The following is a 52,618-nucleotide window of genomic DNA, read 5'->3' on the forward strand; positions in this document are numbered from 1 at the left end:
TATAAATTGTTCAGCTTAAGTTGATTATAATTTACCTATCTGCTCCTCGAAAATAAAAGTAATATTACCCAGCGTATATAATAGGTAGGTACAGAAGCATCGCAATGCTAACGTACGACCAACAACTTTGTTAGAATAAATCAACAAAGCATGCTGGAGATGAATGCCAATACGCTAAGCAGCCATTGACTAGTATTTAGATTGCCTAAAACTGAAAACGACGGGAGAACGTACGTCCAAGCATGCATTTGGTTCTGTAATCAAGAGATGACGTGCATGGTCATCTCATCTGTGTTCTTGATCAAACGGTCTGGATTAGTGGATTACACTGTATTACCACAGCTCGTGTCGACATCAACTCGATCTCAGCCACACGATCGCCTATTCATTCTCTTCAGAAATATTGCAGGACGAAAACCTGCAGCGAAATCAAACGCAGCAATTTCCGGTACGTTTCCGCTCCAGCTCACAGATGGCGACGCTCGAATCGTGTGCTTACATCTTGCTCGTAATTTTGCTGTCTCGTGCAAGTAATATTCGGAGCATTTTTCTTGATCCACAAGTTCGAAGAGACAATATATACCGCGACCAAACTTTGCGCGGTCAACGGTGTGGTTCAAATCTGGGTCACTTAACTCAGTTGGTTAAGATCTTATGTGGAATATATCTATCCGGATTCGATTTATATATATCTATTCGGATTCGATATATAGGCTCGGCGGGAGTGTTCATATTTTTTAAGATTAAATTATAAGAGAAATAGTGTATATATATATAGGTATTTTCGGTGGTAAAAATACGTGTCTGCATGAGTCTGCGCGTGTGAGTGTGGTGTGCGTGTGTGTTAGACTTAAAAAATATTGGATGGGTTATTTGAGTTATTTCTATTGATTTTCAGGAGTTTAAATTCTTCGATCTCATATTGTAAGCTTTAAAATAACTACGCTACCGAATACACCTCAAAAAATAAAGATTTACTAGTTACAATTGCATGATGTCATGACGCTGCCTATCGCTTGATTGCTTTGTTTTTGGTAGCTTCATGATGTACGATTGGGCATGCTAGCTTCCTGGTAAACGATTACGTGCTTTAGCCGCCAAATTTAACTGCGTGCTAATACTATTTAATCACTACCCGGTATTAACTCAATCGGCTGTCAAGAAAGGGAGCTTATTATTGGGATAAGAAAGCTGTCGGTCTCTAAAACTAGCATCGACGTTTCTTTCACCAGAGTATTGAATTCTAGATAATACATCATCAAAGCATTTCACATTCCAATTCTTGACTTGACTGCAGAAGTATGGCAAATAGAACCTGCAATGCAGCTTCTGTCCCAGTGGCGGATGCACGGCGAAGTTGCCAAGAAGAAGAGAAGAGCAAAAAGAAGAGAGAAAAAAAAAGAGAGGAGGATGAGAAAATAAGAGGAAGAGCCCATCTGTTTCATGTCTCTAAATCCGTCACTGTTCTGTTGGATTCACTGTCACTCACTTTGTGAATAGGACTGCAATGACTTTCTCAGTTTCTTCAGTGGGATGTTTTTTATCAGAGCAAACTAATTGCGACTGCACCATATAGGCATATTAGGTAGCAAGTGATTTTTTCTCCAGACTTCAGAAGCAGTTGACACTAAATGTACCTCTAGTATAGTGTAATCATGTGCACATCACTACTATTTTCTCGTGCAATCTTTTGTTTTGCCATCTTGTCTGGTGAGATCCAATACTGCAATGTACATATACCATTCCGCTTGAATGATTATTATTCTCCGGGATCGTTTCAATCAGAAAATAAAGAACTGTGCCAGGTCCTCAAACCCCATATTTACTTGGCATTATCCTTAACCATGCATGTGCAGCTCTCACACCAAACTAAATACGCATCAAAGCAACTGCACTACGCCTATTTTAGGACAAGAAGTATTAGCGCGATAAATGTTTTTTAAGTAAATTACCCGCCAAGAAATTTTGCAGCAGACACTTGCTAAATATTATATTTTTCGATAATTAATTATATATTCGCTTTTGGCTCCTAATTTTTTCAGTTGGAGCTCGCTAAATAGTAATGCACTGTAATATTTTTATACTTATTTTTAATATATATATATATATGTTTATACCTTGTTTGTTTTTTATTCTAATTATATATTCTAGCCCCAAAAGCAAAAACAAAAATAAAGAATTACAATCTAAAAACTGATTCTCACAATCTATCATCCACGTGGTACTACAAAATCTAACAATCTAAAATTAGATGAGAATAAGCTTTCCTACATAATCCAAATTATAAACAATCCACGTTAAAAACAAACAAAATCTACATAATTCAGATTATAAACAATCCACGATAAAAATAAACAGCACCTTAATCACCTAATGGTATGTGGGAAGGGACGGCTCGACCATGCGGCGACGACAGGGGCCGGGCGGCCGTGCATTGGCTGCCGAACATATTTGTATGCGTCGCCACCGGTTTTGCTTATGTTGCAAGCCAATGGCAGCCTCACACACCACACAGGCTTGGGACTTTTTAATCAGCCAATGATGCTGCTAATAATTAGCTTAGCTTAGCTCCAAATTGAGCACAGTTTCCTGGCCTCAAGCTTTATCACCGGTCGCTTTCTGTCACCGGCTAAATATGTTGCACACTTCACCGTGGCTAACTAGAATCATGACCCAGAAATTTGGTATGGCTCAAAGCAATGTGTTTTGTCGCTGGCTTCGTGGGACAGTAATGCCATGGCAATTTGGATTTCAGAGGGCTAATTTAATCTCGATCGTGCAGGAGAGCAGAATGCAGAGTATTGTTTCATCGAAGGGGAAAAGGCAGTTTTACAAAGGTATTCGCGCACGGATAATAAAAGCATCAGCTTAATTTCAACCAGGTAATTTGGTGATGTGGAGGCATGGATGGGTTCAGGTTACTTCCTTGCTTCAGTTTATATATATATATATATATATATACACACACACACACCTATATTTACACATCTAGTTACGATTTCAAAAATAATATAGTTGCGATGCACAAGATATATCAGTTACTATAAATATATATAGCAATAATTCGGATACCTTCTACAGTCATAATTATGTACTTTTTATCATATGATCTTAACTTATTTATCTTTGCGCACATCCACAGTTACGATCTCAAAATTAGTATTATTGTGATCCACAAGATATGACAGTTACTACAAATATATATGATCGTAACTCGGGCACCTTCTCTAGTCGTAATTATATACATTTTATCATGTGATCATAACTCAACTATCTATGCTGTCGTAACTGATTATTTTTTAGTCGTAACTAATAATTTTTTGAGTTGTAATTGAGAGTAGCGCAACAGTAAACTACAGTGCGTCTAGACACAGAATAGACGCCATATATTATTAATCTATTCTGCAGATATGCTTATTGTAGTTCATGTCTGTGCACACCTCCGGTTACAATAAAAAAAATAGTAGAGTTATAATCCGCGAGATAGGGAGTTACAACTAGACGTAAATAAAAAAAATTGAGTTGTAATTGTGTTATGGATGAACGTAACTCCTAACGAATTTCTTGTCTAATGATGTACAATATAAGGAACACGATTGTAATAGTAGTACAATCTAAAATGTAACTCCGGTCCTTATATATATTAATTGTAATTAGTTAGCTTCTCGTGTTACAATTATGTACTTCTGGATGTACGATTATACCTGATCTACCTAACGAATTGTAACTGATAGTTTTTTTTAGTTATATCTGGGGGGTGTGGGCAGTAGTATGTGTGTGTGTATATATATATATATATATATATATATATATATATATATATATATATATATATATATATATATATATATATATATATATATATATATATATATATATATATATATATATATATATATATATATATAAGCCAACCAAAGTGGAATAGGTTGTCTCAATATCATGAGCATTATTACTACTACTAACTTCTAATGCAAACAAAAATAGCCAATGTGGACTAAATTGATTCTCCAGGGATACATGTATTATTAGCAATTAGTGGACTACTAGTGGGGGCAGTGATGTCTCTCAACCACAGATCTTGGCCGATTAAAATAAACTTATAAACTTGATGTTCAAGTTGAACAAATCCAAACTGAATTACTAAACTAACCATGTGTGGTCTCATCATCTCTCATGGAGCCTTGACAGGAGCAGAATTTCAGTAGTCCTCCAGTCCTCAGCTTTGGGCCATCAAATAATTAAGCATGACTCTCAAGATTTTTTTTTTCAAAATCATATTGTTGGACTGTGACAGAAAATGTATAGGAGAATCGCATGAAAAAGATCAAGAATCTAATTCTGCGCAGACAAAAAGGAAAAGGATAAATAAGAAGCCTCCATCCGTGTCCATGCGTTCATGGACAGGTCAGGCTTATCAGTCCTCATTTCTTTGTCAGCTCGCAAACGGCCATCGCATTCTTACAGCTTGCACTCTGAAGGAGAGGACGGTGTCGTCCTCAAGAAAGACAGAAAGAATCGGTTGTAGATTACCATAGGTATACTTTTACTTGACGACTAGTGTTAAGCAATAATAATATATACATCAGTGTAAACCTCGTCACAGATAGCAATCATGGATTGCTTTTTGTTCACAAGACAATTGGGGAAAGATTATTGAAGTGTGTCACATGAACACACTGTTCTTAATTACCTGCACATGCATAATTGTACTTGGATGCTCCCTCCAAAAAGGATAAGTATAAAGCCGAAATGGATGTGGTGCAGAGACAACTAGCGAATTGGTCCAACTAACATATATTCCAAGCGTATCTCGTCTATTTAGGTAGACAAGTTTTGCTCCACTGATGCCACTTCTGCCGCATTTTCTATGGACCATATTGTTTCTGAATTCCGCACTTGCCTTGTTCAGATCGGCGGTGTCGTGGTGTTGTGAACCTAGCTTGTGAAATATATTGTTGGAAAAGATCATCAATTCTTCTTTCTGATTGAATAGAATAATCTGCACTTTTTAGCGTTCGAGTGGAAATTATCCGTGATTTAGTTGGCATCGTGGCCCTCTTAGCTGACAAGCTCCCCCGGTTATGTCCTCCGGCTACATGGTTACACGTGCTACAGTTGATCAGGTCGATTGGCATTTCAGTTTCAGTCTGTCTAGTGCTTATTATTGGCACCACGAACGATAGAAACCCACAAAAAAATGCCGACCATGCATGCATTCCCGACCTCTGAATTCTCACGACGGTGGCAAGGCGAGGAACACGGGCAGGCACATCCTGACGTCCATGGCGTGTTTCACGGGCAGCCGAGCAGGCCGGTTCTGTATGTGCGTCAGAATCTACATGTTTGCAAACGAACGAATGTGACATGTCAAGAGAAGACCATCGAGAGTGTTCGGCTGCGCGTGCACCTTAACCTGTGGCCTCAGTTTTTCTTCAACAACGACACTTCAACCACAGGATTAAGTAGGCTATGTGTCATGGCTAAACTAGCGTACATGGTCGTCATTCTGTGCATGGTCGGCGAGTGGCGGCACCGGCAAACGTATACAGGCAGACGATCATGGATGCTCATTAGAGTATTAGGCGACAGCTGACGCCTGCAGAGCTTGGAGACACTGATACTGTTCGTCCACCGTTGTCTCTTAGAATACTAGCGCATCAACCTGTACGAATGCACAGGCTAGAAATTTAGCATACAACTGAATTTTAGATATTTGTGTTAATAATAATTGTATGCTAAGATACATCAGCTATTTATATTTAAATATTAGAATATAAAATATAAATGTAATTTTTATTCATAATATTGAAATCATATTTATTATTTGTGAATAGATCTAATTTATAATTTTCATTTTATGTGTTATGCAAATTGATTTTTATTTGTTTCTTGATTTTTTGAAATTATTATTATTTTTAATATTGTCACCGTATCTCATATTATTTTTTTGAGATACATTATAAATTCTTTGATATTACTTTTATGTGATAATCCGTAATATGTTTGCGTTCTGTTGTTTTAATTTTGTAATATCTGATTACACGTATATTTAATTGGTATATTTTAATTGATTTGGAAAAGTGTATTTATTGCTAACGTAACTAAGTTGGAGTTTGCTAACGTAATCTTGTTGGACAAAGGATATGTATAAAAAAAAGAGGAAAGATCAGGAAGGAAGTAGTCTTAGAGTTGGACTCTGATTTGTTTTTTAATCTTTTGTTTCTTCTGATTGTTGATCTATGGTTACAGTTAATCAATCAATCAATTCGACGGTCGGATGTTTTGCTTTTTTATGAGAATTTTTAGGATTTTTCTAGGATTAATGTGGAGACACCAAAAGGAGCCTCTAATTAGTAAATATAAGATGCCTATGGTCGAGATCCCGTGATGTCAAAGTCACCATAACGTCGTCACTGACATGATTTCAGCCCCACACGTCAGTGAGGACACGTGTTGTCAGGGATTCTGGTCCGGTGTCAAGGCCAGCATATATAGTACATGTGTAATGTCCTTTTCTAACTAAGGAACTTCAGAAAGGAGAGAGAGGAAGACATTGTTTGATGTCGGACGAAGCTGCTTGAATCGCCGCCCTGCTATGAAAGAGTTGCTTGATTAGAGCCTAGTCTCGCTCTCGTTGTTTAGTTGCTTAATGTCATGTGGTCCTATCAGTAGTAGCAAGGCCTTGTCTATCCATAATGGGTTGGCATCCAAGCTGTGACATTTGCGGCAAGGAAGATGACGAGGTGCGACCATGCAGTAAACCTCTACGTGGTGCCCTACGCTCTATTTGGAAACTCCATGCAGCTACTCAATACCATCAGCACGATGGATGAGGACACAGGAGAACGTCTGCTCTTGTTGCTGTGGCGAGCTTGGTTTATCCGAAACGAGATCACGCACTCGGATCGGAGAATATCGATTGTTGGATCGGTCAAATTCCTAGAGAATTATTGGGAGGCACTGTGCTCTGTCCGAAAACGAGAACCTGCGGATAGCAAGGGGAAGAAGGCGCTGCTTGGGAGCACGTCAACACCAACGGAGGGCAAACAGCGCAAGCTGGTCTCCTGGAAACCGCCGGACGAGGGATATATTTGGATCAAAATAAACGTGGATGAGACTGGGGCGTTCTCAGAGCAAACAGGAGAAGCCGGCATTGGTGTAGCAATCAGGGATCACAGCAGCAAAGTTCTTTTATCTGCCTGGCGTGTCCTCTTCAACGCGGACAGTGCAGAGGAAGTCAAGAGGCAGTTGCATGCAGAGAAGGCCTCGCACTTGCTACTGAGGGGTATTCTACCTCTCTCTATTCAGAAATAGTATATATATTTTTTTTAAAAAAATCAAATTTTATGTACTTTGACTATCACTTAATTAAATTATAAGAATATTTAGTGTATATAAATTACATAACTAGATTTCCAATTTAAAATAATTTCACATTATATAGGTTTTGTAGCAATAAATGATATATTTTGTGAGAAAATCTTAATCAAAATTCAACTTCGAAGATCGAGTTCGAAAGAAATATGTATACTATTTTGAATGGAGAGAGTATCTTGGAGTCGGCGTGATGGTGGTCAATACCTCTCTAAACCGGAGGCGCAAAGATGGCGTCAAGCTTTACATTTCAGAGGCAATGGAGGCCGGAGAAATCGGAGGATCTCCCAGGTGGTGTTTCCACACATAAAAGAGGGAAGAATAGTGTGGCGCATGAACTCGTCCAGTTAGCGAAACGTTTATGCCATAGTGCAGTATGGCGTGAATGCTTTCCGGTCTGTGTCGAGCTTGTACAGGTGCTCAAGATTGTAACGGGTCGTTGAGTAACTAATAAAGCTCTCTCTTTATTAAAAAAAATAGTAAGGAACAAATGTGGTGGCGCGGTTTTGCACAGGTTTGTTGTCAATTTTGAAGAACTCGTACTTTGCGTCATTGCGTGTGCCAGACATTCAGTCTTCAGGTAGAAACAAACTCAGTGGCAGTGGATGATGTCGCCGTCGTCCGCAATCGGCTCATCGCCGTGCGCCACCCCGGCAGTCGTCTCCAACCAGGGACGCAGAACCAGTGACCAAATCTGCAAGCACTCAGATAGAAAAGTAAATTTTATAAGACCATTCTAAGGAAGATCCTTACTGAGATCTTTATTCATACCATTCATTTTTGATCCAACTATCTGCGTGCATACGTGCTTGCGTGGGGTAATACACGTGTCGACGCCTCGCGGAGATCTACACGTGAGATTGGACCTTATAAAATTTATTTCCCTTATATAGAGGCGGTCACGATAGGCTGTGTGGGTGAAACGGCATGGTGAGGGCGCGAGGGCCACCAAAGGAAGGAGCGGAGGGAACGGCTTAGAGGGACGATAGGATTAGGCCGGGCCAAAACACCTCGGATTTGGCCCATTTGAATTACGCATACTTTTTTAAATACATTTATCTTTTTATTAATATTACAAAATAGGCATCGTTGCAATTTTCAAAAAAAAAATAGACACGTGCTGCCCAACAACTTGCGACAAGGAGTAATCAGCCGACTACTGGGCGGTTATTGTAAAAATAAAAAAACTACATTCATTTCCTCTCAACCTTGGAAAGATCATCCAAATAGTCATGAAAAAATCTGAAAAATTTTAGTGTTATAGAGTGCTATATATCTTGGCGCACTGCACAAATTTTCAGCACAAATAATGACTTGTACAGATGGAAAAAAAAAAGGGGACAAATTTCGTGGTCATGGACGATTTTTGTTAAAATTGCTTATTGGTCTAGTGATTAGTCCATGTCGCCATTTGGTTTGGCAACAGGGTCTATTTCTCTTTGAAATATATATAAAAATTTATATATATTTCAAAGAGAATTACGCATATGACAGTGTGGGCCTTGAATCCATCGCCGGAGACCCCAAATCCAATTCCTGGGCCGAGATGACGAAGCAAATATCCTGGAGTGGCAGATTTATATACTTTCACCGGCCCTTGTTATACCTAAGGGGGAAATGTCAAAATACTGCTAGTAAAATCTTAGTTTGATCTCATCTGTTATTGACATAGTTTAGTGGTATTTTAGTAACGTGCAATTCTACTAGTGGTATGATGGCAATAGTGTGCATTCGAATCGGATTGTATAGACAATCCAGATGGGTGCATGTGAAATCATGCATGCTAAAAAAAAATAGATTTATTGCGAAATTGGCAAAAGCAAATTGTTTAGCATATTTATGATATTGTGCGGATTGACATAGTCAGGTTTGGAGAACTTGTGCTCAGAATTGTTTGTTGGTTGTTCATGTGTAGGTGTCTTCTGAGGACAAATATGGTTAGTGATAGGACCAAGACTAGATTTAGAGAGAAAGCGAGGTCAAGATGATCAAATCACCGGACGTCCAGGCTAGTGAATAGTGCACGTAAAGATGTATTGCATCATGAGATGTACACGGGGATAAGCAATCTATGGTGCAGTGGATTGCACCACTGGCTTATGGTGGTATGCTTTCCTAAGTGGCCAAGAGTTTTCTAGTCTAATTTGGACATTCACCAAGGGTGAAAACAAATTAGTAACAAAAAAATCATATAGTAATAATTTCCAAAAAGATCACCATCGGACATTTAGTAAATAACACTTGGAGAATGTTCAAATTGATTAGAAAACCCTTAGCCATTTGAAAAAGAAAAATCTATAGAAAACCCTCGACCATTTGAAAAAATGTCTATAGAAAATCCTCAGCCTTTTGAGAAAATTAGCGTGGGCTCATCGATGGTTACACGCCGCCATGACATGCACACGAGCCCCGCGCTGTGGAGGGTGTCGGAGTAGGCAGAAGATCTCCCATAGCAAGCTGGGCAACACCGACCAGTCTCATATTTTCTTCCTAACTTCTTTATCCATTTTCATTGTAAAACAGATCATATTTTCATAGTCGTTAACGAGGCAAGTAAGTTAGAGGATGAGAGTAAATAATAAAAATAAATAAATTATTTAAATTTTAAAGATTTTTATTAGATAGAAAGAGAATAGGAAGAAAAAATTATACGAAACATAACTCGTGTTTTATACCGTACAAACCTGTACGCACGTTCTGTGAGTGAGCCGTTGTTTTGCACAGCAGGAAGAAAATAGAGGCCCTGTAGGAAATTTGCACAAACGGAAAAGCCGAAAAGGGGACACCTGTGGAGTTTTTTTTATATATTTTCTAATATTAATATTTAAATAAATAGATTCTGAATAAAAAAAATTATAAAACTAGAGACTACCACCCTTTAGAGTGCACAGTGTTTTGTTGAAATCACTGTTCACAGTAATATTATCTTTTTTAAATACAAAACTATGGTCTTCTGTTGCTCAAAATACCTAATTTTTTTTACATGTTTCATAATTCATATGCAACCCATTTTAATTGGATTCATTAAAAATCATGTGTATAATTTAAACTAAAATTTTAAAAAAACTACTTTTATAACTTTTAACAACTGTTAGGGACTCAAATAAATTTCTAAAAATCTAGGACAATTCACTAATATTCATCTAATATGATGGAATCATTTCTGAAATTATTTCTAGCCCTAGTATATATGGTAAAAAACTGAGTTTCTTTGTAATACTCTATTTATATATATTTTTATTATTTTATGTGAATAGAAGGAACTCATTTTTCACCATATAATTTAGGATATAAATAATTTTAAAAATTAGTCCATCACTTTTAGTGAATTTTTTCATATTTTTGAAAATTTATTTGAGACCCTAACAATTGTTAAAATTTATAAATTAGTATTTTTTTTTAGAATTTTAGTTTAAATTCTACACATATTTTTTGGTGAATCTAATTAAAATAAATTGCACATGAATTATAAAATACGTGTAAAAAATATTACTGTAAACAGTGATTTCCACGAAACACTGTTGACTCGGCAGATAAGAGGGCTGTAGCCCCTGCATCACACGTCAGACTGCTTACCGCTACGAGGGCGGTAGATATCTAGTTTTATAATTTTTTATTAAGAATTTATTTATTTAAATATTAATGTTAAAAAATATAAAAATAAAAAATCTCGACACCTGTGTTTTAGGGGCCGTCCTCGTTATTGGGCTGAGCCCTTTGTTCCCACGCGGCTGCGCCTGCGCGTTTTCCAAGCTAAGGGCCCTGTCGACCGAGCATTAGCTTACCCTGGGCTTCGGCCGTGCACCTGGGGCTGGGCCATGTTGGCTAACATCACCGACCAGGCATATTCCATGGATTTTTTATGTTTATATATTTTAAATCAAAAAATTGTATAAATTTTTATGAGTGTTTTGATAGTGTTTCGAGTTTTAAAGTATTAAACGTATTTTTTTATTTTTAAATGTGTTGCCCTTCTAACATGCGACATGTAGCCTGTGGTGTAGAGAATACTATCATATAGCCGTCTAATAATTTTCAGACAAATATATGACTTGTGCAATGAGAAAAAAAGATAAATTTTAGAACTGAACAAATAATTGTTTAATTTGAAACAGAATTGCTTCAAGTAACAGCTGCTGCCGGTGATACGATGCCAATAAAAGCTATCCAATTAAATAGTGACATATCATCCAAAACAACAGTTGTTTTTTACCAGGGGACGTTTTGCACTGGTTTTGAGTGTTGAGGTTATTTTTAACATGATTTCAGAGTGAGGCAACAACTCTCATACCATTATAAAATTTTATATTTTATCACACTGATTTCACATATCAGAGACACATCAGTACTATTTTGTAAACTAGAGAGAGACTCTACGTGTTCGAGATACATCAGCGCTATTTTAGCAAGTGTAGGAGAGAGTGGTATGAGGGCTATTTTATCTCTTAGAGTCAACTCATGTTGCGGTTAAATGTTAAAATTTAGAAAAATCATCTATATCATTGCAAATTTGAAAAATTCTCGGAATGTATCAGTGACACATTTCTGGATTGCAAAAATTTGCAATGGCAAATAAATCTTATCCTCTCCCGGTCTCACTTCTTCCCCATTCCTCTCATCTCTCTCCCGCGCGCTCTCACCGCCCGCCGCCGCAGCCGCCTCTGAGCTTGGACTTCCGAGGTCGACGCGCCCGGGTCCCCTCTTCCTCCAAGCAAAACCGAAACTGCGACAAAGCTCACGGCGTTTCGCGGCAAAGCTTGAACTCTCCTGCTCCCATTCCCATGGCGACGCCTCCGCTCTCCTCCATTTCCAGCAACCACCGCGCCCCACCACCATGGCCACCTCCCAAGAACACCACCAACCGGAGAACAAGGGTTCGTTGTGGCGTGCTCGCGCCACCCGCTCAGGTCCTGGAGGCGGCCGCTGCTGCAAGTCCAAGGAACACCAAGAAGCCACCGAACCGAGTCCCGAGGTCCGACGACGTGAACGTGCAAATTCAGAGACTCTGTCGGTCGGGCGACCTCACGGAGGCTCTGAGATTGCTGGGCTCTGACGGGGTTGATGCACGGAGCTACTGCGCGGTCATTCAGCTATGCGCGGAGGAGAGGTATTTGGAGGCTGGGAAGAGAGCCCATGCCTTGGTTTGCGCATCCGGTGTCGGAACTGGTGGAATGGAGAGTGTTCTTGGAAAGAGGCTGGCGCTAATGTACGTGAAATGCGGGGACCTGGGGAGTGCAAGAAGGGTGTTTGATGAAATGCCTCAAGTCAGTGATGTCCTTGTCTGGACTTCACTGATGAGCGGTTATGCGAAGGCTGGTGATTTTCAAGAAGGTGTTTTGCTATTCAGGCAGATGCACTGCTGTGGGGTTATTCCGGATGCGCACGCCATTTCCTGTGTCCTAAAGTGCATTGCCAGTTTGGGCAACATCATGGGCGGCGAGGTGCTTCATGGGTACCTTGAGAAGTTGGGTCTCGGGGCACAATGTGCGGTTGCTAATGCTCTGATAGCATTGTATTCAAGGTGTGGCCAGATTGAGGATGCGCTGCAGGTATTTGATGGTATGCATCACCGGGATGCCATTTCTTGGAATTCTGTGATTAGTGGATGCTTCTCAAACGGGTGGCATGGTAGGGCTGTTGATCTTTTCAGCAAAATGTGGTTTGATGGTCTGGAGATCAATTCAGTGACAATGGTCAGTGTTTTGCCTGCATGTGCGGAATTAGGTTATGAGCTTGTGGGGAAAGCGGTGCATGGGTACTCTGTGAAAGCTGGAATTCTCTGGGAGCTTGAATCTTTAGAAAGTGGAATAGATGATGTTCTTGGATCCAAATTGGTATTCATGTATGTGAAATGCGGTGACATGGGCTCTGCAAGAAGGGTGTTTGATGTAATGTCATCAAAAAGTAATGTGCATGTATGGAATCTGATAATGGGTGGGTATGCAAAGGTTGGTGAATTTCAAGAAAGCCTCTTACTTTTTGAGAAATTGCATGTTCTTGGAATTACACCGGATGAACACACCATTTCTTGCCTTCTGAAGTGTATCACTAGTTTGTCTGGTTTCAGGGATGGCTTGGGGGCTCATGGGTATCTAGTAAAGTTGGGTTTTGGGGAACAGTGTGCAGTTTGCAATGCACTGATATCGTTCTATGCAAAATCGAACATGATTGAGGATGCGCTCAAGGTGTTTGATGGAATGCCTCATCAGGATATCATTTCTTGGAATTCTATAATAAGTGGATGCACTTCCAATGGATTATACGATAAAGCTATTGAGCTGTTTGTAAGAATGTGCATACAGGGACAGGAGTTGGACTCGGCTTCGTTGCTTAGTGTTTTGCCGGCTTGTGCACAATCACGCTATTGGTTTGTAGGACGGGTGGTTCATGGCTGTTCGGTGAAAACTGGGTTGATTGGGGAGACATCTCTTGCTAACACTCTTCTCGATATGTACTCAAATTGCTCAGATTGGCATAGCACCAATCAGATATTCAGAAGCATGGATCAGAAAAACGTGGTGTCGTGGACGACGATGATCACGAGTTATACAAGGGCTGGGCTGTTTGACAAAGTGGCTGGGTTACTTCAAGAGATGGGATTAGATGGTATCAGACCAGATATCTTTGCAGTTACTAGTGCTCTTCATGCTTTTGCTGGTGGTGAATATTTGAAACAAGGCAAATCTGTCCATGGATATGCCGTCAGAAATGGAATGGAGAAAGTTCTTCCTGTTGCTAATGCACTGATGGAAATGTATGCGAGATGCGGGAATATGGAAGATGCTCGTTTGATTTTTGACCGTGCGATGAATAAGGATATAATCTCATGGAATACACTAATAGGAGGTTACTCCAGAAATAATCTTGCCAATGAATCCTTTAGTTTGTTCAGTGACATGTTGCTCCAATTCAGACCTAATGCGGTGACCATGACCTGCATCCTTCCTGCTGCTGCAAGCCTTTCATCCTTGGAGCGAGGCAGGGAGATACATGCTTATGCACTGCGAAGAGAATATCTGGAAGACAATTATACATCCAATGCACTCATGGACATGTATGTTAAGTGCGGTGCGTTACTAGTAGCTCAACGTTTGTTTGACCGTCTGACTAAGAAGAACCTCATCTCTTGGACCATCCTGATAGCTGGATATGGCATGCATGGTCGTGGCAGAGATGCCATTGCTCTCTTTGAGCAGATGAGAGGCAGCGGCGTTGAGCCAGATGCGGCCTCTTTCAGCGCCATACTGTATGCTTGCTGCCATTCTGGTCTTAGAGATGAGGGATGGAGATTCTTCAATGCTATGCGGAATGAACACAGAATAGAGCCCAAACTGAAGCACTACGTCTGCATCGTTGACCTGCTTAGCCATACCGGAAATCTGAAGGAGGCTTTTGAGTTCATTGAGTCAATGCCGATTGAACCTGATTCAAGCATCTGGGTTTCATTGCTGCATGGATGTAGAATCTACAGGGATGTCAAGCTTGCAGAGAAGGTAGCAGAGAGGGTCTTTAATCTGGAACCTGAGAACACAGGGTACTATGTTCTTCTTGCCAACATCTATGCCGAGGCTGAGAGATGGGAGGCTGTCAGGAAGCTGAAGAATAAGATTAGCGGTCGAGGGCTCCGTGAGAACACTGGCTGCAGTTGGATTGAGGTCAGGGGCAAGGTTCATGTCTTCGCCGCGGATAACCGGAATCACCCGCAGGGGAACAGAATTGCAGGGTTCCTGGATGATGTTGCCAGAAGGATGCGGGAAGAAGGTCATGATCCTAAAAAAAAGTATGCTCTGATGGGTGCCAATGACGCGGTGCATGACGAGGCACTTTGTGGGCACAGCTCGAAGCTCGCCGTTGCATTCGGTGTGCTGAATTTATCGGAAGGGCGGCCAATCCGTGTGACAAAGAACTCGAGAGTTTGCAGTCACTGCCATGAGGCTACCAAGTTCATATCCAAGATGTGCAACAGAGAGATCATTCTGAGAGATTCAAACAGGTTCCATCATTTTGAAGAAGGCAGGTGTTCTTGCAGAGGTTACTGCTGAAAGAAACATCAGTCAGGTAACTGTAGTTTGTTCATAGCAGAGAGGACATATGTTTCTTGCTACTATCAGCACCATATGGTCTCGCAAATACAGTGATTTGCCTAGTTTACAATATGAAGAGGTGAACAATGCGGGAAGATGCCTTTGTAAGAAACAGCAATTTTGTACGTTAAAGAAATTACAGTTACAATCCATAGAAATGTAAAGAAATAAAAAAGATAAAGACATTTCAACATCTTTAAATGAAAATCATGTGTGTCAGCGGAAACGAGCTTTTTCCAAAAACCATAAATTCATTTCACCCTACACCAAAGATACACACATGTATTCATGTGTGTGTATATATATATGAAGCATTTTCTATACTTCTAGATATACATACTCCCCTTCTAATAGGTGTTCAGAAAGAAATATATACATGTTAAAAAGTAGTATATTCATCTCAAGAAAAATATATATTTTACTTATAAATATATATATATATATATATCTTAGAAAATAGTATATACTTCAGTTACACCCACCAGTGCTAATTAATTACGGATTCCCGGACGCACCATGTTGAACTGCAACAGCTTTTTGTGCACTCTCTTAGGGAGTAGGGACCACCTTATTCACCATTGTCTTGACTAGATGATTAATTCATAGATGGAATGATTTACTGAAACAACTATGTTTAAAAATTTGTTTTCACTATATGAATTACTGAAAGGAGTAACCTAGGATTTATCGTGTCGTATCAGTAGTCCTCCGAGCTACCGACGCTCCTCATAGTTGACTCCTCTTGCATCATCATCAGTAATTTCACCGAGCTAGTGATGCATCCTCATCAGTAGTTGTGTCTCATCGTATCATCGTCAGTAGTTTCGTCGAGCTACTAATGCATCCGCATCACTAGTTGCCTCCACCCATCGTCGTTAGTAGTTCACCGAGCTACTGATGCATTCTCATCGAGATACTTAACATCTACTGAACACGTAGAAGATGACTCAGTTAGGTAATGAACAACTAATGGACATCTACTGAACACGAAGAAGATGATTCAGTTGGCTATTGAACTTCTAACAATTAGTGAACATCTCAGTTGGATAATGAACCACTGAACAACTGTTAGTGTACATCTACTGATCAACTATTGGTCAACTAATGAACATCTATTGATCAACTGGTGAACACCTATTGAGCTCTGAAAGGATGAACTGTTGAACAACTATTGAGCTCCGAAAAAGGATAAACTACTGAAAGAAAATGTAGACTACTGAAGGAAAGAACTAATACTGAAACACGATTTAACTGATAATGAAGGAATACTGATGGAATCCTCCTAAAGGAATACTGAAGGAAAAAGAAAAGAAGGAATACAGAAGAAAAGAAGAAATATTGAAGGAAAAAATAAATATTAAAGGAAAGATACTGAAGGAAAGAAGAAAAGCTAAAGGAAAGAAGGAATGCTAAAGCATGAATTTTAAGCTGTAGAATCATATCAAGAGCAAAAAGCAATTGGCGCGCATGCAAACTGGGGCTATGCATGCATGCATACAAACCGGCGCATGCAGCTAATTAATGTGGATGCATGCATTCTTAAGGTGGATCGTCCTCGACGGGTTGCATGCAGTAATTAATTTGCATGTACGTTGTCTTTGTCAGAACAGGGGCCAGACGGAGAGGACCTCGCCGCCGGCCTCGACCAGGTAGCCCTTCTCGATGTCGCCGCGGAGGGCTGTGTGGTGCTTGTCCAGCAGGCTCGCGGCACGACAAGCGTCGTCGCGTACAAGGCCGGCAAGGCGATCTTTAACATGTAGCCCTCGGTGTCCAGCGCGTAGAAGCTGTCGCCGCAGAGCACCGCAATGCGAAGGTGCTCGGCGTACCCGACGCGCCGCACCGTCCACTTTGTCGTCCTCAGCCTCACGGACACGCGGTGGCGGCGGCCGGCGTCCCCGCCCAGCGGCACCGGAGATGATTGCGCCGCGGCGCTGCGTGGTCGTGGCCCATAAAGCCCATGCAACAGAATGAACCTATGGGCCGGGCCCATAAAGCCCATGCAACTGACCGGCCCATGACCCTCGTCCCTTCGTCTACCTCGGTACCTCTACCACCACTCTCCACGTTTCTTCGTCCGTCGATGCATTCCACCCCTTTCCTAACCGAAAACCGTCGCCTCCCCCATCGCACCAACCAACAACAACCCCACAAAGGCGAAGGCGAGGGGGAGCGGAGATGGTGGTGCGGATCCGGCTGGCCCGGTTCGGCTGCCGGAACAGGCCCTTCTATCGGGTGATGGCTGCCGACAGCAGCTCCCCGCGCGACGGCAAGCACCTCGAGGTCCTCGGATACTACAACCCGCTCCCCGGTATCGTCTAAGCCTAATCCATTGCTCCTCCCATCGATTCGTTTCTTATATTAAGTGGTTACTGTTTCGGTTCGGATGGTTTCTTGGACGATTTCGTGGGGATTTTTCTGGGGGTTGGGGATATTTATCTTGGAAATTCTCTACTAGTAGTTTAATCGCACACTGTTTAGATGAGTAGAGTATGTGTCATGGCATTATACGGTGAGTAAAGATTTTTCTTTATTTTTGGAAATGGTGGTATTTCCTGGCTTTAATTGTTGAAGTCAAATAACTTAGCCGTGCAATGGACAAGAATGAGTAATGACAAGTGTCCTGTTTTGTGTTGCTGTTTGCAGGGAAGGATGGTGGCAAGAGGATGGGGTTAAAATTTGACCGAGTGAAGTGAGTACACCTGCATTCATTGCCCTTTTGTTACAGAAAAGAGAAAACGATTATCGAAACAGTTGGTAACCTAAGAGTCATGGTCTTGTTACCAAACTGTTTGAGAACTTGGGATGCGCCAAGTGTTAGAGCATTCCTAGCATTGCCTCTCCTTTTTTGGGTTTTGTTATTGAACTAGCTATTAGACTTTTCCTCTCCCTTTTTTATCAGTCAGAAGCTAGCTACATGACTGGTCGTTACCAATGATTCTGTTATCTAATTTTTCAACCTTTGAGGTGAAGAAAACATCAAAGCTCAGAAATTTTTTTGACTTTTTTCTGAGAGCACTTAACACTATTAGATATACCTTCTATATAACCCCCGAAATAAAAAATGTTATTCGCTCATGCCAGCGATGGAACTAAGCTATTTTTTAAAGAGGATATCCTCCCATTCAATGAGCATCTTGTATTTCATAGAAATTGGGGGTTATGTATAGCCAACCCTACCCTATCACGTCAATCCCACAACTACAAATTAATAAGCAGTTTTGTGGTTCACCAGTCCACAGTTATTATTTAAAAGTTCCAAATCCAGGGCCTCTGCCTGCTAAATAGTAGTTTCCAATTTTCCATAGTTCGTGGTGCATCGCAGATGATTTACTGAGTGATTGGGACTTTGCATGCCCTGTTGCACATCCTCTGATGGATATGTGCACTTGTGCAGGAAGTAGTTATTTTGCATGATGCAACCCTATACCCTTTTCTTGGCATCAGTCTGGAGAAGTAAGCTTGAAAATTTTATCCTCATTTTAGTATTTTACCCTTTCTATCTGAATGCTCAAATAATATCTTGAGCATGATAGCAAGGAGAACTTCAAGGTGAATTGCCCACTGAAATTGCACTACTATGCATAGACGTAACATGCATGACACACAGAATCAGAATATCATTCTTATGACTTATGGAGAACTATATTTGTATAACCCATTTTCAAGAGTTACAATAGATGTGTGATCAAATTTTCAGTAACTGCTCCCATTATTTAACCCAAATGATGATTTTGTAGCCACAAATACCCCTCTCCACTTTGTCTCCACCAATTGACTACCAAGCCGAATGGCATTTCTCTGTAGCTAGCCAGTTTTGCAACTGCTCATGCTGTTGCAACTTTTGAGTGCATTATTGATTTTGGTCCTACAAGGTATCTGTACATGTGACTAATATGTGGGTACAAAAATAAGCATATGTTTAAACCGCAGAGACAGTGTTTATATTTAGAACGTGTATATGTCCAGATGCATGGCCATGATTTGGAACATGTGGCATCTTCAAAAATGGAATGAAGCTAGAAGAACATGCTATTAGGTTGTTAATGTCTGATAACAATCGTCTTGCTGCAGGTATTGGCTGTCGGTTGGAGCACAGCCATCAGATCCTGTGGAGCGCATGCTCTTTCGTGCAGGAATTCTACCTCCACCTCCAATGCTAGCTATGGCATGCAAGGGTGGGCCTCGCGATAGACGTCCTATTGATCCGATGACCGGACGCCCTTTGGACATTGAAGGCCTCACAATTGTTGATGATCCTAATACTCCAGATGGTGGTGATGGAGCACCTAATGAGGAGGCGGCATGACAGTTCTATGTTTAGTATAATTCTGCAAGATAAGGACCTGTTTTTATCATTTATGTCCTTCTGATTGGACTGTGAGCTTGTTATACGATGTGAGAACCTTCTAGCCTAGTGACTTCTGATCACTACTTTTCTGCATCCAAAATTTACTATCTCAATATGCTCCTAATCGTCACATACTTTAATACCCTTCGCTATGTCTTCGTGGAATGGGACCTGAAAATGCGCACATTAATCTTTGTTGACTATTCACTCATAGGCTGCATGTGAGATTTATAAATCTGTATGTTTTTTCTTGTTCAATTGTCATGCACCGTCAAGGGTGGAGTGAGGGCTAAGCAAGGCTTATGCTGAGCATGAGTATGTGATAATATTAAGAGATCTACTTCTGTTGTGAGTAGATACTATGGTATCTGTATCATAATTTCTTCGAAGCATAAAGTTGGTTCTTCATGGATGGTTATGTTTTTTTGCCATACCCGATTGGAAGCTGTGCTTTATCCGATCTGATACGAAATGATATTTTTGTTTTCTGAATCTACAACGGTAGCGGTGGGCATCTGTTTAGATACCTATGCTGCTGTTTATACTGATAAAATGATTCAGTAAACTGAAGTGTAGAATCAGTACCATTGTGTGTGAGAGATTGATGCCTTCCTTGTACTGGTCTTACCGCTGCAAGGCAAGTTTGCCCACCTGAAAGCAATGTTCAGGGAGAATCATATGTTCTGCCCCCATGTAGGATAATTTATTTCATTGTAAGACTGGACCACATATGGCAAATTGTAGTAGTACCAGTTGTGGTTGGTTCTTTTTTTAATGGGAGTTTTGGTTGGTTCTAATTGATTCAGTGTATTGGAATCGTCGTATACAAGTAGAGGTGTGGTACAATCATACAGGTAGTACATGAACCATACATGCACAACATATGAATCAGTGTTGTTTTTGGTTGTGTTCCTTATGGAAAATAAGGATTGGTTAAGATTAACAAAAACAACGTATATCTAATCAGGGATTAAGGTGTATACAATATGGAAAGTACTATTAGTAGGCTCCTAGTACCATTTTTCACCTTTATCCCTTGCATTGTTACATAAGCTATTTCTTCTCTCTGAGGCCACCCCAGGCATGCAAAATGCTAAAGTTCACCAAACCTTTTCTTTGACATCTGCAACCCAAAACATTTTAAAGCCTGCAATCATGTCCCAAATCTCTCAGTTACCTCCAATCCTGTCGAGAACACAACGTGAACTTGTGGCAAGTGTAAACCAAAATAAGACTAGCTCAAGACCTGCGCCATGGAAGCACTAAGAAACTGTAGTTCACCATGTTTGCTGATCTTTGTGCTAGCACTGGCCCATTGGTGCAGCATCTCAATGGCGAGCTGCACCTTCACCATATCGACCTACTGCTCCCAGCCCATATGGCCGGGGACGCTCGCTGGCGCGGGCACGCCGCAGCTGTCGACGACGGGGTTCAGGCTCGAGCCGGGGCAGACCGTGCAGGTCCCGGCGCCAACGGGATGGTCCGGCCGGATATGGGCGCGCACTGGCTGCGTGTTCGACGCTGACGGCAAGGGCACTTGCCAGACCGGCGAGTGCGGGTGGCGCATGGAGTGGGCCGGCACCGGCGCTACGCCGCCGGCGATGCTGTTCGAGGTCACGCTTGGGAAGGGCGCCGCCAACCTGGACTACTACGACGTGAGCCTCGTGGACGGGTACAACCTGCCGGTCGTCGCCGTTCCGCGGGCGCGGCAGGGCGGCAGCGGCTGCAACGCCACCGGCTGCATGGCCGACCTCAACCGATGTACGTGCCCCGCGCCATGCACTAATGCTTGCATCCGTGCCATGTAACAAGTGCCTCTTCTGACACGTGGAACTCTGCAGCGTGTCTAGACTGCGGCGGCGGCACGGTGGCGTGCCGGAGCGCGTGCGAGGCGTTCGGGAAGGACAGGTACTGCTGCAGTGGCGCCTACGCGCGTGACGCCGACGACTTGCCACCCGACGGCCTACTCGTCCATCTTCTAGTCCGCGTGCCCGCGCGCGTACAGCTACGCCTACGACGACGGCTCGAGCACCTTCACCTGCAACGCCGCCGACTACGCCATCGCCTTCTGCCTGCCTCCCTCCGGGTAATCTCGCGGCACAACACTGCTCATCTCTGATCTCACCATTCGTATACTTTCACTTGACTGCATGTTAGCCAGTAACACACTAAACACTGATCAGAATCCACAGACACGCGTTTGATCAATTCTGACGAACCAAGAACTCGTACTACTTGGCGTGAAGCGTGGTTGAACTGTGGTTTTGATCTTGACACAGGTTGCAGAAGTCTGATGTTGTTCCACTCGGATCGCCGCCGGCCGATGGGCAGAGCACCAGTGGCGGCGGAGGCGCTGCTGGCAGCACGCCGCCTCCTACTATTGATATCAGCGGCGTCGGAAGCACCAACCAGCAGCCGCCTCCGACCTCCAACAGTGGTGTTGGAAGCACCTATCAGCAGCAGCCGTGGATGATGCCGTCCTCAGCGAGCACGCGACGCAATCAGCTGTTGCTTCTGCTGCCAGCAATGTTCTTGTTCTGTTTCTGATTACTCTCACCATGAACGCACATGCACAGATCTTGTAGGATTCTCTGACAGTAGTTCCCTGGACTCCTCGCGTATAGCAGTGGTAAAATCTGTCAGGCATTTTATATGCTAGTATTTCGATAAGATGGGAAACATGTAAACATTGGATTCATTTATGTAGATTATGGGAAATAAAATACAGTACAAATTGTTCATTTATTCCATGAATTTTTTTTGCTTTATTTCGTGAGGATTTGTAAATTTTCAGAGCGCACCTGTGACCTTTCACTGAATGTCCGCCACAGGTTAGTATTAAATCCTCAGCTCAACGCTGATTTCTTTTTTCATGTGAAAAATTAATTCTTGAAGAAATAGGAGCTAGGATCACAATTCACAAGCAGATCGACAAAGAACCAAGATAATAATCAACTAAGTTTACGTAAAAAATCAGCTTTATTATATAGAATATGTTACATGTGATCTACTCTCATGAAGGAACAACAATAGGAGCGGGAGGAACTGACGGCTCCAACGGCCAGCATTCCCAAACGCCATGCTTGTTCTGAGACAGAGAAAAGTGCTTGGGCATCCAGACCTCATTCCTCTCCTTCTGAAGCTTCCTGGCTCTGTCTTCTACTCGTCGCTTCGCCTGCCGAGCTTTCTCCCAGTCCTTTGTCAGAATAGCCTCACTGACTTCGCCCCAGACCACGGCAGATTCTGAAGGTGACAAGCCCTGTAATAACATGATCAGCATAAGCGTTACTCTTTTACAACCGTGTCAAATTGTTTCTCTCCTCGAGATGGCAAATGTGTCAGGTACAAAGTGTCTAATCTCAAATTTTATCTTCCTTCATACACCAAAATGAAATTTCAAAGAAAAATATGCAAATTCTACGGTCCCAATAAGCACAACTGACAATGCAAGAATTATCTGTCAAACTTTTTTTAAGAAAAAAAAAACAATTGTTAGTGCGACTGAAACAATGGATTTTTTTTACCTTTTTGTCTTCAACCACCGGTGTACTGAGGTTAGCAATGGCGCGCTCGGCATCATACAAGACCGAGACCTTTCCACTGCTTACATCCTTCAACGAAACAGTTCTATCCCAATGCCCATCGATTTCGTAGACAGCATCACCTGATCCTGAATGGAAAATCCTGCCCTTTACGCATCTCGCATCGCCTCCGAATCCGAGGAAAGAGCGGCTTCTGCAGTAGCTCAATTCAGCTTCAAGCCCGGAGTCCCTGCAGACGATCCTGACGTTCCCCGACCACTCCACGGACGGAACCGGCAGCAGCCTGATGAGCAGGTTCGGGCAGTCCACCTCGTACCTCTCGTTGAGCTTCCGGAGCCTGACCTCCCTCTTGCCTTTCACCGTTGCTTCTATGCTGGCGCCTTCAGAAAAAAAGGGAAATGCGCAGAGATTCAGGTGAGCAAAGCTCATGTTGTTTCAATGGCGACGCCGTGATGAAAATTGGGTTTTTTTTTTGTTGTTCATTTGGCGTACCGTAGAATTTTGGGAGTGGGCTTTGGCACCAGACGAGCTCGACGTTTCCGCCGTCGTCGGTGGCGTGCAGAGCAGAGACTGGAGGACGATGAGAGACCTGAAAAATAAAAGAAAGAAAAAAAAAACGCCCATTTTTTTCGTGAGTTTCTTTGCTGCAAGCTTTCGTCTGGAAATCAGGTTTGAAGTGAAGGACACTCGTGCCTGCTTGCCAAGCTGAACTGAGCAGCTGAAAAATGGATGAACAGCACCTGCTCGAGAAGGACGTTGAGCGACCCTGCGGAGACGTGGTGCGTCTCCCCGAGGACGGGGTTGTACGGCGCGAAGCCGAAGATGGGGGGCCTCGTCGTCGAGATGCTCCACGCGACGACCGACGTGAGCCGCTCGAGGCTGTCCTTCCCCGCGGCGCACCTGCTCAGGTGGTCCTCGCCGGCGCAGTACACGCCTTCCCCGTACATCTGGAGCTGCGATTTGGGCAGGTTGAACGTCGCCGGCAGCTGAAATTCCCAGAGAACATTTCGTCGGTATGATTCAGCATTGTCGAAACGACACCAATGATTGCGATTAAACATTATTGAAATGGTATAATGGTTGTGAATTTGTAACCATCCTTGCAGATTTCCAGTGCAGAAATACTTTCTGATAAAGACCAAAGTTCTGAAGTTTGTAAATCCCTCCGTCCCACAAAGAATTGATTTTTAGTATTTTTCATGACAGATTAAGGCTAATGTGAAATGACTGATCTGCCCCCACTTAATCCCGCATGTCGCAAAATCCTAGGCTCCGTCTGCCTCGCTGCTGCTACGGTCCGCTGCCGCTTCAGTTCGCTTCGTCCGTCATTGATTTCACGAAAATTAGCAAGCTTTGCCGCCATGACATAGCGCTAAGCACAAAAAATTCTGGCGCTAAGCTTCAGTTGCAATGATTTTTGACCTTAACCTTCCAGTCGTAGGAGGGGAAGAGGTAGCATTACCTGATCTCAATATTCCAGCCGTAGAAGTGGTAGTCCAGGAAGAACAAGTGGTAGTCCAGAAAGAGGAAGTCCTCCACGAAGCAGCTGCTGTCCAAGGAGAAGAAGGCCTCCACGAAGCAGCTGCTGTCCAAGGAGAGGAAGTCCTCCATGGAGAAGAAAGGCATCCATTCAATCTTTACATGGATCCGATGATGCAAGAGTCAGGTACGCAAGAGCATATTTTTTCACATCAATCTTGAATTCCATGTTAAAGTTCATATGATGATGAAGTAGACCTCCAGGACTATGGCATGTACGCCGGCGATATGGAGGTTGTTTTTGAAGAAGAAGAATTGGAAGATTCAAGTGATGAGCAAGATGCACAAGTCCAACCTGATCAAGGTAATGATGAAAAAAATACAAAAACTTGACCGACATACAAAGGCAAGACATATATGCAACATTGATTGAGAGAAGTGAACGTTGAAAACTTAAAAGAAACACAACAAGAATTGTTGCTGAATTGTTAAATGTGAAAAGGGCTACAGTCCAATCTGTTTGGTGGAGAGTGAAGCAGTGTTGTACACAAGGAATAACTGTTGATATAATTTCAAGGAAGCCCAAGAATTGTGGGCGTAAAAGGTTGAAATTGACTTGTCTCTGGTTGCTACTATTCCCTTGAACAGAAGAAGTATTATACGGTTACTTGCAGATGCTCTAGGTGTGAGTAAAAGCACACTACATAGGTGGTTCAAAGAGCGGATGCTAAGACGTCACTCCAACTCACTAAAGCCATATTTGAAGGAATCAAACAAAAACGCTAGGCTGCGGTTCTGTGTTTCCATGTTAGATCAGCATACTTTGCAAAACGAACCCAAATTCATTGACATGCGCAACATTGTACACTTAGACGAGAAGTTGTTCAACGCCAAAAAAAGGCAAAGAATTTTTACATGCTTCCAGAAGAAGAGGACCTACTCAGAACTGTGCAAAATAAGAACTCAATTGACAAAGTGATGTTATTGTCGGCTCTTGCCAAGCCAAGATATGATGAAGAAGGAAATTGTACTTTTGATGGCAAGATAGGCGTGTGGCCTTTTATAAAAAAGGTGCAGAATTTTTACATGCTTGATGTACTACTTTGATTTTTTTTTTTTTTTTCATTTGCGAACCTAACATGTGTTTTCTTGAGTAAGAACCGGCACAAAGGAGAAGTCAGAGCAAGGGGGACACTAGCCACCAAGTCAATCAAGGTTAATAGAGACACAATTAGATCATTTCTGATTGCGAAAGTGCTACCAGCTATTATAGCATGTTGGCCTCTAGAAGATGCCGACAAGATTATATGGATTCAGCAAGATAACGCTAGGACACATGTGCCAGCTGATGATGATCAATTCGCCCATGCAGTCGTCCAAACAGGGCTTGACATCCGCCTCATGAACCAGCCCCCAAATTCACCAGATATGAATGTCCTAGATCTTGAGGTTTTTTTGCCTGTCTTCGATCCTTGACATATAAGAGGATTTCTAGAAATATTGATAAGCTAATAGCTAATGTACAGCATAAATATCATGGCTATGATGCATCTAAGGTCAATAGGGTGTTCCTTACACTACAAGGTTGCTTGATTGAGGTCATGAGAGCTAGTGGAGGTAACGGCCACAAGATCCCTCACATGAACAAGGAGGGGCTAGAGCTTCAAGGCATTCTTCCTAATACTCTTACTTGTGACCATGAACTCTATGAGAGTGTCATGCAATCCTTAGCCACTTAGAACAAACTAGATATGATGGCACATTTTGTATGCAATGCTACAATATTACTTTTTTTTACAACAGGGGCCTCTTACCTAGGGCCTTTATTGGAGGTCCTTTAATAGAGTAGGTGTGAGACGGTGGATAGAACCCCCATCGATCGGACTCCCACCTTAGAGTCCAACCACCGAGCTCCATGCTTGTTCGCCTACAATATCAATTTTGGGTATGCAATGCTATAATACTAGCACAAAACATAATCATGGTTTTATATTTCTGATTTCAACACTCTGAACATTATGTATGCAATGAACATTATGTAATTAGCTTTGAACCAAAATTAGATCATTCATCGATCATGTTGCAAAGGAGTACCAAACCAAAACATCCAAACCATAATTAACAATGAACTCAAAAGAAACGAGGGAACATCACGTTGCGGATCTCAGCCTCCGCCATTTCAGCTTCCTGTTCAGCTACCCTCTTTCTCGCCTTTGCCATTTCAGCTTCCCGTTCCAAAACATCCAAACCATAATTAACAATGATCTCAAAAGAAACGAGGGAACATGATTTTCAGCATCACGTTGCGAATCTCAGCCTCCGCCATTTCAGCTTCCCGTTCAGCCACCCTCTTTCTCGCCTTTGCCATTTCAGCTTCCCGTTCAGTGTCAATGTTGCAATCGAATGATTCATTAACCACCATGTCGTCTGCAAGAGAGCAAGGGATGCAAGTTTCACCTACGAGAGAATCCAACACGCACGCCATTTCGTCAGAGTCAGGAATGATGTCGTCAGCTTGATCTACGCAGTTGACGACGAGCTCCGCGCCCTCCCATTGAGCTTCGTGCCCGCTGCGAGAACGTCATCCATGCCGGCATCGTCGCTGTTTCCATCCTCGGAGTCCGACACAATCATGCTGTAGCTCACCGTCGTCGTCCTATCCTCGTCCAGAGCGACATCCATGCCTGGCGAGCTCCGCGACATTTGCGACCGCCTGCCCGACGAGCTCTGTGCCTGCCATGAGATCGTCGTCCATGCTAGCCTCGTCGCCACTTCCATACTCAGAGTCTGGCACAATCATGCTATAGCCCGGTGAGCTCCGCGACATCCGCGACCGGCGAGCTGGGAGACGAGAGAGAAGGAAGGGATGCAAAACAGCGGGTGTTTGTTTTCCACAACGGCTGCATTCGATGAGGGAGCAGTAACAAGTTCACAATGCGCAGGAATAGCCATGACGTGGATTGGGGGCTAGGGGTCGATACTAATTTCGAGGAGCAGTAATAGTATATAGTCTTTGCGGCACAGGTCTAAATTGGCTACAAATCAAGTTTTTGTGGGACAAATTTTGAATGCTAAAATTCAACTCTTTGTGGGACGGAGGGAGTTTTACATAACTCCCCGACGTTGAGTTGCATGAAAAGTACCAACTAAAACTACTATATTTTTTTAACTAGCAAGACAGTCTACGCTAAAATCGTGAGTAGCCTCGCCGCAATTTCAATTATTATTTTTTATTCTAACCCTAATGTTAATTATTATTTATTTTATTTTATTTGAACTCTTTATTTAGATATTTTTCTTCACAAATCGTATGGAAATCGAACTACTAATTTTTCATAATTTTTAATTTCGAATTTAACTATTTATTAATCATATTTAATATGGGCACTTTGGTTTAATCTAGATCGTTAGGTGTTCATAACAATGAGAGATTTAGATCTTTTTTTTATTAATGTGGTAAATTCGTGACCTTCAAAACAAACATGGAGGCTCCTTTTAACACTCAAATAATAATATAATAGATGAACCGATAATATTAATAAGAGAAAAAGCTTGGCGGGCTAACTTGCTCGTTTTATTTAGGGAAACCCAAGCATAAAACCACAAACCCAGTGGACAAACTAGGCATGAAATGGTTGACAACACCACATAATAGACCAAAGCCGGCAACCACCCGAAAACGTGAGAAAGGAACTCTCCAACGACACCTCAAGGAGGGCATAGCGCCAAAGATGTTGTCATTGCCTATCCGGAAAACCGGAAATGGGTTTTTACCCAAAGAACAACCCGAAGTAGGTAGAAAAAGAACACCATAGCACCACCTCTATGGAGGAATGGCGCCCGAGGGTGTCACCGGTGTCGGCATTGATAGGAAGCCGAACAGGGCTTTCACTCGGTGGTCCTGCACGCAACCAAGTTGAAGGGGGGCAAAACGCAGTCGTGCCACAAGAACATCTCTGTCGCCGGTGCTACACCGGCAACGACGCAGCCATCGACCTTTAGAGCACACATAGTCCAAAGAAACATCGCCAAGCCGCAGAGTTCCTCACGAATCAGATCTAGGGGAAAAGACTGATCTGATAAAGGGAGGAGCCTATACATGATAGAAGTTGACTCCTCGCATGCGTTGCCCATGGAGTTATCACCAAATTGTCTAGCTCCTCATGGCCAAATTAGGGGAAAGAGACCTATTTGGCAATAGGAGGAGCCAAAACAACCCAGTAAGACCGGGACGACGGTGAGCGCCGTGAGCCTCGGGAGCCAACATGCAAATCGCAAACACCAGCCGACATCTTTGCATAACACATCACAACAACGTGGCTGAATTGCCGGCATCCATGAGGAGCGGCTCAAAAAGGCGAGCCAAAACCCGATCTGCTGGCCACGCCACCGAATTTACGCCTAAACCGCCAAGAGCTGCCTGCAGTAGCAACACCACTACGAGGCAGATCTCCACCGAGTGGACCCGGAAAAGATCCCACGCAGATCCCGGTGGTGGACCATGAACATCTGGCCGCCACCACAAAGGAGTCGGCCTCGCGCCGTCGTGCGAAACACGGTGGTGGCGTCTAGATTTGGCAGCCACCCGCGCGCCGATACGGCCGACGCCGAGCCGAAGAGGAGCCCCACACGCGCAAATCCATTTGCGACAGTGAGGAACCAGCCGCTCACGCGCGCCATCCCGCGAAACCTGGCGTGACGAGTAGATCCGGACGCCACCATAAAAGAGCCGGCCGCCCATGCCAAGCCAAAGAGGAGAGAGGTATGTGAGGGAAGCCGAGTGGGGAGGCAGAGGGGCAAAGGTCGCCTCAGAGGGCCGAGTCAGTATTCTAAAACTACTATCCTGTCTCTGTGTTGACGCAATTGTGCGTTCAAGAGTCCTTGTCTGCAGTCGCATGTCGACACTACAACTACCTCCAAATTATCTTGGGATGGTGAACACTAGAGCAGTCAGGTCAGGTGAGAAACCACAGAGAAACGTGCATACTGCTACCGTTCGTTTTTCCATGTCTATGCAGCGTAGTTTTGGAACTTGTTTTTGTTGCCCAGTTAACCCTCACCTACTCCTCTATCTCTCACGTACAAAATGCCTTAACCAGTCTATCACTGTTAGCCCCCCAAATCATGCCGATTTTAAGGGTGCTTTCAGCTTAATGCTCCAGATTTGAAGCGAGTGAATTTAGTAATCCAACTTGTGTTCTCGAGATTGGAGCTCCACATGGATGCACGTTGAAGGTTCTGCACTTCGACCAGACACGCATGCACTGATGCACGAGATGGCGAGAGCGGTGGCTAGTTGCGGTAAGCTCAGCTGGGTGAGCAGTTACCTGGAAATGTGAGAGGTCGGACCCCGGCCGGACGTTGCCGAAGAGGCTGAGCACCCGCTGCACCAGGTTCGCCGGCCGGAGCTCCGCCGCGAGGCCTCCTTCCAGTGACAGCGGCGGCGTAAGCACGGCCGTGCACGCCGCTTCGCCCTCCGACTCAACCTGCATCAATCCAGCAGCGCGCCCGTCATATTCGTATTACTGCAGAGAGCAGACAAGGACTCGGATCTCAGGGGAAGGAGGAAATGGCAGCGGAGGCCACGAGGTGTCGCCGACGCCGAGACACTGACACTATGGAGCAAATAAACTAGGAGGACTTGAAACGGAGCAAACATTGTATAAAACTCGGCAGAAGAAGACAGGAGGGAAACAAGAAAAAATTGCAACGAAGGTTCCAAAAAATTGCACTGATTTAAATACTGTACTGGCGAGAAAAAAATGGCAGGGCATGCGACGGTTCCAAATGGCAACGTAAAGAAATGGCTCACGGTGTCCCTTGCGCGTTGCTCTCGAGTCTCGAGGGTCGAGGCAAGCAAGAAACGGCTACCGATTCCAAGAAATGTCTGGCCTGCGTGTGATGACCAAGAAATGAAATGAAATTTGTAGGTAAAACTTGGACCATTCCTGCAATATGTTTGCGTACTATCTCTTAGAAAACGTTTCTTCCATAGAGAAAGAGAGAAGAAGAAAAAGCAAGAGGGATCATATCATTGTTGTGGCGGGTCTCAGGGCTGAAAGTTAGGAAAGGCCAGCGCCGGCGTAAGCTGCCGCCGGGGCCGGCCGGTCAGCTCACAGCGCGCAAAGGCATGGTTTTTCTTCCCAGCAACGGCCGTCGCCTCTCCCTACGGCACGCTCCGGTCACCTGCATAAGCAGCGCCGTTTTCTTCGCGCCCATCGCCTCAGAGGATCAAACACCGGTCAGATTTACCGGCGCCGTGATCTTGCGGTCGTGCTTGTGCTATGCGACGCGACCGACGCCTGACGGTGAGAAGGATGCGGTTTCTCTTTCTCCTCCGGTCCAGGGAAACCGGCCGGAGAAGCGCGCGCGGCAGCGGAAAGGAAACATGCAGAGCCAGCCGGCCGCGCATTAGTAAACGCGGGAACGGAAACTAAAATGTTAAGACAGAACGAGAAGCGATCAGGGGAAGGCCGCAGCTCGCCACAACCGAGGGAATCTTGAAGCTACGGCCGGCCGCAGCCGTCGCCGGCAGGGGGCGTGCCTCGCCGGCCGCCGCCGATGGAGAAAACAAGGCGATTGTTCGAGAACAGAGAATACCGAACGGATCGAAACTCGCCGCTGCAGCTCGCAAGGACCGGAGAGAGCAGGCATACGTACCATTTGGACGGGAGAAGGATCTGGTTCCAAGCGAGCTAGCTTCGATCAACCCCCTTCGATCTTTTCCTTCCTGCCTGCTACCGATAATTTCGGGGCAATATATATTCCTCTCTCTCCTCTCCTCTCCTCTCTCCTCTTCTGGGTGGTTGCTCGACGCAATATTCAGCTCCCCTGATCCTCTTCTCCTCTCCTACTTTCTTTGGCAGCTCGCCTCGGATGCGCGTCTATTTATATACACACATGCCTCGAGCCCGTCCTTGTCTGCTTCCTCTGCCTAAGCTTAGTAGCTGAGCCGGCGATGGCGTCGTCTCCTTCCTCCGTGTGCCCGTCCCCGTGTCAAACGAAACCTCTATCTATTCTTGGGGGACCATACCATATTCCAGCAGTACCGGCGTCCCTGTATGTATCTTGCTCGAGGCCGAAAACGCGGCCTTATCGCTCCATGTGGAGGAAGCCTAGCTGCTCCGTCGCTGCTGCCGCTGCTGCTGCTGCTGCAGTCAGATGGAATAATCCTAGCTACTTCGATGAAATCCACATGTGAAATGGATCTTTTCTTGCTTGTCGCTGATCAAACCAGTGTTACTTAATACTAACACAAGTATCAGAATTTAACTCGAATTTAAATGTTTAATTCGATGAAGAAAAATTAAATATGCGAAATATAACTCAAAATCTGATACGGGCTTTGGAATCTGACTCAGATTCAAAGTGTCCGATTTAGCACAAAAATTAAGACATACTTGTGCAGCAACAATGGATCGAACTGCTTTTTTTTACCATAATTTGCTGGTTAAATTATGTATTAGTCAGCCTTTGCTGACTGCTAACGGATTCACAACATGTTCCAAATAATGCCTTAGCTATCCTCTTCTTTTTCCGAAAGGTAGCTAGGACGGTTCTTCCAATTCCTCATCAGGTGATGAATATGACAGGTGGTAATAGGCTCAGTGCACACACCAGTCATAACCAACAAGCCCACACGCATAGATAGATAGATGGCTAGATGAATCAGCAGTGCATTTGTGTGCACGAACGATGCGCGAGCAGCTAGCGCGTGTTTCTTCAGAGAGGTTGCTTGGCTTGCTTCCTTGCTCACCCTGTCGCCGTGGGCGTTGGAAGCGACGAGCGGGGACGCCACACCAGCAGCGGAGAGCAGGGAGGAGATCACGAGAGTACGCTGGCGTTCTCTAATCTGATTTGATTCCAAGCCACGGTTGCAGACTTTAAAGCTCATCAAATTAGTCAATCAAATTAATTTAGTCAATCAAATTATTTAAAGCATACAGTTGCAGACTTTCTTACAGAACTAGCAAGGTGGCCACGGTAATAATATAAGTTAATCTCGCTATAATATTTACCATCATAATATTTGATTAATTATATTTTACATGTAATCTTTATTTAGATATTTGATTTTTATAATAATTTGATTTTTTTAAGATTATATATTGACATGGATTCTTTTTTTTCTATTCTAACCTTGATTTCAATTATTATTTTATTTAGATATTTTGTTTCTCAAACCGTATGAAAATTGAATAGCTATTTTTTTATAAAATTTAATTCTGAATTTAGCTATTTATTAATCATATTTGATATAAAGCTTTTGGTTTAATCTAGATCGTTAGATGTTAATAATAATAAGTGGTCTAAATCTTATTTCGATTAATTTAGTAATTTTATGAACTTAAGAACAGATATGATAGCTCCCTTTAACACTTAAATAATAATATAAAAGATTAGTCAATTAGTCAACCAAATGACTTAAAGCTCAACGTTGCAGACTTTAAAGCTTAGTCACTCAAATTAATTAATTAGTCAATCAAATGATTTAAAGCTCACGGTTGCACCGAGTATGTACTACTTCTCCTTACAAGTTACTCATATTCTCTAAAGTATTTCTTCATCCAGTGTATAGCAGATTTAACTAGTGTTACCGGAACTCGTGGGTACGATTTTTTTTTTTTTGCCACGTCTACACATACCGGACGCAGTTCGACATGCACCAGACTCGTCTCCAATGAGTCCAAGTAGCTAACTAGGGAGGGAGATGGAGGAGTGAGCCTAGGGAGGCAGCCAACGATAGAGAAGAGCACTGGAGAGATAAGGCAAGTATAGGCTACTCGTTTTGCTAGTCGAAGGTGTGAGATGGTGGCCGGTGGTGGTGATCTACAACGGCGAGGAAGCTACGTTGGGGAAGAAGAACAGCGAGGAGGAGAATGACCGGCTGTTGATGCTGTTGTGTGCATGAGTCGGGAGCAGAGGAGGAGTTAGGGTACCTCAAGGTCTCTACATGAGCTAGATAGGCCAGCACATGGGATCCCATCTTATCTTTTCTCTATTTTGTTTCCTTTCCCCTTTTTTATCTTGTGATGGATTTGTATTCAGTGTGGGTATTTCAATATGTTAGTTGTTGTGGCTCTCATTAGTAGCCTGCTTTGTGACAACAAACATAAATTTCAATTTTTAAAATTAAAAAATAGTATATATTGGATGCAATTTGCTGGTTAAATTATGTATTAGTCAGCCTTTGCTGACTCCTAATGGATTCACAACATGTTCCAAATAATGCCTTAGTTATTTTCCGAAAGGTAGCTAGGACGGTTCTTCCAATTTCTCATCAGGTGATGGATATGACAGGTGGTAATAGGATCAGTGCACACACCAGTCATGGCCAGGAAGCCCACACGCATAGATAGATAGATGGCTAGATGGATCAGCAGTGCATTTTTGTGCACGATCGGTGCGCGAGCAGCTAGCGCGTGTTTCTTAAGAGAAGTTGCTAGTTGGCTAGATGTTTATAATAATAAGTGATCTAGATTTTTTATTTTTTTAATTAACGTGATAATTTTCTAATTTTGAGAATGAACATAGTGACTCTTATAACATTTAAATAATAATATAATAGAATTTTATAATCTTGATAGCTAATATGTAGCCTTTTTAACACTTCAATAATATAGATGCCTTAGTTACCCTCTTCCTTTTTCTAAAAGGTCGCTAGGACGGTTCTTCCAATTCTTCGGATATGACAGGGGGTAATAGGTTTAGTACACACACCAGTCATGACCAACAAGCCCACACGCAAAGATAGATAGATGGCTAGATGGATCAACAGGGCATTTTTGTGCAAAGACATGCTTCTTTATTTTCTCAACCCAGCAGCAGCACCACCAATCCTAAACCCTCTCGTCTTCTCCGAGACTGACCTCTCCAGCTCTCAGGTTTCCCTGCCATGCCCACCAGCTCCCTTAACGCTAGCTTAGCAATGTCAGGGGTGTACTCACCAATGGTGTTGGTAGTTGTGGTGGGGTGACAACAAGAAGATGGCTGACATTCAAAGTTACTACAAAACTGACATCTCGTTGTACTTGCATTAATTAGGATGAATCAACCTTGTTAGACTATCCCAACTATATCCTCTTCATTTCGTTCCTTTCCTGATTATTCTCTCTATTCTTATTCTCTTTATTTTCGTCCATCTCCAATAACTTCCCTTCGAAGAGATTTATGAAGGAAAGAAGAGAATCCCGTCTTGAAGAAAATAAACTTGAGAATCACTTCGTGACGGGAACTATAAAGGAAAAACGTTAAAACATTAAGGGAACGAGAACCCCTTCGCGAATGGATTCTTGTCCGCAAAGAAAATCCCTTGGGAATGATCTTAGACCTATCCCAATACTTTAACATGACTAGTTTCTTAATATTAATTAGGTGTTTATGTAAGAAAAAGCCGATGTAGTAATATTTTTAAAGAGAAGAGAGATCAAACTTATTTTTTTAAGAAAAAATTAACTCTTTAAGTAATCCCAGATGATTATGAGATAATAAATTACTTTAAAAGACCTTAACAATAAATAACACATATACATATATTATATGCTTATTTCTAACATCAATTTTTTACCCTCTCTCCTCTAATATATCCCCTATGAAATAAAACACATTATGAGTGGCCTTACAACATTAGTAGCATGTGTCTGGCATTGTTCAGGACAATAATAAGGTATAAACATGTTACCGAACAATAGAGGTCAATCAAAACATGCTACTAACTGTAGATAGTATAATCATAGTACTAACCCAGAATTATGGATCACTGCACGTTCAAAAGATTTATGTACCTGAAGTGACATAGAGAATCGTTGCTTTTATTATAGTGCTAAATTTTGATCTGTAAACAATAATATGATTAGTTCACAAGAAATTGAAACATTGTTCGTCTTCTAAACAGTAAGTAAATCCTAAGCTCATAAACAATGATTGAGTTATTACTCGTCTTCTACTAAGGATCTATACATTATTAAGCATTTCGAATAACTTGTAAGTTAGACATCAGCCATATTATCAAAGCTATAAGGATATGGATAATCAACAACTCAAGGTAGAGATAATACAATCAATATAGGCTCTACTCATATAAACCCGATATCGACGTCGCCAAATATGCAAACATACATAAGTGACAACTTATCAATTTAGACTCCATTCAATTCAAATTAAATGGTGCAATATGCTTAGATATTTGTTTTGCTGCTCTGACGATTGCCTGATATTGCTACTGTCAGAGGGTTAACTCATGTCGCAGGGATCCTGAGAGACCCCTTTTTAGAGATTCGGCCGGAGGATGATCCTGAATATGTTCGCCGGAGAAATAAATGGGTATAAATGCGATGGCCGGCGGGGTGGAATGATCTAGTGCGAAACGAAGTAAATGCACTGGTGTTTAGACAGGTTCGAGTCGCACGGAGGCGTAACACCCTACTCCTATATGGATACTATAAATGCCCTGAGAATGTCCCTCAAGGATGTTGCTGGTTACAAGAATGTTTGTCTATCCTAGAGCCTAAGGCTCCTTGTTCTTCGGTTTGCGTATATCTGTTGGCTTTGGGTGCTCTCGGTCTTCTCTTCCCTTCTCTACTTACTTCCTCTGGGATTTTTAGCGCCTTTCAAAGCTTTTGAGTCTGTTCCGATATTGAACCTCTCTTTGTCCGTGTTGTCGGCTGCTTTAAATACCCGTCGGCAGTAGCGTGTCTCGAACGGGAGGGCACGAGTTCCAAGGCACCATAAATAGAAAGGGCGTCATCATAGCCTCTGTGCGAAGTGACCGGAGGTGGAAAATGCGCACCGCGCCTGGTCATCCGTCACCATAAATGCACTGGCAATAGGCGTCGTGGAGAGGGCCCACCGGGCAGCCGAAGAGCGGCCCGGCGTGCCCGCCCTGTCTTGTTCTCCTGCCACAGCAGTGCGGTAGACGGAACGCTTCGGCCCTCACAACGTTATCCCGAGACGGGCCGGATGGCACGGGATGTGACCCGTGCATTTAATGACCCCACGCCCTTCTGCCAGAATGTGGCAGGAACTGACATCGAGCATGGTGGGAGCAGTTGGAGGTGACAGACCACGTGCGCTCTTTAAATGCGGCCTTGGGCCTTTGACTGGCTGACACCTCACCAGTGGGCCCCTGCGGGGGCCACTGTCAGGGGGCTCTCTGAGTCGTCGGGGAACCGAGTGCTCGGGGATCACTGTTCACCTCCCCGAGCACTCTCTCCCGAGAATACACTTCCTTGGTCCTCGGGGAACCGAGTGCTCGGGGGCTACTGTTCACCTCCCCGAGCACTCTCTCCCGAGCACGCTTGTACGGACCTTCGGGGGACCGAGTGCTCGAGGGTCGCTACACGCAGCCCCGAGCACTCTCTCCCGGAACTTCCTTCAGTGGGTCCTCAGGGTATTTGGGTGCCCAAGGGGCCACCGCTCGCGGCCCCGGGCACACTTCTCCTGGTACTTAGCTTTCTTGATCGTCGGGGGACTCGGGTGCTCGAGGGTCACCGTATACTTCCTCGAGCACTTTCTTCCCGGCACTTAGACTTCGCAGATCATCAGGGAACTTGGGTACTCGGGGACCACTGACTGTGGCCCCGAGCGCCCTCTCCCGAGACTTAATCTTTTTTACCTTGCGGAGGAGACTCCACGGGATGACGCCACGTGGCGGATTGCTAGCCTGGCCTCGGGGTTCGGGGACCCCCGGTTCCTGATTCACCGACAGCAGCCCCCGGGCCCATTGGCAGGCGATGGCCCAGAGACTGCGGATGGGCCCTTCGTCGTCAACGAGGCCGAACCAGCATCGACGCCACGCAACGCGCTCTTAGACATTGGCCCTTCCGGTCCGGGCTTCCGGTACGGCCCAATGGGGAGCCGAACGGACGCGCGTCCAGCCGACTCCCGAGGTGCGCGATAACGGGACAGGCGGCGCGTGATAACGAGGCAGGCGGCGCGCGTGGCAACCGCGCAAATCGAGGAAAATACGCCTGGCAACTGCTGACACCCGCACGGCCCGAGGGAGATTCGCCTAGCGGTTGCGCTGGCCGAGGAAACCGTCCCGCCGAGCGCATCGCGGCAAGCAACGTTTGAATTTCCCTGGAGTATAAAAGGAGGAGGGGAGCGAACCGTGCCCCTCTTTACTCCATCTTTGCGAACAAGCCTTCGTCTTCCTTGCGCTCCTGAGCCCTAAACCTTCCTTAGGCGATCAGAGCACCCCTCTTCCCCCACCGTCCAGATCATCCCCCACCCTGACAAGATATCGAGAGCGGGAGGAAGCCACCGCGACAAGACACCAGACAGCGTGCTGCCGGAGTCCCGGCTTGTGAACGAGGAGGCGGCGGACAAGGTGCGAAAGCTGATGGTGCCCGAGGGCCAGCGGGGGGCCTCGGTGGTGACGCCGGTGAGCTTCCCGCAGGCGATGGACCGGCCGGGGCGCATCGTCCTCTTCACTTCCTTCGTGGCGACCGGGCTGGTGCCGCCGTTCTCGACATTTTTCCTTCAGATCCTCGACACGTTCGGGGTCCATTTGGTGCACCTCAGCTCCAACTCCGTCATCATCCTGGCGGTCTTCGCCCACCTCTGCGAGATGTTCGTGGGGGTGCCGCCATCGATGACTGTCAGAACCCCGAACCCGGGTTCCCCTGTGCCTCCTGTATCAGTCCCTGGATCAAGTAGCTGATACGCAAAGAATTCAACAGAATGATATCAAATACATATTTCGAATACAAATAAGTAAAATAAATATCTGAAAAGAGAAAATATGGTCTGATGGACAATAATCCACAGCAGACCAGCCAGGCAGAAGAGCCTACAGCGCAGCGGAGCGAAACGACGATGCAACCCAAGTGCCACAGGCAACTCGGGTGCGGACGCGACCTTAGACTTCTTCTCTTCGACTTCATCTGGGTTGAGGCTGATCTCCAACTCAACAATCTGAAAGCAACAAGACTGAGTACGGAAGGTACTCAATAAGTCCTATACTACTTCAAAGGGTTGATAGATGCATAATGAATATTTCAAGGATAAGGCTTTACGGCATAGTTTTAAGCGTAAAGCAAGTTTTATGCAGATATCCAGTTATATTCTCCACCATTAACCTTTTTGAAATAAATGTAACAAAGCTTTTGAAAACCACAGCAGGCACCTTCTGTTGGTACTGAGTATCACCTCAAGTGCCCAACGCATTAGAAGGTAACCTGATAACAAAGCTTTCAAAATGGTTTAGAAGTAAAACGGTTCAGGCATCTTCTGTTGGTACTGAGTATCACCTCAAGTCCCCAACGTGTTAGAAGGTGACCTGATAGCAAAGCTGTCGAAATAGTTTTAAAACCAAAACCAGGGTAACAAGTTGTATCTGGGGGTTTTCAGTCCTGGGAGGGGCTATACCTCACTCCACAGTCCCTTTTATCACATCTGGTGTACCTCTAGTACCACACAGCTTCTGGCGGAGTGCGCCAGGAACCACATCACACGGACATCTAGTCCACACACTCACGCATCAAGACGCACGCATCCGGAATCTATTCAAGTGAGGTCAATGCTTTGCATGTCCATGACCGTGGACACGGCTATTCGAATAGGTTTACACTCTGCAGAGGTTGTACAGCTTTACCCATACGATATGCTCAGCCTCCAACCGTTGCAAGCGGAGGAGCGAATCATACCGAGACTCTCCAAACACTTTTCCTGCCGGGCTTTTCCACGAGACACGCCAAGTTCCAGAGCTGCATGTTCCGAAGGCCAGCCTCCATTTTTAAGCCTAAGCCGGTCCCTGAACCTCCAAACAGCGGGACAGATAGACCCCTGGCTGCTCGTTGCTCTCAGCCTCCTGGTATGATGCCCAACTCAGTCCAGTGAAGGAAAATCAAGTCCTGCCCATACAGGACGCATGGTTGCACGGGGTGGCTAAGCATGACGGCGCAAGACTCGGTCCTTAAGCGGCTGGGCTAGGCATCTTCCTGGGTAATGAATACCATCATGTAACTCACGCCCCCATAAGCATCCTCCCCGGAGGACTACTCTACCTGCCCGCACCAAAACAGTTTTCACCTATTTTTACACATCACCTTCCATGTCCCACACGACATCAATGATTTCACCACAATCACGAAATTCACAACCATCGAGGAATCATGGTATATGAGTTATCTTTGATAACAGTAAATCTTGTCTCCGAAGAGAAGTGTTTTAAAAGTAATATTTCCGAGGAGACGTATTTTAAAAGCGACATCTCCGAGGAGATGTATTCAATCCTAAGCATGCTATATATCAAGGCGTTGTCCATCGTTAATATATTTAACAACAGGTATTCCTAGGGTGATATGTATTCTGGATGATGACATGTATGGCATGGCAGTGTTGATAGGTTTAACTACTACAAGTAGTTTGAAAGAAAATGCAATATATAGCACATACGATAATAAGTCCGATTTTAGTTGATCATATATATTATTCGAAAACATAGGTTCAATATGATCAAGTAAATAGAACTTGCCTTCTTGAAGGGTTAATTCACGATTGGTCTTGTCTCTTGAGTTTCCTGGGATTCTTCTTCATCGTTGGACCTTGCGTTCAGTTCCTTCCTCGGGTTCCTGCTTAGAACCTTGACTTCGAGTCTACGCATATTAACGACAAAAAGCGCACAACGACTAAGCAAATGAATACCAGAACAAAACCAAGAAATATCAAAGCGGAAGAAGAACAACTGAGGGAAAACGACGAAAGCTAAACCTAGCGAAAAGACAATCGGCAACTCTAAGCAACACGAAGCTAGTACACAGAGAATAACGGGATAATCTAACGAAGCTAGGCTAAGCTATTAACCTGGTTGTTTTATCAACTCAAGAGAAAACCTGAACAATCACGATTAACTAGGTGAACTCTTATTAGATTAACTGTCGAAGGACGACAGCTAGAGATTCTATAAGTAGGTGAATGCACGTGTATCGACATAACGTATGTGTAATACTTACGTTTATATGTATGTGAACATGTATGCATATATACATAAATATAACTCTAGACAATTATAAGTGCTTAAGTGTGAAGATTAAACACTCTAATCTATAGCACTAAACACATGGCCGTTTAGCAACTAACCTTAATTACCTAGTGTTGTTTAATTGCCACACTAATTAAGTTATACTCTAATGCTATCATAAAAGCATACAAACAATTAATTAATTAGGTTAATCTATCCTTTGAATCTAATTAATTAATTATCAAAAGGTTATTCAATTAATTAACTATTAACGTGTAAATTATTATATCATATTCTATTAACATATATTTATTTATTTAACCACTACACGGGTTAACCTATTACCTTAATTGAACTAAGATTAAATCTATAAACTATCACGTGGAATATCACATGAAATATCAATTTATTCTTAAACACTTAATTGAAACAACATTTAGTTATTCTTATTAATAAAAGGAATTAATCTGCTTAAGCTAGGTTATCATAAGTGACTAATCTATGATTACAACCTAAACATCATTATCGAATTATCTAACTCGACGTTATTTATTAAAGGAGAAAATCTAAATCTAGATCAAATACCGCAATACAAATAATTACCAAATGAGAAAATTAAACGAACTCCAAAATTTACAAGATTTGGCAGGAATCAAGATTATGATTTTAGAGGAATATCAGCGAAAGAATCGCCGAAATCGGAGTTAAAACGGAGGAGATATGGCTACCGGAAGATTTACTGAGAAGGATAATTCCTGGAAAAAGAGAGGGAGCACTATTTCGCGGACTGGGTCTATGGATCTGTGAACCGGAGTGGGTTGTGAGGGAGGTCCACCGTGGACCGGCTCGGGTGGAATAGGTTCATGGTCCGTGGACCGGTGTGGGCTGCGGGTGTGCGGTCCACCGCGGACCGTGGCCGGTGAACACGCCGGCCTGTGGGGCCCACACGGCAGGGGGGAGGAGAAAGGATAAGGCCGGGTGGCCTTTTTGTCCGAGCGGCTCACAGAGAGAGGCGGAGGGAGGCGAGTGCGGAGGGCGGTCAGCCGGGGAGAAGGGAGACGGCGGTGCCGGAGCTCGGGGAGGGGCGAAGTAGTGAACATGGCTGTCGGGCTTCTCGGCCGGGCGCAACAGAGGGAGAAGGCCGGAGATGTGAGGCCGGAGCGGCGCGAGGACCAGCTGCGGCGCAGGGCGGCACGGGATGCGCGGCGCGGCGGGAGGCGCGGGTTGGCGAGGCAGGAGGCGGCACGGCGCACGCGGGCGGCGGCTGTGCGCAGCGGCCAGCGGTGCGGCGCAGCAGAGAGATGGCGCGGCACGCACGGCTCGGCCGGCGACAGCACGGGGACACGCGCACGATGGCTCGACGTGGTGCGGGCCGGGCGGCAGCGCGGAAGAAGGAGCAGAGGGGGAGGCTCACCGTGGGCTGTCGGTGATGGGAAACGGCGCGGGACGATGCAGAGGGACACGACCGAGCGGCGACACGATGGCACGAAGACAGCGCGCGCGAGCGACGTGGTGCAGCACGGCGGTGTGAGCCGGCGGCACGGAGAGAAGGTCGGGGCGGCGGCGTAGCGTGCACGGCTCTGCGCCTGGCTACGGAGCGCCTGGCTAGGCGGCACGGCACAACGCATGGCTGAGCCGCGAGACCGGGCGGAGCTCGGCTGGGGCACGACGTGGCCGGGACGGCACACTGGCGAGCGGTGGTGCAGGCCAACGGCGACGTGACGGCGCAACCGCGCGGGTCGACGGCGCAACGGCGTGGTGCTGCTGCAGCGGCTGCTGTGCTTGTGCTGTGATGTGTATGCCTGCGTGTGTGTATGCTTGTGTGATGCATATGGCCGGATGGCTTGTAGGTGAAGCAAGAGAGGAAGAGGGAAATTGTGTTTTGGCTGCTCGATGGAAAGATCAGGCAGAGCATGGGGATGGGTTGGCCGGTGCAGTGAGATGACCAGAGAGAGGGTGAAGTGAAAAGATCTGAGGAGAGAGATGCAGAGAGATTAGAGAGGACAAAGAGATATTTGTGTATTTGGATTGCAAAAAGATGTATAATAATTCAATTTGAATTAATGGAATTGATTTGAATTGGGTAATTCAAATTGAATTTGAAATCAATTTGATTTTGGAACGAGGACTCAAATTGCATGTTGATTGAATAAACGTATTCGAATTCGAAAACGGATGAATGGTCATTGAAGGAATGATTTGAATTGAATTGAAGTGGCATAATTCAATTGGATTTGAATTAGAAATTGACAAGACTTTGTAACGAGGATTCGAGATTTGAATCGAATCAAGTTTGACCCAAGATTCGAATCAATTGGATCGAGTCTACGAAGCGATTGAACTTGGAAGAATAAGATTATAACTCGAACGATCGAATTTGCATTCGAATTTGAAAACGAGAAAGATTTGATTGAAACTGGATTTGGGATATCTGGGATTGAATTCAATTAAGAGTGTTTGAATTAGGAAAAAGGTTTGAGCTGGAAACCTTGGTATTTGAGAGAGTCTTGAATTCAAAGGAATTGAATTCAATTTGTATTCGAACTGAGAAGCATTCAACACTCTAATCGCACACAAAGAACCATAAGAACAATAAACCAAAATGCATATGCTTAATTTATGCAACGATTTATTTAGAAATTAACTTGGTGCTTTCTGAAATACTTAGCCCAAAATAATATATTTGAATATATACATACGAGTATATATACATCAAATATATATATCCTTGATTTTATACTAGTTTAATAATTAAAAAAAGTTTTAATTTGGAGCGAATTTTGCTATATTTTTATATGCTAAAATTCAGGATGTTACAGTGACTCTCTTCCGGCACTTCTTCGTGCTGCGGTCGGCAGGGAAGAAGAGGGGCTTCTCCACCGCGGACGTCGCCGGTTGCTGCAACTTCCGGCTGCGGGACGGCCTGGGGGAGCAGTACATTCCCCAGGTGCTGCGGAGCAAGTGGGAGGACTGGCGGCGCGCTGTCTGGTGTCTTGTCGCGGCAGCTTCCTCCCGCTCTCGACATCTTGTCAGGGTGGGGGATGATATGGACGGTGGGGGAAGAGGGGTGCTCTGATCGCCTAAGGAAGGTTTAGGGCTCAGGAGCGCAAGAAAGCCAAAGGCTTGTTCGCAAAGATGGCGTAAAGAGGGGCGCGGTTCGCTCCCCTCCTCCTTTTATACTCCAGGGAAATTGCCTGCCGCGGCGTGCTCGGCGGGACAGTTTTCTCGGCCAGCGCAACCGCCAGGCGAATCTGTCGGAGGTTTAACTCCTGTCGCAGGTCCTGAGGGACCCCATTTTAGAGATTCGGCCGGGGGTTGATTCTGAATATGTTCGCCGGAGAAATAAATGGGTATAAATACGATGGCCGGCGGGGTGGAATGATCTAGTGCGAAACGAAGTAAATGCACTGGTGTTTAGACAGGTTCGAGCCGCACGGAGGCATAACACCCTACTCCTGTATGGATACTATAAATGCCCTGAGAATGTTCCTCAAGGATGTTGCTGGTTACAAGAATGTTTGTCTATCCTAGAGCCTGAGACTTCTTGTTCTTCGGTGTGTGTGTGTATCTGTTAGCTTTGAGTGCTCTCGATCTTCTCTTCCCTTGCGGAGGAGACTCCGCAGGATGGCGCCACGTGGCGGATTGCTGGCCTGGCCTCGGGGTTCGGGGACCCCCGGTTCCTGATTCACCGACAGCTGCCCGCATAACACTCCCAGAACTCAGGTAGGTTGGCGTCGCCTTCACTCGTTTGGACCGCCGGCGTAACGCTCTCTAAACAAATCAAGAATACAATGCATAAATAATCAAACGATAGATAAATGTACACATAATGCGTGCTTGAATATTAATAGAGCGTCGTGTTTCAAAAATATTTACAAAATACCACTAAAAGATTAGGGTTTTAAAGGTTGAAACCCCGGACAAGATAACCTAAGTACCTACAACCTTGAATGTTTGGCGGTCAGACTGGCGTAGAAGTGACAGCGTGCAGAAGGTTTTGACCTCTAGCGGTCAGATCTGACTGGCCGACAGTCAGACCGCGAGATTCTGTGGTCAGACCGGCCAACAGTGGTCCAACCGCGAGACCTTGCCGGTAGCACCGTTGGGTACTAAAACGCTCTAGGAGACTAGAGGGATGTTTTTAGGGTAGTTTGGATATTATTCACCAAGCAAAACTTGAAAAACTTCATGTATTGAATCTAGGCTAGTTTGAACTTAGTTCTAAACGACGTGGGGGATAGATTAGAGCTTAGGAACGATGGAGAAATGGTAGGGGATGCCTTACCTTAGCGTAGAGAAGCTTTCTATAGGAAGGGGTTCACTCCGGGGAAGCTCCGATTTGGAGATCAGGCTCCAGGGTGATGTAGAGACTTGAGGTTGGATGAGCGTGCCTCTGGCGAGGGAGAAGAGGGGAAGAGCTATGGGAGGTCTTCCGAAAGCCCCAGGAGTTCTCCATCTTTGATCTTCGGCCTTCAACACGTCGAGTGGAGTTCTCTTTCTCTCTCTAGGGTTGTGTGGAGAGAGGGAGAGTGAGAGAAAAGTGAGAGGGAGAGAGCACGAGAAAGTGAGCAATCTACTTATCCCAAGCCTCTATGTTCTGGTGGTCAGACCACAACGTGTGTCGGTCGGACCCTGAGAAATCCACGTGGCAGCCCCCTTGGCGATGAGACCGCGGGTATTCCTGGTCAGATCGCTGTGATATTTTTTAGCATTTTCTTCCTTTTCTTTTGTTTCTTCTTCCTAAACGTCTTTTACTCATGAAAATACTCAAATCAATAACTAAATGTGTAATTATAACGCCATGATGATTATGCACGTCTAATTATGTAATTAGAGTTTTGAGATGTGATACTTTATATATGAAATGTATAGCCAATCTTTCCCACAAACAAGAGCTTCGAGCATCTCAAGAGTTAATGAGCTTCTTAAATCCCTAAGTATCCTACCACCACAACTGAAAAGCGGATTCTGAAGACACGATATTGAGGGGAATTTCAAGAAAGTCCTAGACCATGGTTGACGATATGGGAATTTTTCAGCATGTGTCTTCCACCAAGTCAGACACATCAAAACTTGGACTATCCTCCTGTATCTTCTTCCAAGTATGTATCAATTTCAGACTTTGGGGGTACAAGCAATCATGCGGCGTGACTTGAAATGCGCAAACTCTTCTTCCAGTTGCCTTTTCCAAAGAACCGGTGAAGCCACAATACTGTTGCCTTCAATAGAAGATGGCACCGAGTATGTACTACTTCTCCTTACAAGTTACTCATATTCTCTAAAGTATTTCTTCATCCAGTGTATAGCAGATTTTACCAGTGTTATCGGGACTCACAAGTTCAAATTTTTTTTGTTGTGTCGACACGCATCGGACATAGTTCGACATGCACCGAACTCGTCTCCAACGAGTCCAAGTAGCTAACTAGGGAGGGAGATGGAAGAGTGAGCCTAGGGAGGCGGCCGACGACGGAGGGATGAGGCAGGCATGGGCTACCCGTTTTACTTGTCGGAGGTATGAGATGGTGGCCGGCGGCAACGATCTACAGCGGTGAGGAAGCTGTGTTGGGGAAGAAGAGAGAACAATGACGAGGAGAATGACCGGCTGCCGATGGTGCTTCGTGCATGAGTCGGGAGCAGAGGAGGGTCTAGGATAAGTTAAGGTCTCTACATGAGCTAGATGGGCCAGCAGGCCAGCACATGGAATCCCATCTTATCTTTTCTGTATTTTCTTTCCTTTCCCCCTTTTTATCTTGTGACAGATTTGTATTCAACGTCGTATTTCAATATGTTAGTTATTGTGGCTCTCATTAGTAGTTTGTTTTGTGATAACAAACATAAATTTCAATTTTTAAAATTAAAAAATGATATATATTGGATGCAATTTGCTGGTTAAATTATGTATTAGTCAGCCTTTGCTGATTCCTAACGGATTCACAACATGTTCCAAATAATGCCTTAGTTATCCTCTTCTTTTTTCCGAAAGGTAGCAAGGACGGTTCTTCCGGTTCCTCATCAAGTGATGGATATGACAGGTGGTAATAGGCTCAGTGCACACACCAGTCATGACCAACAAGCCCACACGCATAGATAGATAGATGGCTAGATGAATCAGCCGTGCATTTGTGTGCACGAACGATGCGCGAGCAGCTAGCGCGTGTTTCTTCAGAGAGGTTGCTTGGCTTGCTTCCTTGCTCACCCTGTCGCCGTGGGCGTTGGAAGCGACGACGCGGGGACGCCACACCAGCAGCGGAGCGCAGGGAGGAGATCACGAGACTACACTGGCGTTCTCTAATCTGATTTGATTCCAAACCACGGTTGCAGACTTTAAAGCTCATCAAATTAGTCAATCAAATTAATTTAGTCAATCAAATTATTTAAAGCATACAGTTGCAGACTTTCTTACAGAACTAGCAAGGTGGCCACGGTAATAATATAAGTTAATCTCGCTATAATATTTACCATCATAATATTTGATTAATTATATTTTACATGTAATCTTTATTTAGATATTTGATTTTTATAATAATTTGATTTTTTTAAGATTATATATTGACATGGATTCTTTTTTTTTCTATTCTAACCTTGATTTCAATTATTATTTTATTTAGATATTTTGTTTCTCAAACCATACGAAAATTGCTTGTCTGAGGTGTGAGATGGTGGCTAGATGGATCAGCAGGGGATTTTTTGCACGAACGATGCGCGAGCAGCTAGCGCGTGTTTCTTCAGAGAAGTTGCTTGGCTTGCTTCCTTGCTCGCCCTGTCGCCGGGCGTTGGAAGCGACTACGCGGGGACGCCGCACCAGCGGCGGAGTCCAGCGAGGAGATCACGAGAGCACACTGGCGTTCGCTAATCTGATCTGATTCCAAGCCACAGCAATTGCACATGAACAGGTCGCTTCTCGGCATCTGATCACGCAACGCGAATCAGAGAAAGAATGGAAGCAACGAACGAGAAACACTGGTCGCCGTGGGGTTAACATCTTAATGACGTGGGAACCTGGCTGCTCGTCCGGTCTTTTTCTATCCTCATGGCCATCGCAAATTCCTGTCTGGACAGAATCAGGAAATCCAGAATCTTGCGTAAACAGAGTCAGCGTCCGCTTGTGCATGTAGATCTGGAGTGCCAAACCAAATATTTGTCATAGCCAAAATCAAGACAATACCAAAATTTGGTAAAAAAAATCTATTTGGTTTCTGACCAAGCAAAAATTTGGCAGCTCGGCTAAAACGGGAGCCAAATGGGGCATCCAAAACGCGTCCCCTTGCTAGTTCATTTTAGATGAGCATAGCTAAAAATTTCCGGACATGGTTAAATTTTAGCTTCGAACTAAACACAGCTAAATCACCTGAGCATGATCAAAATTTAGTCGCCAGAAGGTTTGCTCGGCCTTGGCTAAGCGTCTACGATGGACTGCGCGGCAAATTATCATATCAATTTGGAATTTGATATTTTTTAAGAAAGGTGGTATTTGCTTTTTTATACAGGAGAATTTGAAATTTGGTGGGCGTGAAAAAGGAATTTGGAATTTGATGGGAGATGGCTTTGAGACTTTGAGCCCATAAGCATAGCCTTCGCAATGTCCGGCTCCAGCCTAACAGCCCTCCACGAATCGTTCACAGGAATATGGGCCGGGCCCCAGTCCTTCCCATGGCCATCAGCGAACTTTGTATATTTTTTAAATAAAAAATGTAAATATATGTGAATGTTTTAAAAATTTGTAAATCTACACATATGTCGTCCGTTGAAAATATATTTAAAAATAAAAATATTATATTCTAATACTCTCAAAATTTTAAACACTAGCAAAATAGTTATAAAAAATTTTATGACACAGAGGATATTATCTAACTCTTCAACCCAAACGATTACTTATGTAGATCTAAAATTTGTTTTTTTTCTTATCATTGTACAAGTTATATTTTTGTTGAAAAATTTTAGATGGATAAATTATAGCATCCTCCCACATAATTTTTAATTTTTTAATTATTTTAATAGTATTTTGAATTTTAAGAGTATAGAAACACTATATTTTTTATTTTTAAACCTTAACCACCGATCCGGAATCCTCTAGGCTCCCCAGTCTCCTCCGCTCTACAAGCAAGCGCCACCGAGGCCGCCATTCCCGGCCAGATCCGAGCAGGAGGAGGATGACGGGAGGCGCGGGTGCGGCGTCGCAGGCGTACGGGGAGGCGTGGTACTGGGACGAGCGCTACCGCAAGGAGGCCGGGCCCTTCGACTGGTACCAGAAGTACCCCGCGCTCACGCCGCTGCTCCGCCTCCACCTGGCCCCGCACCACCGGCTCCTCCTCGTCGGCTGCGGCAACTCCGGTGAGTTGAGTTGGGTTCGGTGGGGCGAGCTTTCTTCTCGTGAGAGGAGGTGGGGACGGGAGGGAGTTCTTGGCTGCCTGCGAGCGGTGGTTGTTCCTCGGTTCTTGGCTGCTGTGTATGGCGTCAGTGTTCGTAAGCGCCGAGGTGGGGCGTCTCGGTTCATGCGATTCGAGATGGCTTACGATTCCCGGAAGAGAGAGGGGGACTGTCGATTAGGTCAACGTGGGGGGTGCAATGCAGCCGTACTGTAGATACTCTATCCGTTCTTGAATAACTTCACAATGTAGTAATTAATTAATTTTATACAAAGGCTTTGATTGCATGGCCTTTGACCACCGGTATTTCTTAGTTAAGGCAATACAACGAACGGCCTAGTTTTCTCGCATACCCCTGTAAAATTCTTCAGCTTTGTACCACACTTGAGCCTCCCTGGCACTTCCAATTAACTTTTTTGTTTTACATGCACTTACAATTAACTGGTTCAGTGTGGGTGCGGCTTGTTTATAAGCACGCCGACATTTTGGCGCAAGTAAAAAAGAAAAACAATTAAATCACTAACATTTCGATGCGGATTTATGGTCCCTGCATCATGAGCAATTAAGCAATAGAATGAAAGCCCTCACATTTCAGTGCGCCAGGTAGCATCTCCGCATCATGATCATTATGGGAATTCGACAAAGTCCGATGCGGCAGGTCGGTTTAGCAAACCTGAAAGGGTGCATAGCTTTATCTTTATGTACTTCATGTGTCTGAAATGTGTACGATTGTACGGTTTTCACGTGCATGTTGTTGTAGTGTTTGCTTGCATTTTACATGTTTCTTGGGAATATTAATGGATTTTATTATGTTTGAACCTTTTAGTGCATATAAAAACTGAAATGGAAGTTTGCCACTATAAAGTCCTATCTTTGTAGAGCTACAGATAGATAGATTACACGTGGCACATGCATGAAAACACATGTACTGGTATTTATATCATAGCATTAGTTTTCCAGTGCAGATAGATATCCTTGATTGGTTTCTTGGCTTAAACCATTCGAGAATGGTTCAAAGAGAAGTTGGAAACGACAACTAATATGGGATGCAATGACTTAAGAAATGAGCCCCGACATTCATCTTCGGCCACTGTGATCTGCAAATATTTTTTCCAAGCTTACCTTTTTAGTCAGAGTTCTGTAGTTATTTTTGGGTGGACCATAGGTTATTCAAATAAAGAAAAATTTCCATTTCTTCTTTTATAATTGCAACACATGATCTTCTGTGCACCAATTCTTACTTTGCTTGCTAATTTTATGGTTGGTAGTTGCAAACATAGATGTGCCTTCAGCTATTAATTTGAATAAGTAATTCTAACCACAAGTGCTAAGCAGTGTCTGAATTCAGATGTCTATTGCATTAGTCCATGGTATAGCTGACATTACTTATGTGGCTTTTATTCTTTTGATCGTTGCAGTCTTTGGTGAAAACATGGTTGATGATGGTTATCAAGACATTGTCAACATTGATATATCTTCGGTGGTAATTGAACAGATGAAGAAGAAATACCGTGATAAGCCTCAACTTAAATGTATACTCTTTGTTACCAACCTCCTATTCTTGAATTCCTCCGGAGTATATCCCACCTAACCTGCTATCATTTATTTCCATGATTGGCACAGATATGAAGATGGATGTTAAGAACATGTCAGATTTTGAATCTGGTTCATTTGATGCTGTTATTGACAAAGGTGCCATTATTATTGCAGTACTTGACAGCATGATGGAAGCAGTTACTTACATCTGTCCATGCATATGCAACATAGCATTGGGTTCTAACCCCTTTTGTTGTTTGCAGGAACGCTAGATTCTATTATGGTGAGTCAATTTTTGCCAGGGCACTCCGACATTCTCCCAGTATGATACTCAATAGTGTTTCTTGTATTTCAGTGTGGCCAAAATTCACAAGAGAATGCAACTAAGATGCTAGAGGAGGCCAACAGGTAACGAGTACACGGATGTTTATTTGTGATATCTCTGCTTAATTAACTATAGCTTCTGTTATTTTCTCCTATCTGCAGAATCCTCAAGGAGAATGGTGTCTACATTCTGGTAACATGACCTTTTTTATTTTGAAATATGTAACTATTTCATCCTTTATGTGTCCATAACATTTTCGAGTCCCATAATGTTGTAGATCACTTATGGGGATCCTAGTTATCGATTGCGTCTCCTGAAGGACATGCAACATTGGACGATAAAGCTTCATGTCATAGGTTAGTGAATCTAAACCACCAGGTCAACTTAACCGTGCCCTCCACTATCTGCAGAGCTCCATTCACGTTGACCCTTTCTTATACAAGTATTTTCTTTAACTTGATGAATGCATTTCGTGTTATTGGTAAGTACTGTAAGTACGTTGCTCTTTATTCATTCTCATTGTGGTAAATTATTTTATTTTACAACTTTGTATGAACACAGAGTTTATTGCAGATAGATGGGAAAGAAGTTCCAATGAGAATAAATGGGAACTGACAAAACCATTGCCTTTAGATGATGATAGCGCATCAGTAGTTGGACTTCTTGGCCCAAAACCTGATGTTCACTATATCTATGTCTGTGTAAAGGTTAGCAGGCAGCAAGTATCCCTGGAATCCTCTGAACTTATTTCTGAATTATTCATAGTACCATCATCTCATTCTATTCTACTAATGTATGAATCATTTGCAGGGTAACGACGGTGCAAGGGTGGATTCTAAGGCTGAAGCCAAGGAAGTACCAAACTGATTTCACCATATAACCCTTTCGAATCGCCGTGCATAACCAGTGCATAACCAGTGTAGCGAATAATGTAGGTCAGGCATTGTAGCTGTGGTAGTTGTTCCTTCCTGAATTCATTTCGCTATTGGCAGTTGTTTAGTACAGTTATATTATATGTTTTCATGGTTCTTGTGATTACCTCTTTGATTACAACGTGTTGTAACCTACTGAACGTTCATCAGATTCCTGGCTATCAATCTGGGTTGAATTTTTGTCTGCGTGTCCCAAAATACCTTTGGAAATATATGGATCTGGTAGGAATCTGTATATTGCGTATGCTATTTCAGTATATCTTGTAAAATTCTTACAAATTTCATGTGAGATTTGTACATCCCTTTTCAATCACTGGTGAAGACCGACCGGGCTATGTAATTTTCTCAAAAAGAAAAAAAGATTGAAAAGGAAAGGCACAGGTGATTTGTTTTGAGATTTCCACGGCAATTCATCAACTAGTGATGGCCAACTGGTCGGGCCTACTGGACCGGTACGAAGCTTGTCATTGTAGACACGACTCTGGCCTGGTAAGGAATGGACCGTGCCTAGGCCGCCACCCAGGTACGGTGGGCCAATACGGTGTGGTCCAGATAAGCCAGCTGACCTGACACTATGGACCCGTGAGACATGATCGGCCCACAGGCCAGCGGGCGGCACGATCGACTTGACCAGTTTAGGACCGTAGCCCAGTGGTAGCGAGCTCCGG

At 43.9% G+C, this 52,618-nt stretch overlaps 5 protein-coding genes across 9 annotated transcripts; 4 read left to right on the forward strand and 1 right to left on the reverse strand.

Annotated features, from left to right (window-relative positions):
* The first annotated feature begins 11,961 nt into the window (after positions 1-11,961).
* LOC133895717 (pentatricopeptide repeat-containing protein DOT4, chloroplastic) lies at positions 11,962-15,697 on the forward strand. Its single transcript, XM_062336208.1, has one exon. It carries the CDS (start codon positions 12,159-12,161, stop codon positions 15,417-15,419), a length of 3,261 nt encoding a protein of 1,086 aa, XP_062192192.1. The 5' UTR covers positions 11,962-12,158; the 3' UTR covers positions 15,420-15,697.
* Positions 15,698-17,517: 1,820 nt separating this feature from the next.
* LOC133896483 (small ribosomal subunit protein bS16m/bS16c-like) lies at positions 17,518-20,016 on the forward strand. Its single transcript, XM_062337102.1, has 3 exons — positions 17,518-17,769; positions 18,105-18,150; positions 19,533-20,016. The coding sequence occupies exons 1-3, from the start codon at positions 17,637-17,639 to the stop codon at positions 19,765-19,767; spliced, it is 414 nt and encodes a 137-aa protein (XP_062193086.1). The 5' UTR covers positions 17,518-17,636; the 3' UTR covers positions 19,768-20,016.
* A 591-nt stretch (positions 20,017-20,607) lies between these two features.
* LOC133895191 (pathogenesis-related thaumatin-like protein 3.5) lies at positions 20,608-21,617 on the forward strand. Its single transcript, XM_062335356.1, has one exon. The coding sequence runs from the start codon at positions 21,063-21,065 to the stop codon at positions 21,615-21,617; it is 555 nt and encodes a 184-aa protein (XP_062191340.1). The 5' UTR covers positions 20,608-21,062.
* Positions 21,618-22,754: 1,137 nt separating this feature from the next.
* Positions 22,755-31,874, reverse strand: LOC133896226 (oxysterol-binding protein-related protein 4C-like). Of its 4 annotated transcripts, XM_062336788.1 has the most exons (6): positions 31,491-31,874; positions 30,158-30,316; positions 24,092-24,337; positions 23,844-23,940; positions 23,334-23,731; positions 22,755-23,068 (listed from the first exon to the last, which is right to left on the reverse strand). In XM_062336788.1, exons 1-6 carry the CDS (start codon positions 31,491-31,493, stop codon positions 22,823-22,825), a joined length of 1,149 nt encoding a protein of 382 aa, XP_062192772.1. In that variant the 5' UTR covers positions 31,494-31,874; the 3' UTR covers positions 22,755-22,822. The 4 variants fall into 4 exon arrangements, with proteins under 4 accessions (XP_062192772.1, XP_062192771.1, XP_062192774.1 ...); XM_062336787.1 differs by lacking the exon at positions 31,491-31,874 and having other exon boundaries at positions 30,158-30,322; XM_062336790.1 differs by lacking the exons at positions 30,158-30,316; positions 31,491-31,874 and adding an exon at positions 26,645-27,037.
* A 16,966-nt stretch (positions 31,875-48,840) lies between these two features.
* LOC133896340 (uncharacterized) lies at positions 48,841-52,130 on the forward strand. Of its 2 annotated transcripts, none has more exons than XM_062336923.1 (9): positions 48,841-49,122; positions 50,576-50,689; positions 50,781-50,849; positions 50,957-50,976; positions 51,049-51,101; positions 51,180-51,210; positions 51,296-51,374; positions 51,580-51,725; positions 51,829-52,130. In XM_062336923.1, exons 1-9 carry the CDS (start codon positions 48,942-48,944, stop codon positions 51,883-51,885), a joined length of 750 nt encoding a protein of 249 aa, XP_062192907.1. In that variant the 5' UTR covers positions 48,841-48,941; the 3' UTR covers positions 51,886-52,130. The 2 variants fall into 2 exon arrangements, with proteins under 2 accessions (XP_062192907.1, XP_062192908.1); XM_062336924.1 differs by having other exon boundaries at positions 51,592-51,725.
* Positions 52,131-52,618: the final 488 nt, after the last annotated feature.

The sequence above is a fragment of the Phragmites australis genome, chromosome 16, assembly GCF_958298935.1.
Source record: "Phragmites australis chromosome 16, lpPhrAust1.1, whole genome shotgun sequence".
NCBI classification, from domain to species: domain Eukaryota; kingdom Viridiplantae; phylum Streptophyta; class Magnoliopsida; order Poales; family Poaceae; genus Phragmites; species Phragmites australis.

Coding starts and splice junctions, on each gene's coding strand:
- LOC133895717 (XM_062336208.1), top strand. CDS start 12,159: ATGGCGACGCCTCCGCTCTCCTCCATTTCCAGCAACCACCGCGCCCCA.
- LOC133896483 (XM_062337102.1), top strand. CDS start 17,637: ATGGTGGTGCGGATCCGGCTGGCCCGGTTCGGCTGCCGGAACAGGCCC. Junction 17,770..18,104: donor ATACTACAACCCGCTCCCCG/GTATCGTCTAAG, acceptor TGCTGTTTGCAG/GGAAGGATGGTGGCAAGAGG. Junction 18,151..19,532: donor TTAAAATTTGACCGAGTGAA/GTGAGTACACCT, acceptor GTCTTGCTGCAG/GTATTGGCTGTCGGTTGGAG.
- LOC133895191 (XM_062335356.1), top strand. CDS start 21,063: ATGGAAGCACTAAGAAACTGTAGTTCACCATGTTTGCTGATCTTTGTG.
- LOC133896226 (XM_062336787.1), bottom strand. CDS start 30,322: ATGCAGGTTGAGTCGGAGGGCGAAGCGGCGTGCACGGCCGTGCTTACG. Junction 24,338..30,157: donor CCGACCTCTCACATTTCCAG/GTAACTGCTCAC, acceptor TGGGAATTTCAG/CTGCCGGCGACGTTCAACCT. Junction 23,069..23,333: donor CGGTGGTTGAAGACAAAAAG/GTAAAAAAAATC, acceptor ATGTTATTACAG/GGCTTGTCACCTTCAGAATC.
- LOC133896340 (XM_062336923.1), top strand. CDS start 48,942: ATGACGGGAGGCGCGGGTGCGGCGTCGCAGGCGTACGGGGAGGCGTGG. Junction 49,123..50,575: donor CGTCGGCTGCGGCAACTCCG/GTGAGTTGAGTT, acceptor TGATCGTTGCAG/TCTTTGGTGAAAACATGGTT. Junction 50,850..50,956: donor TGATGCTGTTATTGACAAAG/GTGCCATTATTA, acceptor TGTTGTTTGCAG/GAACGCTAGATTCTATTATG.